The following is a 72,089-nucleotide window of genomic DNA, read 5'->3' as shown; positions in this document are numbered from 1 at the left end:
GAGTAAGTCCTTTAAATTTACTGAGGAAACTAGGGCCGCTGGACTTGCCCATGATTAGCAAATCTGCATTGAGAAGAGAATAAACAATTAGTAAGGATATCAATTAAACAAGCATACAGGAAAAACATTAATACCAGAAGAGCACATTAAGCATACTATTGTAATGATTATTAAAAGAACTTACATTTTCTAGAACCCATATGAATCATCACTATTGTAATCTATTTGTGGACCGGTCTCATCATCACTATCACGCATATCTTCTTCGTTGTCTGACGGAGGTGGAGGCTCTTCCTCATCGTCAGCGTCTTCATTTAACTTTTCAAGCATAATTATGTCTCTTTGATTCACAAATGCCTCACCATCAATCCGTGCATCGTCGTCGTTTGGGTCCAGGTCAACATAACCCAAGTCATCATCCTCGTTGTTTTGGACCACGTCATCATGTTCCTCTTGATAGAACACTCCCTCGTATGTTATGGGGTTTATGTTGTAGTAATCATCATCATTTGGGTCCGGTAGCTTACCATGCGGCGACACCTTGAACACAACTTCCCAACCCTTTAGGTACTCTTTCTGGCATGGGTAAGGCAGATAATATACTTGTGTGGCCTGGGTAGCGGCGATAAAGAGATCAGCTCCGGCATAGACGGTTGATGGTTTAACTTCAACTAAACCAACAGAAGGCGTATGTCTCAGACCCTTTTTGGGGTCGAACCATCGGCATTTGAACACAGTGAGACTTAGGTGTTCGCGGCCACGTTCGAATGTAAGCTCGTATATTTTTCCTAGCCTTCCGTAGTAATCTACTTTATTATCTCCTTCAGTGAAGACTCCGGTATTTATGGTTTTGGGATCAGGCCGAGTGTTCTGGTGCTCCTCTGTATGGAAGCGATACCCATTCACATCATACTTTTCTCATGTCATGACGACAGGATCAAAACCCATGGAAACCCATCTCAATTCTTCATCCATTGATTCGGTCAGATCATTTCCCTACAAGTTTAATTGAAATTATAGGGTGCATGAGTTTAATTGAAATTATAGGATGCATGAGTTTAATTGAAAGTGTGAAAAATTACTTTCTCGATGAACCACGCAACAAAATTTTTCCTTCCATCAGCACCCTTTCGGAGAAGAGCAAGTGCCTCCGCTTCAGAAGGAGGCAGCATTCCCATCCATTCTTCTTCAACGAATCGACTACAATAAGAAAAGCGGTATAAGAACTAGGCAAAGTGAACATAACGAATTGACTAAAAGAATGGTGCAAAGGTATTACCTCATCCACTCATCCTCAACTTCCTTGATGTTGTGCAAGATATAGAACATAACATCCTCCCACTCATCTCATGGCATGAGATAAGATTTCGAGCATCCAGCCCTACTACCTTGCCCGATGAATAGAGGCAACTTGGGTTTATACTTGGGTTCTTCTGTATTGTATCGAGACACCTTATTGTGCAACGTGGGAACATGGTCCGGATAGTAGGTTGTCCTGAGGTCTGCCACCTCCTCTAGGATAACTCCCTCAGCTATGGAAGCTTCAATCTTAGCTTTGTTTCCACATTTCTGTCTCAGATGCTTGTTCTGTCTCTCAGGGCCGTACTGCCAACGATTTTGCATAGGGCCCCCCCAACAAAACCTCGTTCGGAGGTGCAAAAGGAGATGTGTCATCGGAGTAAAGAAGCCTGGCGGGAAGATCTTCTCTAGTTTGCATATCAACTCCGGCGCCTTCTTATGCATTTCTTTTATCTTCTCAGGACATACTTATTTAGCACAAAGCGTGCGGAAGAAATGGCTTAACTCCGCAAGCACACGCCAGACACGCTCGGGAACATAGCCCCGAACCATCACCGGCATAATCCGCTCAATCCATACATGATAGTCATGACTCTTGAGCCCGGTCACTCTGCCCGTTGAAAGATTTACCCCCTTACTTATATTCGACGCATAACCATCAGTGAACTTCACGACGTGTTTCAGCCACTTGAATGTCTCCATCTTATGATCATTTTTAAGTACGAAGTCAGCATCTGGCTTGAACCAAGATTTTCGACTGCCTGTGGGAGGCTGCATGTGTAGACGTGGTCTATCACAAATATTCTGTTGATCAACTCTAGCATTAACATTATCCTTTGTCTTATCAGGAATGTTGAGGATCGTGTGAAAAAGGGACTCTGTGACATTCTTTTCGGTGTGCATCACGTCTATGTTGTATGGAAGTTTGAGGTCCTTAAAATAGGGAAGCTGCGTGAAGGGGGTAATGTGAGTCCAGTTGTGCGTCTCACCATATCCTTCAAAAAAATTCCCTTTACTTTTTCCTTTGCCCTCGCCCTTGTCTTCGCCTGTGGCTTTGCCTTTGCCTTTGCCTTTGCCTTTGCCTTTACCCTCACCAGCAGGCTTAAGAGCTTTCAGCTGAGCAAGCACATCCGCACCAGAAAACGTTGGAATCTCATTTACTTCATGGACAACTTTGCCTTTTGTGAAGTTCTTCTTGTCTTCCCTATCAGGATGGTCTGGAGGGAGGAACTGTCGATGCAGGTCAAATGCAACATACTTGCCACCCTTCTTCAGCCAAATGAAAATCAAGGCCTGCATGCACACTGGGCAAGGCATCTTTCCACTTGTACACCATCCACAGAACAAGGCATAACCGGGAAAGTCATGCATGCAATATTGTAGCCAAACTTTCATCAAGAAATTTTTCTGCAGATGTCGGTCGTATGTCAACCTCGGGAAGTACCAAGAATGGTGCAAATCATCCACCAACGGCTGCATAAACACACTCAAATTCTTCCTCGGATATTCAGGCCCCGGAATTATAAGCGACAGGAACATGGTCTTGCGTTGCATTATGGCGCCAGGAGGGAGATTCAGCGGAATAACAAATACGGGCCAACAGCTGTATGGATTAGACGACATACCATATGGATTGAACCCATCACCTGTTATAGCAATTCTGACATTCCCAGCCTCGGCTGCTTCCTCTGGGTACTCTATATCGAATAACTTCCATGCTTCACCTCCTGATGGATGTACAATTTTTTTTGGATTGTACCTTTTCCCTTCCTTGTGCCACTTCATCATTTTGGCAGACTCCTCGGTGATGAAAAGGCGCTGTAGTCTTTTTATAAAATCAAGATACCGAAGAACCTTCACAGGGATTTTTAGCTGCTGCTTCTGACCATGCTTATCGACCACCTCAATATACCGAGAGGAACCGCACTTCCTACAATACTTGTCATCCGCATACTCATGCCTAAACAAAAGGCAATTCTTTGGACAAACATGTATTTTCTCATAGTCCATCGAGAGCGCCTTCATGATTTTCTTCGTACCGTACATGGTTTTCGGCAGTTCATGGCCCTTAGGCAGGCTGTTAGCCCATACTCCCAGAAATGCTTCGAAGCAACCTGGGCTACAGACGTACTCAGCTTTGACTGCCATCAGTTGCGAGATGGCATCCAGCACAGACCGCTTGGCACCCTCATAGAGAGATTTCTTTGACGAGGCCAAGATTTCCAGGAAGGCCTTTGCGGTTTCCTCCGGCTCCTCCGATTCATTCGCTGAATGTGCCGGACGTGTCGGCTGTGCAGCAAAGACATCATCTAGTATGTCTCTAACCCCATCGTCCTCATAACCAGCGACGCATTGTCGTATCACATCCTCTCTACCACGGTCCCGCTGGGCAAAGTTTATCGGCATATTAAAGTTGGGCATAAATCCATGCGTGCGAAGGTGCTTAGTCATCTCACTCTTATCTCTACAGATACGTCTCTTACATCTGGCACACGGGCATTCTGGCACCATCCTCATTGGACTACGGAATATCTCTTTCAAAAACACATCAGTTTTCTCGACCCACTCTGTTGTTACTTGATTCCGACGGAAAAACCCACTATACATCCACTGATTATCTGCCATCTCTGCTTTATTGGAAGCCACACAACAAAATTAAGGATTCATTTAAATTACTCACATCAATATTTTATTTTTTACAAGGTTGACAAGAATTGACATTTAATCCACCTACATCTCTAATAGGTAAAGATGGGTCCTAATCCCACCCGAGAATGTGTAGATTGAGTACGTTGTCCATGCTCTACCCCATTCCGAGACAAAATTTCGGCAACACCTCCCCGCTGTTCTCCAAATACACGTCTCGGCAAAATGCCGAGAGAATGTGCATCCGGAGAACAACAGGGAGGCGCCACCGAAATCCTGTCTCGGAACGGGGTAGAGGATGAACAACGTACCCAATCTACACATCCTCGGGCTGTCCGTGGAAAGCGCTGGACAATCCGAAAGAGCTGCTGTGATAAATATGCAATTGAATGCATATTTATCGATGCAACCCTTTCGGACGGGAGACCTAGGTTACGCGACTTGATGTGAAAATTTAATCTAGTGACATGGAAAAAAAGTGGACGAGGTCATGGAATTGTTGCTCACCCTCCGATGTAGAGGATGTAGTCGATCAAAGGAGGGACGATCGTGGACCAACACCTCCAACGTCGACGGTCACTCCACGAAGATGGAACACCACAAATCCTGTTAATTCGACCAAGTGCAAAAAAAAGGTTAAGCATTGACACTTTAAACTATGAAAAAAATCATATTTCGTCAAGTGTCAAATATTGTCCTTCAATTTTTTTAGCAAGATCATCATGATTAAATAACCACTCATCATATGCCAATTTTGGAGCACATCTCACACAACTATTTTAGAAACTAAATGTCACATAGCAAGGATTTAGACACAAACATCATATATCTCACACAAACATCAACTCAAAATTTTATTTTGCATGCATATGTGAATAGACTTAGGGGCTGAATACACCATCCACATAGTAGTTATTTGCAGCAAATAAACATGAAACTATGAATGTCACAGTAGGAAAAATAAAAAAAAAAGAGCATAGTTCACCAGGCAGAGGGGCGTCACGGTGATGGAGGGGACGGGAGGGACGGTCGGGGGCCGGAGCTAGCACCAGGGCCGCCCGGGCAGGGTCACGGGCTAGCCGGAGCCATGGCCAGGCATGCTCGGGGAGGGTCCAAGGCGGGGCAGGGCCCGGTTCGTTGCGGGGCAGAGAGCTGGGGTGGAGACGAGATGGCGACGACGTGGGTGGAGCGGCGGCGGGCGGGCGGCAGAGAGCTGGCGTGGCGGCGGCGGCACGAGAAGGGGAGGGGGGGGGGGCGGCGGGGAGAGTCGCGGGAGGCGGGGAGCAGCGGCGGGCGGCGGCGGCAGCGCGGGCGGCGGTCGGCGGCGGGCTGGGGGCTGCGAGTGGATGAGGCTGCGGGTGTGGGAAAGAACGAGTGGAGGAGGGTGGGCCGCGAGTGGATAAGGGGACCTATGCCGACGGCATATATTAACCACGCCACGTGGCATATATGCCGACGGCTAAGCCGTAGGCATAGGTGTTTTTTTATACATATTAATTACAAACTAGCCGTATACATGTTAATTACACACGTGGCATATATTATTAACTGTTTTCAAATATATTTTTAGTGTATATTATTTTCATGCGCATTGAAAAGTTTCGTATATATATATAATACTTCTTTATATACACGTATATATTAAATATTTTCAAATACACGTTCTTGCATTTTTTTGAATGATACATGGTATATAATTATATTAAAAATGATACATGGTATACATATTTTTTACATGCACGAACATTATTTAAAATGTACCATACATTTTCTTTAATGGTTTGAAACATTATTTTTAATGACATGATCTTTTTTTATATTGTACAACAATTTTCTAAAATATCACGTATATTTTTTTTGAACCGAATTTTTTCTATGGTCAGCAACATTTCTTTATGATATAAATATTTTCTATGGTCTCGCGAAAGGTGATACATAGGAGAGCAACTGACTGAGGGGTACCGTTACCGAGTGCCTCATCCGGTAACTATGTGAGTGCCTGATCAGTCTACTGCCGTGTCATTGCCGTCCGTGAGGGGGGGGGGGCACGCCCCGGAGACGCGTGCCGCCTCTTCGGACATGCCACCACACCACCCCGCATGTATGAGGGCCCGGTGCGATGCTCCGGTGGCATTGCTACGCCCCAGGGCCCCCGTCCCGCCTAACCCAGGAGCGGTTGATCACGAGATCTAGCCCTTTGACTTCCCACGGACGGGCTCTGACCAGTGGACCTCACCACCCGGTTGTGTCAAGTCTACCCATAGGGACACCTGGGAGCAACATCCGGGCCAAACCCACAGCTACATCCACTCTGTGTAGACCCGACGCGTCCGTTTCCCCCCCTCCAGGTGACGGCAGCGGCACCGTCCGTGATGGGGGGCACACCCCGGAGATGCGTGTCGCCTCTTCGGACATGCCACCACACCACCCCGCATGTATGAGGGCCCGGTGCGATGCTCCGGTGGCATTGCTACCCCCAGGGCCCCCGTCCCGCCTAACCCAGGAGCGGTTGATCACGAGATCTAGCCCTTTGACTTCCCACGGACGGGCTCTGACTAGTGGACCTCTCCACCCGGTTGTGTCAGCTCTACCCATAGGGACACCCGGGAGCAACATCCGGGCCAAACCCACAGCTACATCCACTCCGTGTAGACCCGACGCGTCCGTTTCCCCCCTCCAGGTGACGGCAGCGGCGTCGTCCGTGAAGGGGGCACACCCCGGAGATGCGTGTCGCCTCTTCGGACATGCCACAACACCACCCCGCATGTATGAGGGCCCGGTACGATGCTCCGGTGGCATTGCTACCCCCCAGGGCCCCCGTCCCGCCTAACCCTGGAGCGGTTGACCACGGGATCTAGCCCTTTGACTATGCACGGATGGGCTTTGACCAGTGGACCTCTCCACCCGGTTGTGTCGGGTCGGCCCAGAGGGACACCGGGGAGCAACATCTGGGCCAAACCCACAGCTAAATCCACTCCGTGTAGACCCGATGCGGTAGTTTCCCCCTCCAGGTGCCGGCGGCGGCGCCGTCCGTGAGGGGGGCCACGCACCGGAGACGCGTGCGGCCTCTTCGGACATGCCACAACACCACCCCACATGTATGAGGCGCGGTACGACGCTCCGGTGGCATTGCTACCCCCCAGGGCCCCCGTCCCGCCTAACCCTGGAGCGGTTGACCACGAGAAAAAAAGAAAAAAAAACTATGCCGACGGCAAAGCCGTCGGCATAGCTGCGGCCAGGGCAGATGGACAGCGCCGCGGATCGATGACGTGTCAGCTATGCCGACGGCTGCCGTCGGCATAGGTCCTGGTCGGTGCGCTCTGGATCGGTGACGTGTCACCCGTATCTATGCCGACGGCCACCCGTCACGGCCGTCGGCATAGATTTGACGTCGTTAGCCGGCCGTGATGAGTGTTGTCGGCGGGCCCGCATCTATGCCGACGGCCTATATATGCTGACGGCAGATGTAGGGGTAGTCTGTGATAAGCCGACGGCTGTTATGTGCCGACGGCTGCTGTCGGCATAGACGGGGATAGCCCGACGGCCATTGTACGCCGACGGCCAGGACCTAGCTGTCGGCATAGCTCGGATTAGGCCGACGGCGGCCGTCGGCATACATTTGGCTGTCGGCTTAGAGCCCTGTTCCCGTAGTGGCAGCCAGAGACCTCCTGGACCAGTGGCTGGCAGCTCACCGGCAAAGAAGTGCGGGAGCTGAAGCCAAGTGGTGGCTGGGTTCTCTGACCAAACGACGAACTCCGGCAGCACTTCCGCAGAGTGGTAGTGCGGCCTGGGCGGCCGCGCGACCATGGCGCGCCTCCCTTCATCAACAGGGAGCATGAAGTAAATATTCGGAAGAATTCTACTCCCTCCATTTTAAAATAGATGATTTAACTTTATACTAACTTTTATTCGAGTTTCCAAGAACCCGCTCAATATTTGGGACCCTGGTCAGCTAGACCGCAAAGTAGTAACAGTAGTGGAGTTCGAGGGCGACAAGCGACGAGCCAGGAGTGTCGATCCGCAGGAACGGTGCACCAACGCTTTCGCAACAGTGCAAGGACAAGACCTCGAGTCGATCGCTAGTGTTGAGGAGATGATGAACCTCCGAGTTGCGGAGAAGGACGTTATGCAGGGTGAGGCTGGTGAGCTGACGAACGCCACCGGACATGCGCCGACGAACGACACGAGTCGTTGCTGCGACACTTGACGCTCCTCCTTGCTGGCATAGTTGCCCGCCTCTGTCCGTGCAGTGAGCTCCCAGCGCTCTGCCCTGCTCTCGGTGACAGCGTCGCCGATGGAGTGCAACAGGTGAGGGGAGTAGTCGGTCAGGTAGAACTCGAGGCGCATGCCCCTGATGGTGCGGTGTTCCGTGGGAGCCAGCAACCCCACTTCGTCGCGTCGGCGTACATCTCCATGGCGTGATTCGCCGTGTCCTCGGGGCGCCGTGTCACGTCGTCGACGTCGATGTTGATGTTCGAAAGCAGACGAGGGAGGTGTCTCCAACGCCTCGCGATGGCGCCGACATGGACGGCTGTGCGCAGGTCGAGGAGCTGGACGATGCCGAGAAGGACATCGTCGGGGAGTGCGCTGATCCTGGCTTCCCTATTCATTCATCCAGGGGAAACAAGGATAAGCTAGGGTTGATCAATGCACGAAGTAACCAAGGCGGCGGGTGCCAATTTACATCAGCCCGGACGTCATAAGACATGGGTAAACTTATATATCCAGCATAAACCGAGACAGGATCCAACTTATTTTCCCCCTGATAAAGGATGGATTTTATATTACAGAAAATATAATAACACCCGAATGTCAGAATTGTTCGATTTGGGGTCGAACGTGCTAGCTTTCATCACATGTTTTTGCACAAATCTAATTGGATGTGTTAGTGCCAAGTTAGCAGACAAAAACATTCAGGTTGTGTAGCTGACTGAGTGAACGAGCTAAGCACATCTCCAACACGGACCGGCAAACCTCCGAACTGCGTGCTTCGCACCGCGGAAGCCATCCAACGCCGACCTGTATTGATTTTTAGAGCGGTTCAGATGCGATTTCTCCCGCAATCCGGAGACAAAAATGAGGGAGATTTGTGAGAGTTCGGTCTGACCTCAAGCCTGCTTCTGATCGCACTGGCCCACCAAAAAACCATCCCCCTTCTCGTGTGTTTTCGGTCAGCGCCGCTCCAGAGCGTCAGCGCCCGCATTCATTCCCGGCCAGAGCGGACGCGACCGCTCACTGGCACTGACATTGAAGAGGCATGCCGGCCAAGAGAGCGCCGCCTGCGCCGCTTCCCGGTGGAGGTGACTGCCGCTCATTCAAATGACAGGACGGTCGTCTGTCCATCCGTCTGCCGCCGCATTGATGGCAGCTGTTGCCGTGGCGTCTCCTCCGGCGCCACCCATCCGTCCATCTGCCACCCATCGATATAAACCGCTGCCCCGGCCATATCCACAGTCATCCCTCTCCACACCACTCCCTGCCATGAATCCCTCCGCCGCCAAACCTCTCTGGGATAGGCTGATGTCGAAGCAGAAGAAGGCCATGGCCGCCATTGCTGCTGACTAGTAGACCGGCAAGCAGGCGAAGGATGCGCAAATGGAGGATGCCTCCTCCGACGAGCCAGTGCCACCCTCCTCTTCCTCCGCGGCACCCTCCTCCTCCGCTCCACTCTCACCAGTGCATTGCACCATGACCATCGGCGAGGCTCGTGCCCATTATATGGGCATGGTGCAGGAGGAGCAGGAGGAGTAGTTCCAGAAGGCACAGGCCGACGCCAACTACAACCACTGTTGGAAATATGCCCTAGAGGCAATAATAAAATGGTTATTATTATATTTCTTTATTCATGATAATTGTCTATTGTTCATGCTATAATTGTGTTATCCGGAAATCGTAATACATGTGTGAATACATAGACCACAACACGTCCCTAGTGAGCCTCTAGTTGACTAGCTCGTTGATCAAAAGATAGTCATGGTTTCCTGACCATGGACATTAGATGTCATTGATAACGGGATCACATCATTAGGAGAATGATGTGATGGACAAGACCCAATCCTAAGCTTAGCTCAAAGATCGTGTAGTTCGTTTGCTGTAGCTTTTCTGAATGTCAAGTATCATTTCCTTAGAACATGAGATTGTGCAACTCCCGGATACCGTAGGAGTGCCTTGGGTGTGCCAAACGTCACAACGTAACTGGGTGACTATAAAGGTACATTACAGGTATCTCCGAAAGTGTCTGTTGGGTTGGCACGAATCGAGACTGGGATTTGTCACTCCGTATGACGGAGAGGTATCTCCGGGCCCACTCGGTAATGCATCATCATAATGAGCTCAATGTGATCAAGTGGTTGATCATGGGATCATGCATTACGGTACGAGTAAAGTGACTTGCCGGTAACGAGACTGAACAAGGTATTGGGATACTGACGATCGAGTCTCAGGCAAGTAACGTACCAATTGACAAAGGGAATCGTATACGGGTTGATTGAATCCTCGACATCGTGGTTCATCCGATGAGATCATCGTGGAGCATGTGGGAGCCAACATGGGTATCCAGATCCCGCTGTTGGTTATTGACAAAGGGAATCGTATACGGATTGATTGAATCCTCGACATCGTGGTTCATCTGATGAAATCATCATGGAGCATGTGGGAGCCAACATGGGTATCCAGATCCCGCTGTTGGTTATTGACCGGAGAGTCGTCTCGGTCAGCTCTGCATGTCTCCCGAATCCATAGGGTCTACACACTTAAGGTTCGGTGACGCTAGGGTTGTTAGGAAGACTTGTATGTGATTACCGAATGTTGTTCGGAGTCCCGGATAAGATCCCGTACGTGACGAGGAGTTCCGACATGGTCCAGAGGTAAAGATTTATATATGGGAAGTTGTCATACGGTCGCCGGAAAGGTTCGGGGGCATATCGGTATTGTACCGGGGCCACCGGAGGGGTTCCGGGGGTCCACCGGGAGGGCCACCTCTTTCGGAGGGCCTTATGGGCTGTTTGGAGAAGGGAACCAGCCCAAGTGGGCTGGAGCGCCACACCGCCCTAGGGCCCATGCGCCTAGGGTTTGGGGGAAACCCTAAAGGGGGCGCCCCCTTGCTTGGGGGGCAAGGCCCCCTCCCCTTGGCCGCCGCCCCCCCTCTAGATCTCATCTAGAGGGGGCCGGCCCCCTTCCCCCTTCCCCTATAAATAGAGGGGTGAGGGAAGGGCTGCACACAACATCCAAGGCGTAGCCCCTCCCCTCCCCAAGATCTCTCCTCCTCCATAAGAGCTTGGCGAAGCCCTGCCGGAGTACTGCAGCTTCACCACCACCACACCGTCGTGCTGCTGTTGGAGCCCTCTTCCTCAACCTCTCCCTCCTCCTTGCTGGATCAAGGCGTGGGAGACGTCCTCGCTCCGTACGTGTGTTGAACGCGGAGGTGTCGTCCGTTCGACGCTAGGATCTTCGGTGATTTGGATCACATCGAGTACGACTCCATCAACCCCGTTCTCTTGAACGCTTCCGCTCGTGATCTACAAGGGTATGTAGATGCACTCCTCTCTCCCTCGTTGCTAGATGACTCCATAGATTGATCTTGGTGATGCGTAGAAAATTTTAAAATTCTGCTACGTTCCCCAACAGTGGTATCAGAGCCACGTTTATGCGTAGTTACTATGCATGAGTAGAACACAAAGCAGTTGTGGGCGTCGATATTGTCAATTATCTTGCCGTTACTAGTCTTATCTTGATTCGGCGGCATTGTGGGATGAAGCGGCCCGGACCAACCTTACACGTACGCTTACGTGAGACTGGTTCCACCGACTGACATGCACTAGTTGCATAAGGTGGCTGGCGGGTGTCTGTCTCTCCCACTTTAGTCGGATCGGATTCGATGAACAGGGTCCTTATGAAGGGTAAATAGAAATTGGCAATTCACGTTGTGGTTTTGGCGTAGGTAAGAAACGTTCTTGCTAGAAACCTATAGCAGCCACGTAAAAACATGCAACAACAATTAGAGGACGTCTAACTTGTTTTTGCAGCAAGTGTTTTGTGATGTGATATGGCCAAAGGATGTGATGAATGATATATGTGATGTATGAGATGATCATGTTCTTGTAATAGGAATCACGACGTGCATGTCGATGACTATGACAACCGGCAGGAGCCATAGGAGTTGTCTTTATTTATGACCTGCGTGTCAACATAAACGTCATGTAATTACTTTACTTTATTGCTAAAGCGTTAGCCATAGTAGTAGAAGTAATAGATGACGAGACAACTTCAAGAAGACACGATGATGGAGATCATGATGATGGAGATCATGGTGTCATGCCGATGACAATGATGATCATGGAGCCCCGAAGATGGAGATCAAAAGGAGCAAATGATATTGGCCATATCATGTGACTATTTGATTGCATGTGATGTTTATCATGTTTTGCATCTTATTTGCTTAGAACGACGGTAGCATAAATAAGATGATCCCTCGAAATAATTTCAATAAAGTGTTCCCCCTAACTGTGCACCGTTGCGAAGGTTCATTGTTCCGAAGCACCACGTGATGATCGGGTGTGATAGATTCTAACGTTCAAATACAACGGGTGTAAGCGAGATTTACACACGCAATACACTTAGGTTGACTTGACGAGCCTAGCATGTACAGACATGGCCTCGGAACACATAAGACCGAAAGGTCGAGCATGAGTCGCATAGAAGATACGATCAACATGAAGATGTTCACCGATGTTGACTAGTCCGTCTCACGTGATGATCAGACATGGCCTAGTTAACTCGGATCATGTTATACTTAGATGACTGGAGGGATGTCTATCTAAGTGGGAGTTCATTGAATAATTTGATTAGATGAACTTAATTATCATGAACTTAGTCTAAAATCTTTACAATATGTCTTGTAGATCAAATGGCCCACGTTGTCCTCAACTTCAACGCGTTCCTAGAGAAAACCAAGCTAAAAGACGATGGCGGCAACTATACGGACTGGGTCCGGAACCTGAGGATCGTCCTCATAGCTGCCAAGAAAGATTATGTCCTAGAAGCACCGCTAGTTGACGCACCTGTCCCAGAGAACCAAGACATTATGAACGCTTGGCAGTCACGTGCTGATGATTACTCCCTCGTTCAGTGCGGCATGCTTTATAGCTTAGAACCGGGGCTCCAAAAGCGTTTTGAGAGACACGGAGCATATGAGATGTTCGAAGAGCTGAAAATGGTTTTTCAAGCTCATGCCCGGGTCGAGAGATATGAAGTCTCCGACAAGTTCTTCAGCTGTAAGATGGAGGAAAATAGTTCTGTCAGTGAGCACATACTCAGAATGTCTGGGTTGCATAACCGCTTGACTCAGCTAGGAGTTAATCTCCCGGATGACACGGTCATTGACAGAATCCTTCAGTCGCTTCCACCGAGCTACAAGAGCTTTGTGATGAACCTCAATATGCAGGGGATGGAAAAGACCATTCCTGAGGTGTATTCAATGCTGAAATCAGCAGAGGTGGAAATCAAAAAGGAACGTCAAGTGTTGATGGTGAATAAAACCACTAAGTTCAAGAAAGGCAAGGGTAAGAAGAACTTCAAGAAGGATGGCAAGGGAGTTGCCACGCCCGGTAAGCAAGTTGCCGGGAAGAAGCCAAAGAATGGACCCAAGCCCGAGACTGAGTGTTTTTATTGCAAGGGAAGTGGTCACTGGAAGCGGAACTGCCCCAAATACTTAGCGGACAAGAAGGACGCCAACACTAAAGGTATATGTGATATACATGTAATTGATGTGTACCTTACCAGTACTCGTAGTAGCTCCTGGGTATTTGATACCGGTGCGGTTGCTCACATTTGTAACTCAAAGCAGGAGCTATGGAATAAGCGGAGACTGGCGAAGGACGAGGTAACGATGCGCGTCGGGAATGGTTCCAAGGTCGATGTGATCGCCGTCGGCACTCTACCTCTACATTTACCTACGGGATTAGTTTTAAACCTAAATAATTGTTATTTAGTGCCAGCTTTGAGCATGAACATTGTATCGGGATCTCGTTTAATTCGAGATGGCTACTCATTTAAATCCGAGAATAATGGTTGTTCTATTTATATGAGAGATATGTTTTATGGTCATGCTCCGATGGTGAATGGTTTATTCTTAATGAATCTCGAGTGTAATGTTACACATATTCATAGTGTGAATACCAAAAGATGTAAGGTTGATAATGATAGTCCCACATACTTGTGGCACTGCCGCCTTGGTCACATAGGTGTCAAACGCATGAAGAAGCTCCATGCAGATGGACTTTTAGAGTCTCTTGATTACGAATAATTTGACACGTGCGAACCATGCCTCATGGGTAAAATGACCAAGACTCCATTCTCAAGAACAATGGAGCGAGCAACCAACTTATTGGAAATCATACATACTGATGTGTGCGGTCCAATGAGTGTTGAGGCTCGCGGTGGCTATCGTTATCTTCTCACCGTCACTGATGACTTGAGTAGATATGGGTATGTCTACTTAATGAAACACAAGTCTGAGACCTTTGAAAAGTTCAAGGAATTTCAGAGTGAGGTTGAGAATCAACGTGACAGGAAAATCAAGTTCTTGCGATCAGATCGTGGGGGAGAATACTTGAGTCACGAATTTGGCACACACTTAAGAAAATGTGGAATAGTTTCACAACTCACACCGCCTGGAACACCTCAGCGTAATGGTGTGTCCGAACGTCGTAATCGCACTCTATTAGATATGGTGCAATCTATGATGTCTCTTACCGATTTACCGCTGTCATTTTGGGACTATGCTTTAGAGACTGTCGCATTCACTTTAAATAGGGCTCCGTCAAAATCCGTTGAGACGACACCGTATGAATTATGGTTTGGGAAGAAACCTAAGCTGTCGTTTCTAAAAGTTTGGGGATGCGATGCTTATGTCAAGAAACTTCAACCTGAAAAGCTTGAACCCAAGTCGGAAAAATGCGTCTTCATAGGATACCCTAAAGAAACTGTTGGGTATACCTTCTACCTCAGATCCGAAGGCAAGATCTTTGTTGCCAAGAATGGGTCCTTTCTAGAGAAAGAGTTTCTCTCGAAAGAAATAAGTGGGAGGAAGGTAGAACTTGATAAAGTATTACCTCTTGAACCGGTAAGTGGCGCATCTCAAGAAAATGTTCCTGAGGTGCCTGCACCGACTAGAGAGGAAGTTGATGATGATGATCATGAAACTTCAGATCAAGTTGCTACTGAACTTCATAGGTCCACAAGGACACGTTCCGCACCAGAGTGGTACGGCAACCCTGTCTTGGAAATCATGTTGTTAGACAACGGTGAACCTTCGAACTATGAAGAAGCGATGGCGGGCCCGGATTCCGACAAATGGCTAGAAGCCATGAAATCCGATATAGGATCCATGTATGAAAACGAAATGGACTTTGAATGACTTGCCCGATGATCGGCGAGCCATAGAAAATAAATGGATCTTTAAGAAGAAGACAGACGCGGATGGTAATGTGACCATCTATAAAGCTCGGCTTGTTGCTAAGGGTTATCGACAAGTTCAAGGGGTTGACTACGATGAGACTTTCTCACCCGTAGCGAAGCTGAAGTCCGTCCGAATCATGTTAGCAATTGCCGCATACTATGATTATGAGATATGGCAAATGGACGTCAAAACGGCATTCCTTAATGGTTTCCTTAAGGAAGAATTGCATATGATGCAGCCGAAAGGTTTAGTCGATCCTAAGAATGCTGACAAGGTGTGCAAGCTCGAACGCTCGATTTATGGGCTGGTGCAAGCATCTCGGAGTTGGAACATTCGTTTTGATGAGATGATCAAAGCGTTTGGGTTTATGCAGACTTATGGAGAAGCCTGCATTTACAAGAAAGTGAGTGGGAGCTCTGTAGAATTTCTCATATTATATGTGGATGACATACTGTTTATGGGAAATGATATAGAATTCTTGGAAAGCATAAAGTCCTACTTGAACAAGTGTTTTTGAATGAAGGACCTTGGAGAAGCTGCTTATATATTAGGCATCAAGATCTATAGAGATAGATCGAGACGCCTCATTGGTCTTTCACAGCGTACGTACCTTGACAAGATATTGAAGAAGTTCAAAATGGATCAGTCAAAGAAGGGGTTCTTGCCTGTATTGCAAGGTACGAGATTGAGCACGGCTCAATGCCCGACCACAGCAGAAGATAGAGAAAAGATGAGTGTCGTCCCCTATGCCTCGGCCATAGGGTCTATCATGTATGCTATGCTGTGTACCAGACCTGATGTAAACCTTGCCGTAAGTTTGGTAGGAAGGTACCAAAGTAATCCCGGCATGGAACACTGGACAGCGGTCAAGAATATCCTGAAGTACCTGAAAAGGACTAAGGAACTGTTTCTCGTTTATGGAGGTGACGAAGAGCTCGTCGTAAAGGGTTACGTAGATGCTAGCTTCGACACAGATCTGGATAACTCTAAGTCACAAACCGGATACGTGTATATTTTGAATGGTGGGGCAGTAAGCTGGTGCAGTTGCAAGCAAAGCGTTGTGGCAGGATCTACATGTGAAGCGGAGTACATGGCAGCCTCGGAGGTAGCACAAGAAACAGTCTGGGTGAAGGAGTTCATTACCGACCTAGGAGTCATACCCAATGTGTCGGGCCCGATGGCTCTCTTCTGTGACAACACTGGAGCTATTGCCCATGCCAAGGAGCCCAGGTTTCACAGGAAGACCAGGCATATCAAGCGTCGCTTCAACTCCATTCGTGAAAGTGTTCAAAATGGAGACATAGAGATTTGTAAAGTACATACGGACCTGAATGTGGCAGATCCGTTGACTAAACCTCTCCCTAGAGCAAAACATGATCAACACCAGAACTGCATGGGTGTTTGATTCATCACAATGTAACTAGAATATTGACTCTAGTGCAAGTGGGAGACTATTGGAAATATGCCCCAGAGGCAATAATAAAATGGTTATTATTATATTTCTTTGTTCATGATAATTGTCTATTGTTCATGCTATAATTGTGTTATCCGGAAATCGTAATACATGTGTGAATACATAGACAACAACACGTCCCTAGTGAGCCTCTAGTTTACTAGCTCGTTGATCAAAAGATAGTCATGGTTTCCTGACTATGGACATTAGATGTCATTGATAATGGGATCACATCATTAGGAGAATGATGTGATGGACAAGACCCAATCCTAAGCTTAGCTCAAAGATCGTGTAGTTCGTTTGCTGTAGCTTTTCTGAATGTCAAGTATCATTTCCTTAGACCATGAGATTGTGCAACTCCCAGATATTGTAGGAGTGCCTTGGGTGTGCCAAACGTCACAACGTAACTGGGTGACTATAAAGGTACATTACAGGTATTTCCGAAAGTGTCTGTTGGGTTGGCACGAATCGAGACTAGGATTTGTCACTCCGTATGACGGAGAGGTATCTCTGGGCCCACTCGGTAATGCATCATCATAATGAGCTCAATGTGATCAAGTGGTTGATCACGGGATCATGCATTACGGTACGAGTAAAGTGACATGCTGGTAATGAGACTGAACAAGATATTGGGATACTGACGATCGAGTCTCAGGCAAGTAACGTACCGATTGACAAAGGGAATTGTATACAGATTGATTAAATCCTCGACATTGTGGTTCATCTGATGAGATCATCGTGGAGCATGTGGGAGCCAACATGGGTATCCAGATCCCGCTGTTGGTTATTGACCGGAGAGTCGTCTCGGTTATGTCTGCATGTCTCCCGAACCCATAGGGTCTACACACTTAAGGTTCGGTGATGCTAGGGTTGTTAGGAAGACTTGTATGTGATTACCGAATGTTGTTCGGTGTCCCGGATGAGATCCCGGACGTCATGAGGAGTTCCAGAATGGTCCGGAGGTAAAGATTTATATATGGGAAGTTGTCATACGGTCGCCAGAAGGGTTCGGGGGCATATCGGTATTGTACCGGGGCCACCGGAGGGGTTCCGGGGGTCCACCGGGAGGGGCCACCTCTTCCGGAGGGCCTTATGGGCTGTATGGAGAAGGGAACCAGCCCAAGTGGGCTGGGGCGCCACACCCCCCTAGGGCCCATGCGCCTAGGGTTTGGGGGAAACCCTAAAGGGGGCGCCCCCTTGCTTGGGGGGCAAGCTCCCCTCCCCTTGGCCGCCGCCCCCCCCTCTAGATATCATCTAGAGGGGCCCGGCCTCCTTCCCCCTTCCCCTATAAATAGAGGGGTGAGGGGAGGGCTGCACACAACATCCAAGGCGTAGCCCCTCCCCTCCCCAACACCTCTCCTCCTCCATAAGAGCTTGGCGAAGCCCTGCCGGAGTACTGCAGCTTCACCACCTCCAGCTCCATCAACCCCGTTCTCTTGAACGCTTCCGCTTGTGATCTACAAGGGTATGTAGATGCACTCCTCTCTCCCTCATTACTAGATGACTCCATAGATTGATCTTGGTGATGCGTAGAAAATTTTAAAATTCTGCTACGTTCCCCAACAACCACAACCTCCTCTAGGAGCATCTATAGGCGGAGGAGCAGGTCACCGTCGGCAGGGCGGTCACGCAGGACGCGGACCTGGCGGAGCAGGAGGAGCTGCTCAATTCCCACCGCCCCGTCCACGAGATCTGCCTCGCCCGCTAGTGGTACCGACAGCGGGTGGCGGAGGTGGTGGCCTCCGGCAATGGGTGCGACATTGAGGCGGGCGAGGCATTGTTCAGCGACACTGACGACGAGGAGGCCGCGCCCCGGTGCCACGACCATAACGAAACGCCGACACATCTGCGGGCGCCGTCGACAGCGAGGAAGAGTAGTGCACGGTAGGTCACCACCGCTTGTGTCCCAGGAAGGCCACTGTTTTGCCCCTCCTGTCGGCACCAAGCTTGGTGGGCTAAGCATCTTGAGCCGATTATTCGCGGCGGCGAAGTCGAGGCAGACAACTTTAGTTCCCGAGGCTCCGGAGGTGGAGCTGGAGAGCGCCGAGGCGGAACTAGAGACGGTGATGCTTCAGTTCTCAGGGCTGATGGCCGGAGACAGGTACCGAACGCTAACGATCATTTAGATTAGGCAGTAATTATACTCCAGAGCCCGCTTAGGACCGCTTTGATGTATTTGTAATGAAATATGTCATGTTTATATGAAACCTGATATGTTTATATGAAACCCGGTCGTGTTGATATGAATTTCGGACTTGTTTGAGCGAATTTTGTCCAGTTGGTTTGAGTTGTTGTGAAAATGTATGCGGCTACAGTTGGATGGCTGCCTCCCGTATCCGTGTCCACGGACTAGTTCCCCCTACCCGCGGACATATGGGGAAGGATTTTTGGGGGTTACTGTTGGAGATGCCCTAATCCCTTCATTTTTCCTAGCCTTGTCCTCACTCTCAACTCACCCACTTTTTACCTTTCCATCCCGTCTTAGTGAGAGAGAGAGAGAGAAACCGACCGCCCTCGCCGCTTGCTCGCGCCCACCGCCACGGCAAGCAGGTCGAGGCCGAATCTCTCTGCGTGCTCCTCGCCGGTATGAGCCCCTTGCTACTGCAGTTTCTGATCCACGCGCGACCAGTTGGAGGTGTGGTCGTGATTGGAGGACGAGCGCCGCCTACTCACTGCGGTGAACTTGGAGGTCATCCCCCTCTATGAGATCTTCGTCAACGATGACAATCAGGCCCTCCACCGCGCTCCGGGTCTGCCTCCCTCTGCAAGCTCGTCGCTAACCAGCCGAGGTGCCGTCATGGGCAGAGGCCAAGCGCCGCCTACTCACCCGCCGACACGGCCGATGTTGGGTCCGCTTCTAAACGCGTGGTCCTCACCGTCGTGACCAACACCAGGCACCGTGCTCCGGTGTGAAAGCATCCACTAACGTAATTGAGGTGATGCTTGCCGCTGCGGCCAGGACTAAGCACCATGCTCCTGGGTGAACGCAACCACTAACTACACCGACAGGCTGCTCAAGGCCATCCGCCGCACCGTCAAGCCACGCAATTTCGACATCGCCCTCGTCACCGGCTTGCTCCTCGTCACTTGTGCATACTTCTCCACTGGAAAGTTCGACTCCATCCACATCGCTCCCTCAGGAAGCACCCCACACCTTCCTCCCTCTACACATCTACATTCTCTTCCTACTCCATCCCCCTGTCGCTTTTGAATGGAATCAACCATCCCCTCCCATGAAGGTCAGCGGGAATCAACTAAATTGCCATGTTCCAAATCATGCAATCAACATTAGTTGCAATGTTTCCAAATTACTGGAATTGCCATGTTTTAGGGTTTTTACCATGCTTTTTGTGTCAAATTTGTTGTCATGTATGGCAAAAAGATAACTAGAATGGAGACCACATGGAAATTGTTTTAGATGGGGTATGGCAAGGAATTTAGCTACTGAAACATGCAAAATTATTGTTTAGCATGGCAGTTGTTTTAGATGGGGTATTGCATGAAACTACTATTTGATATACATCATTTTGGCCATATTTAGCTGCAAAGTTTCTGAAATTGCTAGTTTCTTTGTTCAATGGCATAAGTAAGAGTAAATGCTAACATGGCATTTTTTGTATGGACATATGAAAAATCTTAGTTTTTGCATGTCTCAAAATTTGCCTCGTCTTAACATTTTCCATGGCAATTTCATGTTATGATTGGAACTAAACATTTTTTGTTTCTCATGGCCAATCATAAGAATATTTGATGTCATAGCTTTGTTATTTTTCATGTACTAATCAGAGAATAATTACGTATTCATGCAATAACACAATGGCAACTTTTACATGCATTCCAATGGCTAACTTTAATCTTGTTGCCATGGTATTTTCAATTTTGTTTGTCTTTGCTACTAACACAAATACTTTTGTTCACGTGGAAACTAATACAAATGTTGCCATGGAAAATTGAGAAAATTTGTAAATCCTACATATTTTTCCATGGCAAAAATGTTATAACATTTGCCATGTCACCAATACAATGTTTGCCATGTCACCCAATACAAATTTGCCATGTTAAAATTGTTACAACCTTTTTGCCATGGCAAAAATCTTGAAACTTTTGCCATGTCACAAACACGGAGTTTATGAATTTTCGACTTGATTGTTTAGGAAGCTAGTATTACCATGACTTCTCTCTCTCTCTTTGTTGTGAAGTTGCCATGGTGGCTTAAGAATCATTGCCCTGGTATTTTGAATTTTCATTTGTCTTTGCTACTAATACAACTTTTGCCATGGCAAAAAAGTATAAATGTTTTTCCATGGGAAAAATATTAAAACTATTGACATGCCACCAAAACATTTCACCGGATACAAATTTGCCATGTCACCCAATACAAATTTTCCATGTTGGAATTTGTTACATCCTTTTTGCCATGGCAAAAATCTTGAAACTTTATCCATGTCACAAACACAGAGTTTTCATTTTTTGCCATGATTGTTTACGAAACTGGATGTACCACGATTTCTCTCTCTCTCTCTCTCTATCTATCTATCTCTCTCGTCGTGAAGCTGCCATGTTGGCTTAAGAATCATTGCCATGAAAACTTAAACCATGGTTTAATTTTAGTTCATTTACATGACTATTATTCAAACTTTTTTTCATCATGTTAATGTGCAATGATATTCTACGGTTGGCATCATGTTAATGAGCAATGATATTTTACAATTCCCATCATGTGTACTACTTAGATGTGCAATGTTGTATATGGAGCGTGCCATTTTCGTTTATTCGCAACATGGCCAAAAATACTTTTGTTTGGACCATGGCAATTTAGTTTAATGGATCATCGCAAATGTAGTTTATGGAGCACGGTATTTTTAATTGTATGGACCATGGCAAATTTTATCCCTTTCTTGCAATGGAAAATTTTATTTCTGAACGGGACCATGGAAAATGTAGTTTATGGAGCATGGAAAATTTTAATTATATCGAACGTGGCAAATGTTATTCCTTTTTTTCAACATGGCAAATTTTATTTTTGAAAAGGAGCATGGCAAACTTAGTGTACCTATCAAGGCAAATGTAGTTTATGGAGCATGGCAATATTCTAATTATATGGACCATGGCCAGTTTTCTTCATTTTCTACAATATGGAAAATTTTCATTTTGAAAGGGACCATGGCAAACATAGTGTATGTATCATGGCAAATGTAGTTTATGGAGCATGGCAATTTCCTAATTATGTGGACCATGGCAAATTTTCTTCCTTTCTGCAAGATGGAAAATTTTCTTTTGAACGGGACTATGGCAAATTTAACGTACGTATCATGGGAATTATATTGTATGGATCATGACATTTTGTAGTCCACGAATGATGATATGCATATAACATTTTTGAACAAAGTTTCCATGGCCCATGGCAACACTAGTTTTACTTCTCATGTTTCTTGTTTAATACCATCACAATTTTTATTGGACCATGGCAAATTAAGTTGTTCGAGCATGGCAAATGTAGTTTATGGATCATGGAAGTTTCCTTTTTCTTTTGCAACCTGGCAAAAATTACTTTTAATTTAGACCATGGCAATTTAATTTCATGTAGCATGGCAAATGTAGTTTATGGATCGTGGCAATTTTTACTATATGTATCATGGCCAATTTTCTTCCTTTTTTTGAAACATGGCAAATTTCTTTTGCACGGGACCATGGAAAATATAGTCTATGCATCATGAAATTTTACTATATGGATCATTGCATTTTTCAGTCTACATTTGTAGTTTATGGATCATGACATGAAATTATAGTCTATGCATTTTTTAGTCTATGTGTTGTGGGTTTGTCATGGTAGATGTCCTTGTGAAAGGACTTAGTCATGGAGCCATCGCAATGGGTTAGCTTAAAGGGTTAAACCGGACAAGGCGACACGGGGAGTTTTATACTAGTTCGGCCCCTTCAAGGAAGGTAAAAGCCTACATCTAGTTGTGATTGGTATTGCTAGGGTTTTGAAGGCCAAGGAGCGAATCCGCTTTGTCTGGCTCTCGAGTTGTTGTCTGCCCCTCAACCGTTGCCGGGTCATCCCTTTATATACATAGGTTGACGCCCACCGGTTTATAGAGTCCCGAAGCCGAATCATAAACATGTCCGGTTCGGTCTCCCCACTTCCTATCTTACAAGGCAAGTTACATGATTAAGTCAGTTTACATCTACAGTCTTTAATTCACTTCTGGGCCTTGGGCCTTCGTAAAGCGCCATCATCTTCACATCTTCATGGGCTTCTAATCTTCATGAAGTTAATCCGGCTACTCCTGGCCGGTTTACGCCCAGTAGTAATATCCCCAACATTAGGCCCCAGATTGGTTTGAACTGGTTCATGTCATGCTCCATCACTTAGAAAAATTCCTCCTTTACATTTTCACCTTGATCTTGTAAACCACCGTGACGTCATGCTCCAGACCTTTAACAAACCGCCCTGACAACATCTGTTCATTAAAGCTGAAGATTACCTTCATTAACGCATATCCAGTCATCGAGGTGACACCATTATTACTTATCCATTTTTTGAGCTCCTCGATTCTCGCAATTGCCGTTGTATCATTTCGCCTTATAAATAGGGACAGGGGACCCTTTTTCCTTTCTTTCCTGCTACCCCTTCGTCCCTTCTTCTTCCTCGCGAGGTCTCTGCTTCCGAGCGCCGTCGCCATCGACAAGCCTCGCCTCTACCTCGCCGTCGGCCGCTGCATCACCCTATTGAACCAGAAAACCGCAGCTTCCCTCCACCATTCTTGCGACACCGGTAACCTCTTTTACTTCCACCCCCGATCTTATCTTTTTAGGGTTTCACTATTCGTCGGAGTTCATCGAAAACTTCAGTGTTGTTCCTTTCTTTTCTTATCTGTAGCATTCGAGGCTAGGCTGGACCTGTTATTCTTGCGCGACTGTAGCCATAATCGTATTCTCCTCATTAAACTCCCTCTTTATATCAAGAACTTCTTTATCTGAATCTGCTAAACTATTTAAGTACCCGAAGCTTGAACCTGAATATATTCCAGTGTCTGTCATCCCTTAGATCCAAAAAATTTATACAAACCTGTGAGATCTGTTTCCCCTTACTTCAGTATTTTTAGATCTGTAATCCTCGCACCAATATAGACGGTTTAAGTTTGCATAAGCAATCGATGCCATTAGCCCTCTGATAAACCAGAAGAGCCCTTTACCTCCATAGTTATACTCCGGTATAACAGTGTCTAGGTACCCATGTTCTGGTACTACCTTGTTATCCATTATTGCATTGATCTCCGCTTTATGCAATTTCACATATCAGTATATCTTTTACTCCATTGCATCTTGTATGTCATCCTGAGTGATTTATAAACCGGCCTTTCATTTCTAGCTTGTTTGTTCCACAATGGCCACGCAATTTACCGCTTGCAACTGGGCTCGTTCCCGGGTCACGGAGGAACAATTGAACGATATGGTCAGCATCGGCACCTTGCCTAAGAAAACTGAAATTAAATGGCGAGTTCCAGGAGCAGAAAATCCTCCAACCCCGAGGCAGGGTTAGGTGGTTGTCTTTGTTGACCACATAGGCTATGGCTTCAAACCGCCAGGGTCAAACTTTTACCGAGATGTGCTTGCCAGTTTCCAACTTCATCCTCAAGATACTGGTCCCAACTCGGTCTCCAATTTATGCAACTTCCAGGTCTTCTGTGAAGTGTACTTACAAGAAGAACCAACTGCGGAGCTGTTCCGGGACTTCTTTCACCTAAACCGGCGCACAGAATTTGTAAATGGCCCCAACACTGAACTTGGTGGTGTCTCAATTCAGAAGCGGAAAGAAGCTGAATTTCCTCATGCCAAATTGCACAGCCACCCTAAGGAATGGAACCAGACTTGGTTTTACTGCAGAGATGTGTCCCCTGAAGATGAGAATCCCCTCCCAGGCTTTCGTGATCACCGGCTTTACAACACCCATCCAATGCCACAACGCTTAAGCTCTATAGAAAGGGCCAAATATGCCCCTCAACTCGCCAAGCTCCGGGCTTTCACGACCAACGGTTTAACAGGCATTGATTTCATGCGCTGTTGGATATCTTGGAGCATCTTGCCGCTAAGCCGGCGCCCCAGTTTAATGTGTGAGTACACTGGTGATGTTGAAGACCCACAACGCCATTGCAACATTCAGGTGACCGACGAAGAGGTCACCGAAGGTGTAAAGAAAATTTTGAATGAATCGGAAGTAGTCTGTAGTCAAACCGGCTTGCTTCCCTTCTATACTCAGAATAAACTGCCCGCTGTAAGCACTATACTTCTTAATTTTTGATGTTCTTAATATGTTTCAACTTGTAATCTTCTTTCTACTTATGTATAAATAGGGTGATGACCCTTTCTCGAAGCGGAAATCCACAGACAAAGCATCAAAACCAGCCGGGGATAAGGCGGCCAAGCCATCCCGTCCAAAAACCAAGGCTATCAAGCGGACTTCAAAGCGGAAAACAACAGACAAGATCAACATGGAGCTTGATGATGATGTTGATGATCCGGAAGTTGGGGTAGAACTTGACTCACTTGGCTCCCTTTTCATGCACCTCATTAACAATGACCTTCATCAGGAGGATGCCGAAGGCAGTCAAGATGATGACGTAGAGGTAATTACCTTTTCCTATAGTTCAGACTCTAAGCCAACACAAAAAAACCCATCAAGCAGTCCGGAAAGTAAGCATTTCTCATCCTCTTGCTCACTTGGATCCAACATTTATTTTGAAGACGCAACAACATGAAGCTCGCCGGACAACCCGACATAATGGCCAACAGGTCATTTCAGTCGGTTTACCTGACACCCCAGTGCAGAAGCGCCAGTCTGAGGTCTCTCCCACTTCTAACAACTCTTACCCCAAGGCAGGTTATTTCAGACAACCTCTTAATCCGTCCGATTCAAATTATCAGGTAACACCTCCCTCTTCATCTGGCGAGTCAACAGCAACTCAACTCCCTCCTCTGAAAACTGTGGCCGGATAAACTGTAAAACCTTTTCTTTCAATGCGTCACAAATTTTGAATAAGATGTTAACCCTCTTTTTATTTTGATTGCAGGGCCAAAGCCAGACCCAGCAAAAAAGCCCGGGTCACCAATCCGCCTGAAGACCCGGCCACTGAAGAAGAAGAACCAAGAGGTGAACCGGAACAAACATGTGAACCGGAGGGCCCTCATCCTGAAGCCATCTCTGATGAACCGCCCCTTGAAGGCCAAAACACTGATGAACCAACAAATGCTGAGCCTGCCGCGCCTGACACTAAACCGGCAGAGCCAAATCGGGCTAGTCCGGTGAGAGATGTTGAGACTCCATTATCACCAGCCAAAAACACTGAAGGCCAAGGAGATGACGTTATCATTACTACAATAGGCCACAACTCTCCAGGCCATCCCATAGTCTTGGCTCAACATAGTGCCAAAGAAGAGCGGGCCGCTAGGGAAAAAGGCAAATGGAGCAGTGATTTAGCAAGTTATGCTCATCTCAACGCTGAAGAGCTTCACTCTGGCTTCTTGAACCGCTTGCACTCAAACCGGGACTATGAAGCCGGTTTGGTGAATTTGATGAAAGAGCGATATGAGGTATTCTCCTCTCCCTTTATTTGTGAATTCAAAGTTGAAATATTAGCCCAAGTAGCCCCCAAGGGTCGTTTTATGATGTTAATCATAAATCGGGTCTTTATAGCACTTTAAAATTTTCTTCACTGATCCTCAAAATGTCAAGTCACTAATAAGAACCAAGACTCATGCTTTAGCAATTAGATAGCTTTCTGCAGTGTAGCCCCCAATGGCCGTTTTAACTTTTGCAAGTTAAACCGGGTTTTAATCCATGCATTCGTTTTTGAATAGACGTACATTAGCCCCCAAGTGTCAAGGATAATGCTTGCATTGTTCGGGAGACTTGTATAAAATGTAGTAATTTAGAGCAAATAGGCATTAGCCCCCAAGTACGAAGTGCATAACTTGTTATACGCTTTGTACTTAGAACATATATGTACCCTGTTGTTTGACATATCTTCAATGTTGCAGGCTGAACTAAGGAATAGAGATGCCCGAAACGCTGACTTGCAAAAGAATGTTAAGTCACAACAAGAAGAAGCTGCCAAATCCAAAGAGGAGCTGACAAAAGCCCTGGACGCAATGGAAAAACTGAAAGAATCTTTCAACAAAGACCATGCTGATTGGGAAACCGAAAAATCTGGTTTAACAAAAAGTGCTGAAGATGCCAAGGCTGCCCTGAAACCAATTGTGGAGGAACTAGCTAGTTTAAAACGGCAAATTAACGCTATGACTTCTGCTATCTTTTGTAAATATCTCATTATGTATTTGGTGCAATCCATGGAACCTTATCATTGATCAGAATGGTGATGTTCAACCGTGACAGGGACTTGGATTACTCATCTTGGTACAGACATATGAATGAAGCTCAAAGTGGCATATATTTTGACTGAACAGTTGTACTCTGGGTCTCAGCGGGCTATTTTCACGGCGGCGTACAACAAACCGGCACCAACTCTGATAAAGGAAACACTTGAGAAGCTGGCCATGTTACCAGCCCGGATTGTCGAACTGAAAAAGGCAGCTGCAAGAGCTGGAGCTTTAACTGCCCTTATTCGAGCCAAGGCCTGGATTCCAGACCTTGAAGCGGAGGATATCATTAAAGGATACCCAGGAGTGAAGGAGGACGGTTCAAACTTTGACAATGATGACCTCCGGAGGCTGACCAAAGAGATGCGGCCCATAGCCAGCAAGCTGGCCGACGACATAGACTTGTCTCATTTTCAACCGGCCTATGACGCTGAAGGGAGAAGACAGCCTACCGAAATCCAGGAAGTTGAACAACTTGTGCCTCCGATTCGTAAGCATACTTATGCTCCTGATATTAACCCATCCAATCTTATCCATGAAGAGGCAGTATTTCAAGCTTTAACTGGAATCGATTGGTCGACGGTTGATTTCCAGCGTCTGGGAAGGGATGAAGAAGTGCCCACACCAACTGACCCTCAACCATCAAGCCGTCTAGACGAAGCGTCTTAAACCAGTCACCAGTTTACTGGCTGCTGTGTGCCGATACTTTTAAAAACAATAATGCAATTCGAGTCGCTTTGAAAACTTCTTGTAATAGGATAGCCAAAAGCTCCTTTATCTATCATGCCATCAAGCATGTTTTGTAATACCTCATGACAACTTGTTCCTCCTTTTGGTATACATTTATGCATAGCCCATGACGAGTTGTGTTCCTGGGTAGAAGAACTTAAAAGAATCCAGCCGTTTACCGCTGGACGGGTTATGATGCCCAACAAGCACACAATACTTAGATGAATAATCGAAGTGTTTGTATAGAAAGTAATATGTATATCATACCTCATCGGTTGACCAACGGCGTATACGGCGAAGGTGTTAATACCAATCCGGAATGTTGATAACCCCTGTCCTTATTGTGTCGGATTCTGATAATAAGCCGCACCGGGATATAATAACCACCGGGTTTCCTTGATAGTACTGGCGATTTAGTCAAACCAGACCGGATCAACAAAATGCCGGTTTGTAACTAATCATCGATGAACAACCTATAGTTGAAAACCAAGCCGGGTCAAGGACACCGGATTATTATAACATTGGATGAACCGTAATAAGGGCAAAAGAATTAACCAAGAAAATTCAAGCAAGAAATATTCGAGGCTTTTTACGAGCTGCTAGGCTCCAAATTGAGGCTTTTCATGGGCTGCGAGGCCTCTGAGTTAAACCATTTAACAAAGCCTTTTAAGATGGGCCTCCAATTAACCAATCGTCGGTTTAACGTTGACAAGTTCAGGGTCTGTAAAAGATTGACTTGTCAAACGTTCGGCAGGTCATACCAGGATTACATGGATAGGAGTGGCTTACTTGATGAAGGCAGGTTAACCCAGGGTTTTAGGTGAATACACCAGGCTTCCAAGCCGTGGCTTGATAGCCAATTACAAGGGTCCTTTCAAAATCTTTGTTTCTTTGCAAAAAGAGCCACCAAGTAACTTTTTGAGTTGTTCTCAGTGGGTGCCCATGTTTGAGTTTGTGCTTTGTTCAACACTCTCTTTGGCCTCACATACTTTCTTTGTGGCATAAACGCCTATCAAGAGGTGTAGCTATGGTGTGACAACAACCAAGCCCCCTAGTGATATCCCTTCGTGGTTTCAAACCGATCAAGAGGTGTAGCTACGATTCAGATATGACCAAGCCCCCTAGTGATTTTCTTTATATCCGTGTGGCTGCTGAGACCGGATTTACAAAAAAACTCCGCTTTGTCAGTAAACACTTGTAAGCACACACATGATGTAAAAAAGAACAGATACCCCGCTTTAACGGAGGTTCTGATTTATTATAGAATATATACATTGTCATAAATATGTACATATGAAGATCCTATGGCTCAAATATAGTAAGGCCGAAGAAGAGCTATGTTCCATGGCCGCTTGGTCTCCTCCTCCGATTTACGTGAGTCTTTGTGCTCTCGAACATCAATGAGGTAGTATGACCCGTTGTGCAGATTCTTGCTGACCACAAAGGGTCCTTCCCAAGGTGGGGATAACTTGTGCATATCAGTCTGATCCTGGATGAGCCGGAGCACCAAATCACCTTCTTGAAAGGTTCTGGTCTTAACCCGGCGGCTGTGATAACACGGGAGATCTTGTTGATAAATCGCCGAACGTGTTGCTACAAGATCACGCTCTTCATCCAACAGGTCCAGAGAATTTTGACGTGCCTTCTCATTATCAGCTTCAACGTAGGCTATCACACGGGGCGAGTCATGACGGATGTCACTAGGAAGAACTGCCTCCGCTCCATAAACCATGAAGAAAGGTGTATAACCCATAGACTTATTGGGTGTGGTGATGATGCTCCATAACACAGAAGGTAGCTCCTCGACCCAACAACCCGGTGTCCGCTTAAAAGGAACCATAAGCCTGGGTTTGATACCTCGTAGAATTTCTTGATTTGCCCTCTCCGACTGGGGGTGAGCCACTGATGCTATATCGAGCCGGATGTGCTCACATTGGCAAAATTCCTCCATCTCCCCTTTTGACAGATTAGTACCATTATCAGTTATAATACCGTGTGGAAAGCCAAACTGGAATATCACCTTTTTGATTAACTTAACCGCCGTGGCCGCATCACACTTACTGACTGGTTCTGCCTCCACCCATTTGGTAAATTTATCAACTGCTACTAACAAGTGGGTCTTTTTATCCTTGGATCGTTTGAAGGGTCCAACCATATCAAGCCCCCAAGTCGCAAACGGCCAAGTTATTGGAATCATCCTCAACTATTGAGCTAGAATGTGCACACGGCGAGCGAATTTTTGACAACCGTCACATCGCTTGACTAAATCCTCCGCATCAGCATGCGCTGTCAACCACTAAAAACCGTGGCAAATAGCTTTAGCAACCAAAGACTTTGAACCAGCGTGGTGACCGCAATGCCCTTCATGGCTTTCTCGCAAAATCTCACAACCCTCTTGAGGAGAAACACAACGCTGAATTGCTCCTGAAACACTGTAACGATGTAACTCCCTGTTGAGTATGGTCATGGACTTGGAACGCCGGATTATCTGTCGAGCCAACGTTTCATCATCTGGTAACTCGCCCCGGTTCATGTAAGTCACATATGGGATTGTCCAATCCGGTATGACATGCAAAGCTGCCACCAATTGAGCCTCCGGATCAGGAATAGCCAACTCTTTCTTTGGTTGGTACCTTGACTGACGGATTATGTAATACGTCAAGAAACACATTTGCTGGAACTGGTTTACGCTGGGAACCAAGACGACTTAAAGCGTCCGCCGCTTCATGTCGTGGTTCTAACTCTGACAGTGATGTTGGGGGGTGAGTATGGAGAGGCTAGATCCTAGCTATTGGGAAGTTGTTACACGCGAGGTTTACGAGTTCAGGCCCTTCTCGGAGGAAGTAATAGCCCTACGTCTCGGAGCCCGGAGGCGGTCGACTGGATTATGCGTGTATAGATTACAGGGGTGCGAACCCTTCCTACTAAGGAGGGGGTGGCTTATATAGAGTTCGCCGGCCCCCTCCTGCCCTCAGTAATGCAGGGTTTTAAAGTACATTTAAGATGGGGCGTTACTGGTAACGCCTCTAATAAAGTGCTGTAATGACCATGAAGACTACTTAACAGCTGACCGTTTGCCTACTGAGTGACAGTAGATCTCCTGGCAGTCGAGTGAATAGCTTCATGGTCGAGTGGTAGCTTCTTGGTCGAGTGTCTTGAACCCGTCGACTGGAGTACCTTCAAGTCGATTGATGGGTGATTTCTTCTAGGGATGTCCTTCGGTAGGACTCTTTGGGACGGGTCCGTGCTCCTACCCCAGGTACATAGCTTCATCATTAGCCCCCGAATGGATCGAGGTTAGAGTGGGGGAAGAGATGGGGATCCTATCCAACCGGTTCTTCGGGGTTGTAAGAGTGCCTCGCTTAGGGTCAGTTGTCGCGGACGACGTCACCAACCTCTTTCAGTCGCCTTGATCCATTCCAGGCCCTTCGTCGAGTGAATATCCTTGCTTGCGACATGCCGAGTGTTGGTACGAGCAGGATACTCTATTTTTGGCAAGCGGTTCTGCGGCCCGCGGATCTCACGGGATTTGGATTTTGGGAAGCGCGCGGGACGGGAGTAGCCGCAGTAATCGGAAGTGAAAAAGCGGAAACTCCTCGATCCTCACGTTGCCTTTTTCGCCACGTACTGCGCGCGCATCTGTTGCGGGATTTGACTGGGCTGCCTGGGCCTACCGGTCAGTCACTCGGGAGCAGCCCCTTATAAGTTGCCGGCTCGGGGTTTCCAAGCCGCGCGCTTCTCTTCTGCTTCCTTCTTTCTTTCTTCCTCTCTCCCTTCGCCAGCTCTCCTGCGACCCTCGGCTGTACCCTAGCGCCGTTAGTCCGTGCGAGACCTCGCCGGCGACGATGGTGAAGGGCAAGACCACTGCTTTGGAGCGCGCGAAGAAGGCGGCGGCGGCGGGGAAAGGAAAGAAGTCTTTGCGAGGTGGATCTTCCTCCCGGACCACCCTGCCCAAGGGTTGGATTCAGGGCGATTGGATGCCATCGACGACATGGTCGAGGGAGGAGCCATTCCCCACGAGGCCGCGCATCTCCCGGGGAGGGAGATTGAGCCGCAACCCCGCGACGGTGAGTGCGTGCTCCTCGCCACCCACATCGACCGAGGGTTTTCTCTGCCTCCTCGTCCATTCTTCCGGAGCTTCTTGAATTTCTTCGGAGCGCAGCTCCATCACTTTACCCCCAATTCCATAGTCTAACTTGCCGCGTTCATTTCCATGTGCGAGGCCTTCCTGGGTTGCCGTCCGCATTGGGGGCTTTTCAAGCATATCTTTACTTGCCGCTCCCAGTCGGTGAAGAAGGCCAAGTCGAGTCATGAGAAGACGCAAGTCATCCAGTTGTGCGGGGGTCTGGCGATCCAGACGACGAGGAAGAGCTGTTTCCCCTCTATCACCTTCCCGGAGTCGGTCCACGGCTGGCAGTCGACCTGGTTCTACTGCCAGGACCAGGCGACCCCCGGGCAGTCGACCGGTCTTCCTCCTTTTTCACTCGACCGAGCCGAGAAGCCTATCTCTCTGAAGGTCACGCCAGAGGAAAGTGCCCAAGTCAAGGTATTGGCGGGTCGAGTGGTTGAACTTGTCCGTGAGGGGGTGACTGGGATGGACCTGTTAGAGGTCTTTCTCCAGAGGCGCATCCAACCGCTCCAGGCGCGAGACCATCCGATGTGGCTGTATTCTGGCCTTGACGACACCACTCGGATCCACCCAGAGGAGGTCACCGATGAGATACTGGAGGGGTGGCTGTAAAGCATCACGGGGAACAAAGACAACCCCCGAGGAGCCAGAAGGGTGATTCCACTCGACAACTCATATGAAGTGGGTCAGGTATGTCTTTGTGTCGGATATCTGGCCTTCAGTATTAGTCTTCTTTGTGTAAGTCGACTGACTTTCGTCCTGTCCGTTGTCCTCCAGGCTACCACTGAGATGTACTTGACGCCCAACGGGACACAAGGGCCGACCGAGGAAGGTGAGGGGAGCGGAGGCGAGAGCGGGGACGACCAGGTCGAGTGGGAGTCCGACGGTGAGGGAGAGGAGGGCGACGACATCTTCTCCAGTGAGGAGGAGGAGGAGGAGGCTGAACCCTCCCGCTCGGAGGGACGGTCCAAGCTCGCCCACGATCCAGCGCAGGAACGTGGCAAGGCGGCCGCTCCTGTTGGGCAGTCGTCGAAACGCCCTCGGACTTCTTCTCCTCCGCTGACCGGGAAGGCCCCCAAGCACCCACGAACGACGCCATCTAAGCCGCCCAAGGCCTTGCCCAAGATGAAGATAGCTGTTCCCACCATTTCAGGGTAACAACAACACTTGCTTTCCTTTGTCGACTGTGGACGGATCCTTGGTCGATTCACTGGGCCAGCTGACTAACTTTCGAGATTTGCAGTGGTGCAACTTCTGAGGTCTCCGCCAGGAACGACGACCAAGAGATGGAGGACGCTGTCACCTCCAACCCTGGTACGATCACTGCCGTCCTGCTTACGAGTTGACTGAAGCGTTGGTCGATTGAATGTTTTCCTTGCAGCTCCTCCTCATGTTATCGACCTCCCGGACGACGACGACAACACACCACTGAGGGTGAAGAGGAAGAAGAAGGTGTTGGCTGCCAAGACTCCGCAATCCACTCCCGCGCCTGAGGCTGCAGTTCGGGATGATGGCGAACCCACTCGGGCTTCCGTGACTTTCGCTGTTCCTTTGACGAGTGTGCAGCCTTCAGCGTCGACTGCAGATCCGTCTTCGCTTTTTGCTGCGTACCCCGTCCCTGAGGACCAAGCGGCTGCTGCGAAGGAGGCTGTACGCCAGGCTGGAGTCATGATGGAGCAGGTAAAAGTGGCTCGGAAGGCTTGCCAGGCGGCTTACGACGCAAGCTCGGCTCTTCAGAGCAATGTCCAGGTCAGTCGACTTCAACACTTGGTCTGTTTTGGTATGTTCTTTGAAGAATCTCTTTTTCGAAGATCTTTAAGTTTGTACACCCACTGGGTGTTTTTTTTGGACGAGTGGGGGCATGCTAAGTGCACCCACTGGGTGTAGTCCCCGAGACTACGGTCGACTGCTGGCGGTCGGCTGTAGTCTTTAAATTGAGTCATAGTTGAGTTTCTTCGCTCTGTCTGATCGGGCCATGTCGAATGGAAGTCGACTGCGGGCAGTCGACGTCTTTCTCTCTCTTTTTTTTACTGGGTGTAGGCTTATTGTCTCTCAGCTGCTCGGAAGCAACTTGTCTTTGACTCGACTTCAGGGGTCGGTTGGGTGGTCTTTGACTCGACTTCAGGGGTCGGTCGGGTGGGATAGGAACTGGTGGGGGCACGCTAAGTGCACCCACTGGGTGTAGTCCCCGAGACTATGGTGGACTGCTGGCAGTCGACCATAGTCTTAGTACTTATTGTCTTTGTTGCTCTTCTTCTTTTTTTTACTGAGATTGCAACTCCTCCCCTTCGACTTCAGAAGTCTTGTGATCTTGGAACCCGCTTGGCTGACCTGGAGAAGCAGCAAATTCAAATGAACCTCGATCTGGAGCTGGCCAGGACGGAGCTGCAGAAGGTCAGAGACGGCGCCGCAGGTAAGACGCCTTTGTCGACTGGTTAGTTTTCAGGCTTGAGTATCTCTTCGCTTTCTCCGACTCAATCATCATTTTTGCAGAAAAACTGAAAGAAGCTCTGGCGAAGAAGGATCAGGACTTGGCTGCTGCCCATAAGGAGGCTGATGACAAGACCGCTCTGGCCGCACAGAAGCTGGCTTCGGTCGACCAATTAGAAGGGGAGAACACCAAGTTGAAGACCGCTCTGAAGGAAGCCAACAGGGAGTGTTCGCGTTGGAAGAAGGAGCACCTCACCCTGAGCGAGAAGATGGAAAGCATCGCTCGCAGGAGAGACGACCTGGAGAGCTACTTGAGGAGCTTTGCCAAGAAGCTGTACATCAAGCTCGAAGGTGCACAATCAGTTCCGACTGGTTCTTTTTGTCTCGACTCAGTTTTATGAAATTTGACTTATCCTTGGGTCGTGCATGCAGAACTTTGCAAGAACTTCGAAGAGGATACCGGGCGGATCGAAACAGGTTTGGATCCAATCAACTCTCCGATGCAAGACGAAGCTGCCATGAACCTGCTCCGACTGGAATCCCGCGTTGACGGTGTCGTGGATTACTTGGCTCGACTGAAGGTCGCCATGACGCGGATCGACCCGACGCTTTGGCCAGAGTCCACGCTCCAGAACGTTCTCGAGTCTCTGATGACTCGACTCAACGGAATCCCTGACCGAGTGCAAGAGTGGAAGAAGTCTTCAGCTCGGTGTGGTGCCGACGTGGCTCTGTCTCTGGTCCGCGTCCATTGCAAGGAGGTGCGGGAGGAGAAGCTGGCCGCCATCCAAGTTGCCAACACGAGGAAGCACAACTTCCAGGACTTCATGGAGACATTTATTGCTGCTGCTACCCTCATCGCAGATGGGATCGACTTGGATGAGTTTGTCGCCCTTGCCAGTCCTCCTCCTCCTGAGGAATGAAAAAACTTGCCTCGGGATGCCGAGTGTATTTTGTAATCCGTTAAACTCTGCCTTAAATTTGCCTCGGAATGCCGAGTGGAAGTGTAACAGTTAAACTCTGCCGAGCTGTGGGCTCGAGTACTTTGATCTGAGGTCTCTCGGATATTTTAGGCTTTATTTGAACTTGATTTGTCATTGAATCTCTTTGTGGATGACCCGTCGAGTGGGATTTGATCTTCACTTGAAATAACTTTGTGTCTGTGGTGCGGCTCCGAAGGAGAAGGTGGCGGTCGACCTGCCCCTCGTCGTCCTTGGGAAACGAGAAGTGTTTCATACTTAGGTGAGTGCGGGACTGCAGCTAAGCCCCCGAGTGGGAGGTTTGCTCTCCACTCGGTAGGATTTTCCAAACTTAGGCGAGTGCTGACCACAGCTAAGTCTCTTCGTAAGAGAACTTAGGCGAGTGCTGGACTGCAGCCAAGCCCCCGAGTGGGAGGTTTGCTCTCCACTCGGTAGGATTTTCAAACTTAGGCGAGTGCTGACTGCAGCTAAGTCTCTTCGTAGGAGAACTTAGGCGAGTGCTGGACTGCAGCTAAGCCTCCGAGTGGGAGGTTTGCTCTCCACTCGGTAGGATTTTTCAAACTTAGGCGAGTGCTGACCGCAGCTAAGTCTCTTCGTAGGAGAACTTAGGCGAGTGCTGGACTGCAGCTAAGCCCCCGAGTGGGAGGTTTGCTCTCCACTCGGTAGGATTTTTCAAACTTAGGCGAGTGCTGACTGCAGCTAAGTCTCTTCGTAGGAGAACTTAGGCGAGTGCTGGACTGCAGCTAAGCCCCCGAGTGGGAGGTTTGCTCTCCACTCGGTAGGATTTTTCAAACTTAGGTGAGTGCTGACCGCAGCTAAGTCTCTTCGTAGGAGAACTTAGGAGAGTGCTGGACTGCAGCTAAGCCCCCGAGTGGGAGGTTTGCTCTCCACTCGGTAGGATTTTTCAAACTTAGGCGAGTGCTGACCGCAGCTAAGTCTCTTGTAGGAGAACTTAGGCGAGTGCTGGACTGCAGGCTAAGCCCCCGAGTGGGAGGTTTGCTCTCCACTCGGTAGGATTTTTCAAACTTAGGCGAGTGCTGACCGCAGCTAAGTCTCTTCACAGGAGAACTTAGGCGAGTGGTGGACTACAGCTAAGCCCCCGAGTGGGAGGTTTGCTCTCCACTCGGTAGGATTTTCAAACTTAGGCGAGTGCTGACCGCAGCTAAGTCTCTTCGTAGGAGAACTTAGGCGAGTGCTTGACTGCAGCTAAGCCCCCGAGTGGGAGGTTTGCTCTCCACTCGGTAGGATTTTTCAAACTTAGGCGAGTGCTGACCGCAGCTAAGTCTCTTCATAGGAGAACTTAGGCGAGTGCTGGACTGCAGCTAAGCCCCCGAGTGGGAGGTTTGCTCTCCACTCGGTAGGATTTTTCAAACTTAGGCGAGTGCTGACCGCAGCTAAGTCTCTTCGCAGGAGAACTTAGGCGAGTGCTGGACTGCAGCTAAGCCCCCGAGTGGGAGGTTTGCTCTCCACTCGGTAGGATATTTTTTTGAACTTAGGCGAAACGGGTTCGCGGCTAAGTCACCCACTGGGGGTTCTCGTATGTAAACAGAAGTGACAGCAATCATTGGAACACTCTTGACTTTGATAAAAATGAACTGCAGAAGTTTCTCTTATTACATCTTTATGGGAAGGAACTTAAGTATAAAAGGGGCGGAGTAGTTCCGCATTCCAAGCTCGCGGCTCGTCAATCTGGCGATCAACATTGTAGAGGTGATATGCTCCGTTGTGGAGGACTCTGGTGATGATGAAGGGGCCTTCCCAAGTAGGAGCAAGCTTGTGTGGTTTCTGTTGATCCACTCGGAGGACCAAATCTCCTTCTTGGAAGGCTCGACTCTTCACATGCCGGGCATGGAATCGACGCAAGTCTTGCTGATAAATGGTCGATCTGATCATGGCCATCTCTCTTTCTTCTTCCAGGAGGTCTACTGCATCTTGCCGAGCCTGTTCTGCTTCATCTTCGGTGTAAAGCTCGACTCGGGGAGCGTTGTGAAGGAGATCACTTGGCAGAACGGCTTCGGCTCCATAAACAAGAAAGAATGGGGTTCTTCCAGTCGACCGGTTAGGGGTGGTCCTTAATCCCCACAGAACTGACGGAAGCTCGTCGACCCAGGCACCTGCTGCGTGCTTGAGATCACGCATTAGCCGAGGCTTTAGTCCTTTGAGGATCAGACCATTTGCTCTTTCAGCTTGTCCATTCGACTGGGGATGGGCGACTGACGCATAGTCGACACGAGTGCCTTGAGAGGCGCAAAAGGCTCTGAACTGGTCTGAATCAAAGTTTGACCCATTGTCAGTGATGATGCTGTGAGGGACTCCATATCTGAATGTTAGTCCTCTGACGAAACTAATAGCAGTGCCAGCATCGAGGTTCTTGATGGGTTTAGCTTCAATCCACTTGGTAAACTTGTCGACTGCCACAAGCACATGGGTGAAACCTCTCCTGCCTATTCTCAGAGGACCGACCATGTCCAGTACCCAGACAGCGAAGGGCTAGACGAGTGGAATGGTCTTCAGGGCTGATGCGGGCTTGTGGGACATGTTGGAGTAGAACTGACACCCCTCACACTTGTCAACTATCTCCTTTGCCATCTCATTTGCTCTTGGCCAGTAAAATCCCGCTCGGTATGCTTTGGCCACAATGGTCCGGGAGGACGCATGGTGACCGCAGGTCCCCGAATGGATCTCATCAAGGATCATCTGACCTTCTTCCGGAGTTATGCACTTCTGACCGATTCCAGTCGCGCTTTCTCTGTACAACTGCCCCTTTATGACTGTGAAGGCCTTGGATCGGCGGACGATCTGTCGAGCCTCTTCCTCGTCCTCTAGGAGCTCTTTCCTTAGGATATACGCGATGTATGGTATCGTCCAGTCGGGAGTGATGGCCAAGACTTCCATGATCAGGTCGACCACAGCAGGAACTTCGACTTCAGTCGGATCTGTGGCACTTTTCGGTTGTGGGGCTTCTTCTGTGAAAGGATCCTCCTGGACTGACGGCGAGCGGATGTGCTCCGAAAACACATTGCTGGGAATGGCTTCTCTCTTGGAGCCTATCTTTGCTAGATCATCGGCTGCTTGATTTTTGAGTCAGGGGATGTGATGAAGCTCCAACCCTTCGAATTTCTTTTCTAGATTTCTCACTGCGTTGCAATAACCAGTCATAGCCGGGCTTCTGATGTCCCACTCCTTCATTACCTGATTAACCACCAAATCTGAGTCGTCGTAGACCATGAGGCGACGGACGCCGAGTGAAATGGCCATGCGCAACCCATACAGAAGTGCTTCATACTCTGCTTCATTGTTGGAGGAATCGAAGTGAATCTGGAGGACGTATCTGAGCTTTTCTCCTCGGGGGAGACTAGAACTACCCCAGCACCGGAACCATTTAGCATCTTAGATCCATCGAAGAACATGGTCCAGTGCTCCAAGTGAACTTGAGTCGGAAGCTGCTGTTCAATCCACTCGGCGACGAAATCTGCGATTGCTTGGGACTTAATAGCCTTCTTTGCTTCAAACCTGATATCTAAGGGAAGGAGTTCAATCGCCCACTTGGCCACTCGACCAGTTGCATCTCTGTTATGCAGTATCTCTGATAGTGGGGCGTCGCTGACGACTGTAATGGAGTGGTCAGAGAAGTAATGTGCAACCTTCTTCGTGGTCATGTAAATCCCATATACAAGCTTCTGGTAGTGAGGGTATCTTTGTTTTGAAGGGGTCAAAACTTCAGACAGATAATAGACTGGGCGCTGAACTCTGAAGGCCTTTCCTTCTTCTTCCCGCTCGACCGTGAGTACTGTACTGACAACTTGTCCCGTGGCCGCAATGTACAGCAGCAGAGGCTCTTTGCTGATTGGGGCAGCAAGCACCGGCTGGGTGGAAAGCAGAGCTTTGAGTTCTGCAAACGCCGCGTCAGCTTCTGGAGTCCACTCGAACTTTTTAGACTTCTTCATCAGTCGGTAGAGAGGCAACGCCTTTTCACCGAGGCGAGAAATGAATCGACTTAAAGGGGCCAAGCAGCCTGTAAGCTTTTGGACATCGTGCACGCGTACAGGACGCTTCATCCGGAGTATGGTGCCAATTTTCTCAGGATTGGCGTCGATCCCTCGTTCGGAAACGAGAAAACCGAGTAACTTTCCGCCTGGAACTCCGAATGTGCATTTTGATGGATTGAGCTTGATATCATACCTCCTGAGGTTGGCAAAGGTTTCGGCAAGGTCAGCTCGCAGGTCGGAACCTTTGCGTGACTTGACCACAATATCATCCATGTATGCCTCCACATTACGACTGATTTGAGTGAGTAAACACTTCTGAATCATTCTCATGAACGTGGCTCCGGCGTTCTTGAGGCCGAACGGCATAGTGACATAACAGAAGCATCCGAATGGGGTGATGAAAGCTGTTTTGATTTCGTCGGGTCCATACAGACGGATCTGATGGTACCCGGAATAAGCATCTAGAAAAGACAATCTCTCGCACCCCGCAGTCGAGTCGACTATTTGGTCGATGCGAGGGAGAGGAAAATGATCTTTCGGGCAGGCCCGATTGATATGTTTGAAATCAATGCACATGCGAAGTGACTTGTCCTTCTTGGGGACCATGATGACATTGGCGAGCCACTCGGAGTGGTAAATTTCTCGGATGAACTCTGCTGCTAAGAGCCGAGCCACCTCCTTGCCAATGGCTTGCTTCTTCTGGACGGCGGACCGTCGAAGATGTTCCTTCACAGGCTTGAATTTTGGGTCGACCCATAGACGGTGCTCAGCCAGCCCCCTGGGAACTCCAGGCATGTCAGAGGGTTTCCATGCGAAGATGTCCCAGTTCTCACGGAGGAGCTGGATGAGCGCTTCTTCCTATTTGGAGTCAAGCGTCGTTGAGATGTGAGTCGGGGCAGCATCGGGGTCGGTCGGGTGAATGTCGACTGTTTTTGTTTCACCAGACGACTGAAAAGCTGATTCTGAAGCAGGCTTCTTGGCTCGTAGCAACTCGCTTGGGTCGGCAGTCTTTTGGTACTCTTGCAGCTCGACCACTGCCATCTGAGCATCTGCAATCTTTGAGCCCTTCTGAAAGCACTCTTCCGCCTTTCTTCCGATTGCCTGTGACAGTGATCACACCTTTGGGGCCAGGCATCTTCAGTTTGAGGTACACATAACATGGCCGGGCCATGAAGCGTGCGTAAGCTGGCCTGCCCAAAATGGCGTGATAAGCACTTTGGAAGTCCACGACCTCGAATGTCAACTTTTCCTTGCGGTAATTCTTTGAATCACCGAAAACCACATCAAGAGCGATCTGGCCGAGTGATTGGGCTTTCTTCCCAGGAATGACTCCATGGAAACTCATGTTACTGGTGCTGAGTCTGGACATCGGAATGCCCATTCCTTTCAATGTTTTAGCATACAATATGTTCAGGCCACTGCCTCCATCCATCAGGACTTTAGTCAGTCAGGTGCCTTCAACAATTGGGTCGACCACCAAAGCTTGCCTCCCAGGGGTGGCAATGTGCGTCGGGTGATCAGACTAGTCGAATGTGATGGCAGTCTGGGACCACTTCAGGTAACTGGGTGTTGCCGGGGCAACCATGTTCACCTCTCGGTTAATGACTTTCAGTCGACTTTTGCTTTCGACATCGGCAAAAATCATCAGGGTGGAATTGACTTGGGGGTATCCATCGTCACTGTCTTCCTTGTCCTTGACTCTGTCCGACTCTTTTTCCTTATCCTTGGACTGTTTTCCTTGGAACTGCTGGATCAGGAGCCGGCACTGTCGAGTGGTATGCTTTGGGTAAATAAAATTACCCTCTTCATCCTTCTTGGTGTGGATGTGACATGGCAGATCCAAAACATCATTTCCGTCTTGATCCTTGACTTTTTTGGGCTTCCAGGTGCCCTTGGGTTTTCCCTTGAAGTTTCCCTGGGTTACGGCCAGGGCCTCTCCAGGGGCGGCTGGCTCGGCCTTCCGCTTCTGCTTCCGACCGGAATTACCTCCAGTTTCCTGGGCGATTGTTTTCTGCTTGCCACTCCGGAGTCGATCTTCGTCTTCTCCATGAGCATACTTGGTGGCAATCTCCATCATCCGATTCAGAGACATCTCTCCAGTTCGACCGAACTTCAGATTCAACTCTCTGTATTTAACACCTTCCTTGAAGGCACAAACCGCTTGGTGGTCCGGCACGTTCTCAACCGAGTGATGCAGCGTGATCCACCTCTGGATGTATTCCCTCAGAGTTTCATTCGGCTTCTGCACGCAAGACCGCAGCTCGGTTAGGCCTGCAGGTCGCTTGCATGTTCCTTCAAAGGTTGTGATAAACACTTGGGAGAGGTCCTCCCAAGTGTAAATGCTGCTGGGTGCCAACTGATTTAGCCATGCTCTGGCCGAGCCCTCTAACATGAGAGGCAAATGCTTCATGGCCACCTCGTCATTGCCACCGCCAATCTGTACAGCCACTCGGTAATCTTCGAGCCAGGTGTCAGGCTTAGATTCACCGGTGAACTTGCTGATTCCAGTCGCCAACCTGAAATTGGGAGGTATCACTGCGGCTCTGATGGCTCGACTGAAACACTCTGGCCCTGAAGCGCGCACCCTGCTGCTGGCAGGCGCATCTCTGTTGTGGCCTTCTCGATGAGCTCTGTTCCTGTCAACCAAGCCTTGAACGAGGATGGATCTCGCATCAAAGCCTGGGTCTCTGGGGTCGACTGGAATCCTCTGCCCAACACTATGAGGGCATCTGTGATCTTGCCGTCGAGGCGCATATGACCCACTCCTCGGGGGAGGGGTTGGCACTCGACGTCGATCATCACGGTCGAATCGGTGATCATACTGTTCATTCCTCCTGTACTGATCATGCTGGCCACCACGTCCCTCACGCCTCGGGGGCGATCTCGGGCTGTGAGCTGACTCGACTGTATCTGTTGCGACAGACCGACTGTGGATCCTATTCCGCGACTGAGAGACTGCGGAATTCTGGTCTCCCGCCGCCCGGAGCAATGCTCTGATCTGTAACAAGCCCCTGCCAGCCTCCGACTGGGAGGGCTGAATCGATTCTGCTATACGGGGCGCGGCGGCCAGATTCTGAACTGGGGTTCGATACACTTGCATCGGCGGGAAGAGCTGGCGTCGACTAGACTCGGGAGCCCGCTGACGCACTTGCTCGTCGAGTGCTCGCTGGAGATTCTCCAGTCGAGTGCGCTCGGCCAAGTTGGCCAAACGCGCGTCCTCCAAGGCCCGGGCCTCGGGGGTCTCTCCGACGATAGGAGTGCGGAGCGCGTCCATGTTCCGGCGGCGAAGCTCCTCTCGCTGCAATGATGTGAGAGGTTCGGGGAGATACTCATCGTGGGGATGCGACGGATCGCCCCCACCCACGCCTCCATCGGTGCGAGGGAAACCGGGGGGACTGTGTGTTCCATCGACCGCCAGAACCTCAGCCGCTGGATCGCTGCTGTCGCACTCGGATGCGGTCTCCACGGAGCCAGTCGACAGGTCGAAGAGGCCGTAGAGGGATTCGACGGGCTCGATGGCCGCGACTTGCGGGGCCGCCGATTGGCGGGCCACGGCGTGCCTCACCCACCGCTGAAGTCTTGACCGACCGGAGCGCTTGCGCTGGTGGGAGACAGGGCGGGGAGACGATACGGGGGCTGACCCATATTGGGTCGACGGTTGCCGCAGGAGGACGCCACGAACGCATGCGCGGAAATGTGTCGCACCGCGGGCGGGGAGCGCGTCGATGTCGAGCGGTGCCTCCTGAAGCCAGGCGGAGTCGTCGACGATGAAGGTGAGCGCGCCGAGACGGATCTCGCGGTCCTCCACCAAAACTCCGCAAGAAAACATGATCAAAGGGATCGAGAAAAATCACAACTTCTCCAACTAAGCGCTAAGATTCCCGCCCCACGGTGGGCGCCAACTGTCGTGGTTCTAACTCTGACAGTGATGTAGGGGGGTGAGTATGGAGAGGCTAGATCCTAGCTATTGGGAAGTTGTTACACGCGAGGTTTACGAGTTCAAGCCCTTCTCGGAGGAAGTAATAGCCCTACGTCTCGGAGCCCGGAGGCGGTCGACTGGATTATGCGTGTATAGATTACAGGGGTGCGAACCCTTCCTACTGAGGAGGGGGGTGGCTTATATAGAGTTCGCCGGCCCCCTCCTGCCCATCAGTAATGCAGGGTTTTAAAGTACATTTAAGATGGGGCGTTACTGGTAACGCCTCTAATAAAGTGCTGTAATGACCATGAAAACTACTTAACAGCTGACCGTTTGCCTACGGAGTGACAGTAGATCTCCTGGCAGTCGAGTGAATAGCTTCATGGTCGAGTGGTAGCTTCTTGGTCGAGTGTCTTGAACCCGTCGAGTGGAGTACCTTCAAGTCGATTGATGGGTGATTTCTTCTAGGGATGTCCTTGGGTAGGACTCTTTGGGACGGGTCCGTGCTCCTACCCCAGGTACATAGCTTCATCACTTCATTCTTTCACCGGTCTATATGATCCACCTGATAACCCTTGAAGTGACCAGCCACTGTGTCCACCTCTCGCCGATATGCAGCCATGAGTGGGTCTTTAGAATCCCAAGTGCCAGACACCTCTTGAGACACTAGATCTGAATCCCCGAAGCACTTAACCCGACTTAAGTTCATCTCCTTAGCTATCCGAAGACCGTGGAGCAAAGCCTCATATTCAGCTGCATTGTTAGTACAAGGGAACATTAAACGGAGGACATAACAAAACTTGTCACCTCGTGGGGAAGTTAGTATGACTCCAGCCCCCGAGCCCTCCAACTGTCTGGACCCATCAAAATGAATAGTCCAATATGTATTATCTAGTTTATCTTCAGGTGCCTATAACTCCGTCCAATCATTGATGAAGTCCATGAGTGCCTGGGATTTGATTGCAGTGCGGGGTACGTATTTGATCCCATGAGGTCCAAGCTCAGTAGCCCACTTGGCAATCCGGCCAGTTGCTTCTCTGTTTTGAATGATATCTCCCAGAGGGGCTGAACTGACCACTGTGATGGGATGGCCCTGAAAATAGTGTTTAAGCTTTCGGCTTGCCATAAACACCCCATACACCAGCTTCTGCCAATGTGGATACCTCTGCTTTGACTCAATGAGGACCTCACTGATATAATAAACCGGCCGTTGAACCGGATATTCCTTGCCGATTTTCTTGCGCTCTACCACAATAGCCACGCTAACATCTCGGGCATTAGCAGCCACATATAGCAATAACAGCTCCTTATCGATCGGCGCCACAAGCACAGGCGGTGTAGCTAACTGCTTCTTCAGATCCTCAAACGCTTTATCAGCTGCCTCGCTCCAGACAAAATTATCTATTTTCTTAAGCATCTGATATAAAGGGATGGCCTTCTCTCCAAGACGACTGATAAACCGGCTTAAAGCTATAATCCGGCCGGCCAGACGTTGAACGTCATTGATACACGCCGGTTTAGCCAAAGATGTAATTGCTGAATTTTTTCCGGATTAGCTTCAATGCCTCTATTTGACACCAGAAAACCCAAGAGCTTGCCTTCCGGAACACCAAACACGCACTTCTCCGGATTGAGCATCATTTTGTAAACCCGAAGGTTGTCAAAGGTTTCTCTCAAATCATCTATCAATGTTTCCTCCTTTCTGGACTTGATCACAATATCATCCACATATGCATGGACATTACGCCCAATCTGCGTATGAAGGCAATTCAGAACACATCGCTGATAAGTTGCCTGGGCGCTCTTGAGTCCAAAGGGCATGGAGACATAACAGAAGGCTCCAAAAGGAGTGATGACGGCTGTCTTCTCCTGGTCCTTAACTGCCATTTTGATATGATGATAACCAGAGTAAGCATCCAGAAAACACAAACGGTCACAACCCGCCGTGGCATCAATGATCTGATCAATGCGAGGGAGGGCAAAGGGGTCTGTAGGGAAAGCTTTGTTCAAATCTGTGTAATCCACACACATCCGCCAAGTGCCGTTTTTCTTAAGAACCAGCACCAGATTAGCCAACCACTCTGGATGAAAGACCTCCACGATAAACCCTGCGGCCAACAACCGAGCTACCTCTTCACCGATAGCCTTACGCCTTTCTTCATTGAAGCCGTGGAGAAACTGCCGGACCGGTTTATACTTAGGATCAATGTTGAGTGTGTGCTCAGCGAGTTCCCTCGGTACACCTGGCATGTCAGAAGGTTTCCATGCAAAGATGTCCCAGTTCTCACGGATGAACTCGATGAGCGCGCTTTCCTATTTGGGATCCAGGTTAGCACTGATGCTGAACTATTTGGATGAATCGCCAGGAACAAAGTCAACCATCTTAGTATCTGTGGCCGATTTAAACTTCAACGCTGGATCATGTTCCGTAGTTGGCTTTTTCAAAGAAGTCATGTCTGCCGGATCAACTTGCTCCTTATAGAATTTCAACTCCTCTGTAGCACAAACTGACTCAGCATAAGCCGCATCACCTTCCTCACATTCCAAAGCGATCTTTCTGCTTCAATGTACTATGATAGCCCCCTTATGACCTGAATTTTTTTTGCTGTAGATAGACATAACACGGCCTCGCCATAAATTTAGCATAAGCCAGCCTCCCAAACAAGGCGTGGTACGGACTTTTGATTTTTACCACCTCAAAATCCAATGTTTCTTACCTTGAATCATAATCATCTCCAAAAGCCACCTCTAAGGCTATCTTGCCCACAGGATATGCAGACTTACCAGGCACCACACAATGAAAAATGGTATTTGACGGTTTGAGATTCTTATTTTTCAACCCCATACAGCGGAATGTATCATATTATAGAATGTTGATACTACTTCCCCCATCCATGAGCACTTTAGTAAACTTGTATCCCCCAACTTGAGGGGCTACCACCAGGGCCAAGTGACCTGGATTGTCAATCCGGGGTGGGTGACCCTCTCTACTCCACAAAATAGGTTGCTCAGACCAGCGCAAATACTGAGGCACTGCCGGTTCAACAGAGTTTACTGCCCTCTTGTGAAGCTTCTGATCACGCTTACACAAACTAGTAGTGAAGACATAATATTGCCCGCTATTTAGCTGCTTGGGATTTCTCTGGTAACCCGACTGCTGCTACTGGTTCCCCTGATGGTTGTAACCTCCATGGTGGCCTTGGTGCCCTTGATTGATGTGTCCGGTTTGGTTGCCTAGAAACCCTAAACTGGAACTGCTACCTCCATAACCCGGCTCATGGAAACCACCTCGTGAACCACCGGGCGAGCCATTATCATACTGGAACATATTGGAGTTCTTGAAATCCCGCATGATATAATAGTCCTTCCAAAGATGCGATGCTGGCTCCTCCTTTGATCCATGCTTTGGACAGGGTTGATTTAACAGGCTCTCCAAATTGGGGCCTGAACCTCCGCCCCTCTGGGGCTGCTTGCCCTTGCGGCGCTGGCCATTCTCCTAAGCATTGGTGTTAGCCACAAAGTCCAAGCCGCTGTCGGCCTTGCGCTTACCACTGTTTCCATCACCTGTCGGATTATGCTGCTGACCCTTGGCATTGCCGTTCTTCTTCCCTTTCCCCGGTTTGTCCTCCACTGAATCCGGGTCCTTGGTATTATCTGAATCGGCATACTTAACCAAAGCGGCCATGAGCATTGACATATCATTGCAATGACATTTGAGCCTTCCTAACTTCTGTTTGAGGGGCAGGAAACGGCAATTTCCTTCCAACGTTAATACTGTGGTATCTGCATTTATACGATTTGATGAGTGCAAAATTGCCGAGACCTGCTTGACCCAATCGGTCGTGGACTCCCCTTCCTCTTGGACACAAGCGGCTAGATCCACGATTAACATTGGCTGCTTACAAGTATCTTTGAAGTTAGTTGGTAATCTCTTCAACCAAGTATGAGCTGTACCTTCTAACATCATGGTGAAGTATTTAGCACACGCTGCCTCATCCACATCTAACATCTCCATTGCCATCTCATAGCTTTCCACCCACGCCTCTGGTTGTAAATTGGTGGTGTAATTTGGTACCTTACGAGGTCCCTTGAAGTCCTTGGGCAATCTCACATTACGCAAAGAGGGGGTGAGACACGGCACCCCTAAGGAACTGAATGCCACACCTGGCTCCACTGAAGAGGTAGGGTGAACCGGAGTATGTTGTCGTGCTCCGTGTTGAGCTGCTAACTCGGCCTCCCGACGCGCGCGGCCATGATCCACAACATCCTGCGCATTAGCACCTCCCCCTGCCGGGTTATTTCCTCACGGCGAATTTCGGCGACGTGCACTGCTTGACACAGCCGGTTCATCCTCAATGTGTCTGCTATAGCTCCGTCTCGGGTGGGGAGTGGAATGAATCCTCTCACGACTGTGTGAATATGTCTGCTGCTGGTTTAGCGCTGTTTGAAGGAGATCTCTGGCCTGACGTGCCTCAATCGCAACTGGTGACTCGCTGTCGGTTGGGAGGGCTGCCAGGCGTGAAGCGGCGGCCATGATATTGTCCAAAGGGTTGGAATAATGCCCGGGAGGTGTTGGCACATACTGTGGCACAACATTGTTCTGGCGAGGCGGGTCCATCGTGCGCAGTTGAACCGGCGCTCCTGTTCCTGGTGCCTCCGCCCGGTTCAGTATGGGTTGGTTACTAGCTCCTGTTCTTGGTGTGTTGAAGAGATTTTGCGGCTCATAACCCGATGGGAGATGCGATCGGTACCTTCTTCTCATGACTTCTTCGGAAGCATTCTGATCCAGCCTAATCCGGTAGGCCTGCGCTTCCAATTCAGCCTGTTCTGTAGCCATCCTAGCATTCTCCGCTGCTAGGTCCGCTTTATCCTGAGCTATCTGATCCTTTACCTTTGCAATCTCCGCGTTGTGCTGATCCCTGGCTATTGCATCCACCTCTGCGGCCATCAACGTTGCCAAAGCATCGAACAAATCAGACAGGACTTGAGCTGGAGGCGGTGCAGAGCTTCCTGCCCCTGCTGGTGTGGCTGTTGTTGAACCGGAGAGTATTGCTATGGCAGCCGATGAATGAGGTGCTGATTGTGTGCTGGCCATGAAGATGGCGGCCTGGTTTGGGAGATCAGGGGAATCCGGAATACTGTTGCCATCGGATCCTCCACTAGTCCGGCCATCCTGCAACTGAAAGAGTGATTCGGTCTCTCCAGAAGACTCGTCGTCGGAACAGACAATGGTCTCTCCATCAGATGCTGGCCCGTCCTCATACTCCGCTCCATGGATGACACCTACGAAAACATGCTTCGCCACAGGCTGAGCCGTCTCGATGATGTCGGTGTAGATGTCCGACTCAGCGGCCGGTTCGCCAATCTTGCCGATGAAGACGTGAATCCCACCGAAGGGGACCTGGTACCCATATTCAATTGAATGGGCCTCGGGACCCCATCCTGCGTTGTCGATGTAAAGCTTGCCGCGACGACTCTTTGTCATCCGGCCCACAGCGTATCCCTTAACTCCATCAAAGCTGCCCTTCAAGAACTCGAAACCATCATGCGATAGCCCCACGGTGGGCGCCAACTGTCGTGGGTTTGTCATGGCAGATGTCCTTGTGATAGGACTTAGTCATGGAGCCATCACAACGGATTAGCTTAAAGGAGTTAAACCGGACAAGGGGACACGGGGAGTTTTATACTAGTTCGGCCCCTTCAAGGAAGGTAAAAGCCTACGTCTAGTTGTGATTGATATTGCTAGGGTTTTGAAGGCCAGGGAGCAAAACCGCTTTGTCTGGCTCTCGAGTTGTTGTCTGTCCCTCAACCACTGCCGGGTCGTCCCTTTATATACATAGGTTGACACCCGCCGGTTTACAGAGTCCCGAAGCCGGATCATAAACGTGTCCGGTTTGGTCTCCCCACTTCCTATCTTACAAGGCAAGTTACATGATTAAGTCGGTTTACATCTACAGGCTTTAATTCACTTCTGGGCTTTGGGCCTTCGTAAAGCGCCATCATCTTCACATCTTCATGGGCTTCTAATCTTCATGAAGTTAATCCGGCTACTCCTGGCCGGTTTACGCCCAGTAGTAATATCCCCAACACTATGGATCATGGTATATAGTACATCTCCAACAAAGTTGCCATTCCCATCGCAATTATAGCATATGTATCAGGACTTTTATAGTGTATGGTTCATGGAATATGTTTTTAGTCTATGGATCTTGATATATATAGAACATTTTAGTCATGCCCTTCTCCGAACATATTATTTTTCCATGGCAATTTTGAATTTTTGCCATGGCAACTTTTTCGTGCTTTTATTAGGAATCAAATATGTTTTGCAAACCTTTCCATTGTTAAAAAACTAATATCATGGCAAATCATAAATAGTTTGGTCAAACTTGAATGGCAATTTCTTTGGAATTTTCCATGGCATTTTTTCTGCTTTGAAAGTTGATGGCATTTTTTCCATAGTAGAGCAAAAACTGCGCTTCTATTTGTCAAAAAAATCTGGGACTTTGCATTTGTTTTGTTACTGGACTTTTTGCTCCTTTTCCGTTTTCTTAAGGGAAAAGGCCTAGCCACGGGGAGGCGTTCGCATAGTGGGGTTCCCCTGTCAAAAACAAATCATTCGTGGGGAATGATCCCTCATAGTGAACTACCGTTCGGTCTGGAAGGTCCCTAGGACAAATGTACGTGTGTTATCGACGTCCTTTTATTATTTAACGATAAAGTTATATGGCGAACAGCTCGGCTGCCACGTAGTGGGTAGTTGGATTGTTTCCACAAAAAGGACCACATGAAGGCGGAGTATAGGAGATGGAAGCTTCGTGAAACCATTTCTCTGCTATCGATCTATCTCTCTCTATCTTCGCTCGCATCGGCTGCTCCCTAAACAACAAGGTCCAGATCGGTGCCCGCCCAACGTAGTAGGCCCTGCTCCATCCAGGCTTCCAATGCATGGGTCTACGAGGACTACGATGCCTACCTCACAAGGTAGATGCCTAGCCGAACACCGTGCTGTTGTAAAAGTGGAAGTTGTAGGTGGGCGTCAGTGCCACGGGTCTTGGTAGAGGGTGGAGCCACAACAAGGCTATGTTCTAAAACATGTGTGGCCTTGCAACGTTCTGCAATGGCTGCTATGTTTCTGAAATAGAAAATTGCACAAATACACAACATTTGGGGCCGATGTAACAAAAAACCACAACTCTAGGGGATTTTAACAAAAAAACACAACTCTATGACTAATCAGTAAAAACACAAATTGCTTCGTTTAGTCACTTAATTTAACGCCCCGAACACACCCGCCGGTGGTCATTACTCCTGGCGAGATCTAGAATCACCGCACAGATCAATACTAGTCTTTTCTGCGCACTTTGTCCCCACTCGTGCGCACCCGGGAGCAACTTCTCGGTCGGTTACCCATCACGAAATTACTCCAAGATGAGCACGCTTAATTTTGGAGTTCTTTCCGAATGGGCTCCCGGAAAAGAAGGAATTCCGTATTGATATGAGTAGTCTATCATCCCTAATAAGCCAAGCTATCACACTTAATTAGAAATACAATGTGCCGGTCCTACGTGTTAAGTGATGAGAGTGACATGTTGGCTTGAGCCGAGGCGAGCATAGCTCTCTTTGGAAAAATATATTCAAAGTTACAAAATAGTAAATTTCAAAAGATTGGAAAATACAAGAATTAAAAAACATTTTTCGTTTTTTGAAAAAATGATTATTTTTTCATTTTTCATTTTTCAAAAAACAGTTAGTCCTATAGTTGTATTTTCTGGTTAAATCCCCTAGAATTGTATTTTCTAGTTAAATCCCCTGGAGTTGTGATTTTTTTTGTTACCTCATCTCGAAATGTTGTGTCCTTGTGCAATTTCCTCTTTCTGAAACGTGCATGTGAGGTGCACTGGTTTGCAACTGGGGGTATGTTTGTGAAACATTTGTGTTGTTGCAAGGGTCTACAGCAGGGCTATGTGTTTGAAGCATGTGTGATGTTGCAATGGTGGCTGCGGCACGCTTATGCCACATGGGTCTGGCTTTAAAGGAAATAGTTTAGGGAAGATTGCAAGAAGGCTCCTGTTACAGAGTATCGAGCGCAACACTAGCCCTCTTGCAAAGGCTGGCACTCACATGGGAGAGATTGGGCAGCTATCTAGGCTCCATCCAATGTCTCCCAAGGCAACTGTAGGATCGAAAGTAGGTCTAGAGGGGGTGATTAGACTACTTAACCAAATAAAAATCTAACATTTTCCCAATTTTAGTTGTGGGCAGATTTTAGCAATTTAGCACAAGTCAAGCAATCAACCTACACATGCAATTCTAAGAGTGTAGTAGCGGAAAGTAAAACATTGCATATGAAGGTAAAGGGAAGGGCTTGGAGAGTGCAAATGCAATGATGACATAGAGATTTTTGGCGTGGTTCCGATAGGTGGTGCTATCGTACATCCACGTTGATGGAGACTTCAACGCACGAAAGGTAACGGTTGCGCGAGTCCACGGAGGGATCCACCCACGAAGGGTCCACAAAGAAGCAACCTTGTCTATCCCACCATGGCCATCGCCCATGAAGGACTTGCCTCACTCGGGTAGATCTTCACGAAGTAGGCGATCTCCTTGGCCTTACAAACTCCTTGGTTCAACTCCACAATCTTGTCGGAGGCCCCCAAGCGACACCTAAACAATCTAGGAGACACCACCCTCCAAATGGTAATAGATGGTGTGTTGATGATGAACACCTTTCTCTTGTGCTTCAAATGATAGTCTCCCCAATACTCAACTCTCTCTCATAGATTTGGATATGTTGGAAAGATGATTTGAGTGGAAAGAAACTTGGGGAAGGCTAGAAATCAAGATTCTTCTGGTAGGAATGGTATATCTTGATCTCAACACATGAGTAGGTGGTTCCCTCTTAGTAAATGTAAGCTGGAAGTGTAGGCACGTTCTGATGGCTCTCTCTATTGTGGAGAAGGGGGTGGAGGGGTATATATAGCCTCCACACAAAATCCAACCGTTACACACATTTGACCCAAATCTGTCAGTCCAAATAGAAGAACTCGGTGAGACCGATTTAGTTCCAAATGTGAACGTTAGGAATCTCAGTGGGACCGACTGGAATAACTCGATGGGACCGACTGGAACAACTCGATGGGACCGATGTGCTAGGGCTAGGGCAAAACCTCATCTTGGTGAAGCCAATTGCTTGAACTCGGTGAAACCGATTTCAGCAAAGAGCAAACAGAGAGTTGGTCAAGCAAACTCGGTGTGACCGATCGCTCATTTCGATGAGACCGAAATGTTGCAAAAGGGAAACAGAGAGTTTGCAGGGCCATCTCGATGAGACCGAGATCCGTATCGGTGTGCCCGAGGTGATAGGGTTTGTTGCGGTGGCTAGGTCAAATGAACTCAGTGGCACCGGATAAAATAGTTTTGTGGGGCCGAGTTTGACTTTGAGTTTTGGACATGTTTGGAAATGAGAAAGTGGTTGAGAGCTTTGGAGCAATATCACTAAGCACTTTGAGCAAGTAGACCATTAAGCAACACATCATCCCCTTTTAATAGTATTGGCTTTCCTATGGACTCAATGTGATCTTGGATCACTAAAATAGAAATTAGGAGTCTTGAGCTTTTGCCAACATGCGTCCTTAGCATTTTGAGGGGTCCACATCTCTAGTCCATGCCATGCCATCCATTGAACTTTCTGAAATATTTAGCTTGAATGGATATTAGTTCATTGAGCTATAGGTTGTTATGAATTAACAAGACCACCCAGGGCTTAGTTGCACTTTCAATCTCCCCCTTTTTGGTAATTGATGACAACATATAGATCAAAGCTTCGATAAAAGATAATATGAATGAAATAGATCATCACTTTGAGAAGTATGTGATAAGCGGGAGCTCCCCCTATATTTGTGCATTATTTAAAATTTGTGTTTGAATGCAAATGCACAATCGATTAGGATGATGGGTCACTGTTCCATGTCGCATACATCTTGATGGAGCGCTCAAAATGATAAGAGTTAAATAACATGCACTCATCACCAAGGATACAAGTGATTGATCATACACAAATATTCATGGATATAAGCATGCAAGCACACATTAAGCATAGTATGATCAAACACATGATCACACAAGTATCTCACGAGCATAACACAAATTGTAGCATAGGAATCAAACAACCAAACGACCAAAGTAGCAAGAGTCGCAAATGAAACCAACAAAAAACAAGAGGCTCTCTCTCTCGTAGCCTATGATCTATACACTTTCTCCCCGTTTGGCAACAAGTTACCAAAATGTTTGAAAACGTATACTGCTATACGACACTCTAGGAATGATCTCAGGGAGCTCCTGAAGGGGTCTCTGGCTTGTTGCTCCGGTGTGTGTAGACGGCGTGGAGAGGAGTCCATCTGCAAATGCCTTGGCATAAGTCCGTGGAGCTGGAGGAGTTGATAGTGGAGGTGCTGCAGGTGCTGAAATAGTCATCCTGGAGTCTTTGGCAACTGGCACAGCATATGATCTTTGTGCCCTTGGCACTCTCTGGAATGTGTCTGTCGTGTGTCTATCATCCATGTCCTCAGCATCCTCTTGAAGCTTCTCCATAATAGTTTGAATCTCAGTGACCTTAACATCTAGGTCATGCAACTTAATCTCAATGATCCTCTCAAGACTTCCCTGATTTTGAGTCAAGGTGGCAAAGCTCTCCTAAATTCTCATAGTGGCCTCAAGCAGATAACTCAGTTGATCTTGCTTGGTGTCGAGATTTGCAACTGAAGCATCTGGGGCACTCGTTGCCTTTGCTGCTTTTGCAGGCTTTGCTTTCTGTATCTTCTCTTGGGCATCTGCACAAGTGATAACCCACAAGTATAGGGGATCGCAAAAGTTTTCGAGGGTAGAGTATTCAACCCAAATTTATTGATTCGACACAAGGGGAGCCAAATAATATTATTAAGTATTAGCAGCTGAGTTGTCAATTCAACCACACCTAGAAACTTAATATCTGCAGCAAAGTGTTTAGTAGCAAAGTAATATGATAGTAGTGGTAACGATGGTAAAAGTAACGGTAGCAGTTTTGGTTTTATAGTGATTGTAACAGTAGCAACGGAAAAGTAAATAAGCGAAGAACAATATATTAAAAGCTCGTAGGCATTGGATCGGTGATGGAGAATTATGTCGGATGCAATCAATCATGCAACAGTTATAACATAGGGTGACACAGAACTAGCTCCAATTCATCAATGTAATGTAGGCATGTATTTTGAATATAGTCATACGTGCTTATGGAAAAGAACTTGCATGACATCTTTTGTCCTAGCCTCCCGTGGCAGCGGGGTCCTATTGGAAACTAAGGGATATTAGGGCCTCCTTTTAATAGAGTACCGGACCAAAGCATTAACACATAGTGAATACATGAACTCCTCAAACTACGGTCATCACCGGTAAGTATCCCGATTATTGTCACTTCGGGGTTAACTGATCATAACACATAATAGGTGACTATAGACTTGCAAGATAGGATCAAGAACTCACATATATTCATGAAGACATAATAGGTTCAGATCTGAAATCATGGCACTCGGGCCCTAGTGACAAGCATTAAGCATAGCAAAGTCATAGCAACATCAATCTCAGAACATAGTGGACAGTAGGGATCAAACCCTAACAAAACTAACTGGATTACATGATAAATCTCATCCAACCCATCACTGTCCAGCAAGCCTATGATGGAATTACTCACGCACGGCGGTGGGCATCATGAAATTGATGATGGAGGAAGGTTGATGATGACGATGGCGACAGATTCCCCTCTCCGGAGCCCCGAACGGACTCCTGATCAGCCCTCCCGAGAGAGTTTAAGGCTTGGCGGCGGCTCTGTATCGTAAAACGTGATGAATCTTTCTCCCTCATTTTTTTCTCCTCGAACACGAATATATAGAGTTGGAGTTGAGGTCGGCGGAGCACTAGGGGGCCCACGAGGCAGGGGGCGCCCCCACCCTCATGGACAGGGTGTGCCCCTGGCCTTGATTCTTTCGCCAGTATTTTTTATATATTCCAAAAATAATCTCCGTTGATTTTCAGGTCATTCCAAGAACTTTTATTTCTACACAAAAATAATACCATGGCAATTCTGCTAAAAACAACGTTAGTCCGGGTTAGTTCCATTCAAATCATGCAAGTTAGAGTCCAAAACAAGGGCAAAAGTGTTTGGAAAAGTAGATACGGTGGAGACGTATCAACTCCCCCAAGCTTAAACATTTGCTTGTCCTCAAGCAATTCAGTTGATAAACTGAAAGTGATAAAGAATTTTTTTTACAAACTCTGTTTTCTCTTGTTGTTGTAAATATGTAAAGCCAGCATTCAAGTTTTCAGCAAAGATTATGAACTAACCATATTCACAATAACATTTAGGTCTCATGTTTACTCATATCAATGGTATAATCAACTAGCGGGCAATAATAATAAATCTTGGATGACAACACTTTCTCAAAACAATCATAATATGATATAACAAGATGGTATCTCGCTAGCCCTTTCTGAGACCGCAAAACATAAATGCAGAGCACCTTTAAAGATCAAGGACTGACTAGACATTGTAATTCATGGTAAAAGAGATCCAGTTAAGTCATACTCAATGTAAACTAACAATAATACATGCAAATGACAGCGGTGCTCCCTAACTGGTGCTTTTTAATAAGAGGATGATGACTTGGCCTAAAAGTAAATAGATAGGCCCTTCACAGAGGGAAGTAGGGATTTGTAGAGGTGCCAGAGCTCAGTTTTGAAATAGAGGTGAATAATAATTTGAGCGGTATACTTTCATTGTCAACATAACAACCGAGAGATCTCGATATCTTCCATGCTACACACATTATAGGTGGTTCCCAAGCAGAATGGTAAAGTTTATACTCCCCCACCACCAACAAGCATCAATCCATGGCTTGCCCGAAACAACGGGTGCCTCCAACTAACAACAATCCCAGGGGAGTTTTGTTTGCAATTATTTTGATTTGATTTGAGCATGGGATTGGGCATCCCGGTGACCAGCCATTTTCTCGTCAATGAGAAGCGGAGTCCACTCCTCTTGAGAATAACCCACCTAGCATGGAAGATACAGACAACCCTAGTTGATATATGAGCTATTCGAGCATACAAAACAGAATGTTTGTTTGAAGATTTAGAGTTTGGCACATACAAATTTACTTGGAACAGCAGGTAGATACCGTATATAGGAAGGTATAGTGGGCTCATATGGAATAACTTTGGGGTTTATGGAATTGGATGCACAAGCAGTATTCCCACTTAGTACAAGCGAAGGCTAAAAAAAGACTGGGAAGCGACCAGCTAGAGAGCGACAACAGTCATGAACATGCATTAAAATTAATCAACACCGAATGCAAGCATGAGTAGGATATAATTCACCATGAACATAAATATCGTGGAGGCTATGTTGATTTTGTTTCAAGTACATGCGTGAACATGTGCCAAGTCAAGCCACTCGAATCATTCAAAGGAGGATACCACCCTCTCATACCACATCACAACCATTTTAATAGCATGTTGGCACGCAAGGTAAACCATTATAAACTCCTAGCAAATTAAGCATGGCATAAGCAACTATAATCTCTAATTGTCATTGCAAACATGTTTCATTCATAATAGGCTGAATCAGGAACAATGAACTAATCATATTTACAAAAATAAGAGAGTTTGAGTTCATACCAGCTTTTTTCATCTCAATCAGTTCATCATATATCTTCATTATTACCTTTCACTTCCACGACCGAATAGTGTGGATAATAATAATTGTGCACGTGCATTGGACTAAGCTGGAATCTGCAAGCATTCAACTCAAGAGAGAAGACAAGGTAATATGGGCTCTTTGTTAGATCAACAATAATGCATATGAGAGCCACTTTAATATTTTAATTATGGTCTTCTCCTCTCGACCCCTAAAGAAAAGAAAAGAAACAAAACTATTTACACGGGAAAGCTCCCAACAAGCAAAAAAAGAACGAGAAATCTTTTTGGGTTTTCTTTTTAATTACTACTACAAGCATGGAAAGTAAACTAGCTAAAAGCTACAACTAATTTTTTTGTTTTTTCTTAAGGTTTTTTCAAACACACAAGAAGAAAGCTTAAAAAGAAAATAACTAGCATGGATGATACAATGAAAAAGTATGAGAACCGACCATTGGCATGAGTGTGTGAACATGAATGTAATGTCGTTGAGAGATACGTACTCCCCCAAGCTTAGGATTTTGGCCTAAGTTGGTCTATGCCCATGGATCAAAACTGTAGCTGGGGTCGTACTGAGAAGGGTCCTCAGGTTGCCATTGTTTGGCGATCTCCTCCGGATTCCACTGATAAACAGATTGACGATGATGATCAAATGGTGGCTTCGGCTTAGGCTCTGTAGCTGACATCTGGCCCCTGTACGCATGAATGGCCTCAGGCAAAATGAGGTGCGTGCCTGAAAATATGTTAAACAAAGAGGGTGCAGGCAAGGTGATAATCTCACAATAATTTTTACCAAATATTAATTTGTACTTAAGCATCCTATTCTTATCCTTAACAATAAACTCATGTGCTACCATACTGTTATAATCTAGAACAATAGGAGGCATCAACTTTTTCTCTTTCTCAAAATGCCTGATAGGTATGTTAAAGTGTGCAGCAAGGCGCGGGGCAAAGATACCTCTGAGGACGGGGCCCTTTGTACGGTTCAAATTTAACCGTTTAGCAACAATAGCGCCTAAACTGAAAGTAGTATCATGAAACATGGCATGGCGCAAAATAACAATATCAGGGGCACTAAGGTTTCCGCAGTTCCCATGACCAATTAAACATCTACTAGCAAATATTGTGAAGTAACGCATAATAGGAAAATGTGTGCTAGTGTTTCTTGCATCCGAAACCTTTCTAGTTTCCCCTATAGCAATTGTATCAATAAACCCTTCCACATCGTTACGATGTGGTTCCTCTACGCTGCCCGCAAAGGGTATCAAACAGAGCCGGAAAAAATCATAAAGTGACATCTCCTTATGCTCATCATATAAATAAAATTCCACCGAAGGTGGCGATCTCCTAGCATGGAAATGAAAATTTTGCATAAAAATATTGGCGAGTAAGAGATACTGTTCACACTGGTCGTGGAGGAAGGCGGTGAGGCCTGCATTCTCAGCCAAATGATAAAAATCTTCATAAATCCCGGCTTCTCTCAAGAAATCATCACATGGCCGAACCTTCGCAGTATGAGGTAGATTATACTTCGGCTTCTTGTTCTCTTCACTTTGCTTATCCTTCGAGCTTCGGCTCGATGAACCACTCAAAAATCTCTTCATCTTTTTTTGAAAATTTCTGAAATTTTTAGTAACTTAAAATAAAAGTGAACCAAACTCAACAAGATTGATAGCAACTACTCCTACAAGTTCCTAGAGGCCATATCATGCATTAAAACTATTTTGACCACATAAATTTGACATGCAAGCTCTAGAACAGGGTCACCTAAGCAGCAAAAATTTGCAATAAATAAATCACTAGAACAAAAACTAATTGGACCATTGGAGGAGTCACATACCAAAGAACAATCCCCCAAAGCAATTTTGTGAATGGAGCTTTGAGCAAGGAGATCGAAAATGGCAGTAAGATGAGCTAGAACTCGGGTTTGAGCTGGCTAGTGATTTTTTATGGAGTAAGACGAAGTGTGTGGGTGCAAGAATAAGTGGAGGGGACCCACGTGGGGTCCACGAGGCAGGGGGCGCACCAGGGGGGTTGGCGCGCCCTCCACCCTCATGGGCACGTGGCTACTCCCCCTGCTATGTTCTGAGTGCCAATAATTCTTAAATATTCTGGAAAAATCATATTTCATTTTCAGGGCATTTGGAGAACTTTTATTTTGGGGTATTTTTTATTGCACGGACAATTCAGAAAACAGACAAAAAATTACTATTTTTGCTTTATTTAATGTAAATAACAGAAAGTACAAAGAAGGTATAGAGAGTTGTGTTTTCTAAATTCTTCCATCTTATGCTCATCAAAAGGAATCCACTAACAAGGTTGATCAAGTCTTGTTAACAAACTCTTTTCGAATAACATGAAACCGGAGAATTTTCGAATAACACTAGGTTACCTCAACGGGGATATGCATGTCCCCAACAATAAGAATATCATATTTCTTCTTGATAGTAGGAAGAGGAAATTCAAAACCTCCAATAGTAATAGTTGGATTTTTTCCAATAGAATTGATACTGTGGACTTGAGGTTGTTTCCTCGGAAAGTGTACCGTATGCTCATTACCATTAATATGAAAAGTGACATTGCCTTTGTTGCAATCAATAACAGCCTCTGCAGTATTAAAAAAGGGTCTACCAAGGATAATCGACACACTATCGTCCTCGGGAATATCAAGAATAACAAAGTCCGTTAAAATAGTAAAGTTTGCAACTACAACAGGCACAACCTCACAAATACCGACAGGTATAGCAGTTGATTTATCAGCCATTTGCAAAGATATTTCAGTAGGTGTCAACTTATTCAAATCAAGTCTATGATATAAAGAGAGAAGCATAACACTAACACCGGCTCCAAGATCACATAAAGCAGTTTTAACATAGTTTCTTTTAATGGAGCATGGTATAGTTGGTACTCCTGGATCTCCAAGTTTCTTTGGTATTCCACCCTTAAAAGTGTAATTACCAAGCATGGTGGAAATTTCAGCCTCCGGTATCTTTCTTTTATTTGTAACAATATCCTTCATGTACTTAGCATAAGGGTTCATTTTAAGCATATCAGTCAAATGCATACGCAAAAAGATAGATCTAATCATTTCAGAAAAGCGCTCAAAATCCTCATCATCCTTTTTCTTGGATGGTTTAGGAGGAAAAGGCATGGGTTTTTGAACCCATGGTTCACTTTCTTGACTATGTTTCCTAGCAACGAAGTCTCTCTTATCATAACATTGATTCTTTGATTGTGGGTTATCAAGATCAACAGCAGGTTCAATTTCTACATCATTATTATTGCTAGGTTGAGCATCAACATGAACATCATCATTAACATTATCACTAGGTTCATGTTCGTTACCAGATTGTGTTTCAGCATCAGCAATAAAAATATCATTGGGATTCTCAGGTGTGTCAACAATAGGTTCACTAGAAGCATGCAAAGTCCTATCATTTTTCTTTTTCTTCCTTTTAGAAGGACTAGGTGCATCAACATTAGTTCTCTGAGAATCTTGCTCAATTCTCTAAGAATGGCCCTCTGGATATAAAGGTTCCTGAGTCATTTTACCCCCTCTAGTCATAACTCTAACATCATTATCATCTTTCTTATTATTTAATTTATTGAGCAAATCATTCTGAGCCTTAAGTACTTGTTCTACTTGAGTGGTAACCATAGAAGCATGTTTACTAATAAGTTTAAGTTCACCTTTAACACTAGACATATAATCACTCAAGTGTTCAAGCATATCAGCATTGCATTTCAATTGTCTACCAACATAAGCATTGAAGTTTTCTTGTTTAACAATAAAATTATCAAACTCATCTAAGCATTGGCTAGCAGACTTATAACGAGGAATATCACCTTCATCAAATCTATATAGACAATTTACCTTTACTACCTGTGTCGGGTTATCAAGACCATGTATTTCTTCAATAGGTGGTAAATTCTTAACATCTTCAGCTTTAATACCTTTTTCTTTCATAGATTTCTTTGCCTCTTGCATATCTTCAGGACTGAGAAATAGAATACCCCTTTTCTTTGGAGTTGGCTTAGGAGTTGGGTCAGGAAACGTCCAATTATTTTCGTTAGTCAACATATTATTCAATTGCAATTCAGCTTGATCAATAGTTCTTTCCCTGAAAAAACAACCAGAACAACTATCCAGGTAGTCTCTGGAAGCATCGGTTAGGCCATTATAAAAGATATCAAGTATTTCATTTCTCTTGAGAGGATGATCAGGCAAAGAATTAAGTAATCGGAGAAGCCTCCCCCAAGCTTGTGGGAGACTCTCTTCTTCAATTTGCACAAAATTATATATTTCCCTTAAAGCAGCTTGTTTCTTATGAGCGGGGAAATATTTAGAAGAGAAGTAATAAATCATATCCTGGGGACTACACACACAACTAGGATCAAGAGAATTAAACCATGTTTTAGCATCATCCTTTAATGAGAACGGAAATAACTTAAGGATAAAGAAGTAGCGAGTTTTCTCATCATGAGTAAACAGGGTGGCTATATCATTTAATTTAGTAAGATGTGCCGCAACAGTTTCAGATTCATAGCCATAGAAAGGATCAGATTCAACCAAAGTAATTAACTCAGGATCGATAGAGAAATCATAATCCTTATCGGTAATAAAGATAGGTGAAGTAGCAAAAGCAGGGTCATATTTCATTCTAGCATTCCAAGACTTTTCTTTAAGCTTAGCTAATAATTTCTTAAGATCAGATCTGTCATTGCAAGCTAAGAAGTCTCTAGCAGTTTCTTCATCCATAACATAACCCTCAGGCACAACAGGCAATTCATATCTACGGGGAGAATCTTCATCATCACTTTCATCAATGTTATCAGTTTCAATAATTTCATTCTCTCTAGCCCTAGCAAGTTGTTCATCAAGAAATTCACATAATGGCATAGTAGTATCAAGCATAGAAGTAGTTTCATCATAAGCATCATAAATAGCAGAAGTGGAATCATCAATAACATGCGACATATCAGAATGAATAGCAGGAGTAGGTGTCGCAAGTTTACTCAAAACAGAAGGTGAATCAAGTGCAGAGCTAGATGGCAGTTCCTTACCTCCCCTCGTAGTTGAGGGAAAAATCTTGGTTCTATGATCTTTCAAGTTCTTCATAGTGACGAGCAGATATAAATCCCAAGTGACTCAAAGAATAGAGCTATGCTCCCCGGCAACGGCGCCAGAAAATAGTCTTGATAACCCACAAGTATAGGGGATCGCAACAGTTTTTGAGGGTAGAGTATTCAATCCAATTTTTTTGATTCGACACAAGGGGAGCCAAAGAATATTCTTAAGTATTAGTAGCTGAGTTGTCAATTAAACCACACCTGGAAACTTAATATCTGCAGCAAAGTGTTTAGTAGCAAAGTAATATGATAGTAGTGGTAACGGTGGTAAAAGTAATGGTAGTAGTTTTGGTTTTATAGTGATTGTAACAGTAGCAACGGAAAAGTAAATAAGTGAAGAACAATATATGAAAAGCTCGTAGGCATTGGATCGGTGATGGAGAATTATGTCGGATGCAATCAATCTTGCAACAGTTATAACATAGGGTGACACAAAACTAGCTCTAGTTCATCAATGTAATGTAGGCATGTATTCCGAATATAGTCATACGTGCTTATGGAAAAGAACTTGCATGACATCTTTTGTCCTACCCTCCCGTGGCAGCGGGGTCCTATTGGAAACTAAGGCATATTAAGGCATCCTTTTAATAGAGTACCGGACCAAAGCATTAACACATAGTGAATACATGAACTCCTCAAACTACGGTCATCACCGGTAAGTATCCCGATTATTGTCACTTCGGGGTTAACAGATCATAACACATAATAGGTGACTATAGACTTGCAAGATAGGATCAAGAACTCACATATATTCATGAAAACATAATAGGTTCAGATCTGAAATCATGGCACTAGGGCCCTAGTGACAAGCGTTAAGCATAGCAAAGTCATAAAAACATCAATCTCAGAACATAGTGGATACTAGGGATCAAACCCTAACAAAACTAACTCGATTACATGATAAATCTCATCCAACCCATCACTGTCCAGCAAGCCTACGATGAAATTACTCACGCACGGCGGTGGGCATCATGAAATTGGTGATGGAGGAAGGTTGATGATGACGATGCCGATCGATTCCCCTCTCTGGAGCCCCGAACGGACTCCAGATCAGCCCTCCAGAGAGGTTTTAGGGCTTGGCGGCGGCTCTGTATCGTAAAACGCGATGAATCCTTCTCCCTTATTCTGTTCTCCCCGAACACGAATATATAGAGTTGGAGTTGAGGTCGGAGGAGCACCAGGGGGGCCACAAGGTAGGGGGCGCGCCCAGGGGGTAGGCGCCCCCCCACCCTCATGGACAGGGTGTGGGCCCCCTGGTCTTGATTCTTTTGCTAGTATTTTTTATATATTCAAAAATTAATCTCCATTGATTTTCAGGTCATTCCAAGAACTTTTATTTTTAGGTGGGCCCCCTGGCAATTCTGCTGAAAACAGCGTCAGTCCGGGTTAGTTCCATTCAAATCCTGCAAGTTAGAGTCCAAAACAAGGGCAAAAGTGTTTGGAAAAGTAGATACGACGGAGACGTATCAACAAGTAGGATGTGAAGCATCCATGACATCCTTGTTGTCCTCAAAGTCTGGCCTCAGGGGAGGATGCTCTTTGTCAAGTAGATATGTCCCAGTTCCCATCTTGGAGTTGATCAAAGTATGAATGTGAGGGGCATATCCACAAGATCTCTTCTGGTCGGCTGATGTCCTCTTAACTATTTCAACAATCAAGCTCATCACTTTTAATTCCTGTGGAATATCAAAAAAGTGAAGAAAATTGATGGAGTGACCATGAATCATCGTATGATCTCCTGACTTGGGAAAAAGAGTGTGCCTCAATATAGTGTTCATGGTGGTCAAACCAGCAAGCAGATAGTATATGGATCCAAGCTTGTGAGTGTCCAACGCTGCATTAGGGATTGGCTTGTACATGTTAGCCATGGAGTTATGATCCTTCCTAGGCTTACCGTACACATCAAGATCATCTTCAGCTTCCTCGGGGGCATTGATTAACTTGGCCCATTATGAGATTATTGACTGATATTTGGTGCCTTCTGTCATCCACACTATCTTACCATCGGGGTAGAAGTGGGCAGTGGAGTAGAACTGCATTATCATTTCATCGTTCCACTTTGTCAACTTCTGGCCAACAAACTTGTCAACAACATTCATCCTAAAGCTCTCATGCACATGAGGAAAGTAATCTTCATTAGAGTCAATGTATTTCCAGTCTATCCATTCCATGTCACAAACAATGGGTTTCTTGTCCAATAGGACAGTCTCATAGAAATCATGTTGTTCTTTGGTGTGAAACCAATAGTCTACATCACTCCTTCTCCTAATGGCATAAGGATCAGTCTTCCTACATTGTCTCTAACCTGCATACTTTCTCAACTTCATGTTCTCTACCACAGGATGATCGTCATTCTGATCTGGGATCTTGGGCTTGAGTTTCTTGAGCACTAGTGGCTCTTCTTCTTCTTCTTGAACTTTAGGCACCGGGGCCCTGTTCTTTTTTAGAGCAGATATATTCCTTGTTGAGCTCTTTGGAGCTGTTGTCTTGGGGGCTTGAGCTTGAGCTGAAGGTTTGGGGGCAGACTCAGGCTTTGAAGGTGCAGCCCCAGTCTTGATAGCATTTGCCATCAGCTTCTATGTCTTGGCAGGAGGTGCATCAGGCTCTTCCTCCTCCTCCTCCTCCTCCTCCTCTTCTTCTTCTTCTTCCTCAGAAGAGTGTCTCTCAAATTCTGCCATTGGATCTACTAGTTTCCACCGTCTTCCTCTTTTACACTCTTTCTTCTCTTTTCTTGCACCACTTGCTGGCTATGTTGGCTCTTGAGCTACAGTGGTTTGCCTAGCTTTAGACATAGGATTCCTCTTAGCAGGACCCTTCTTGGAAAGGCCTGGCTTTGTGGCAGCATCAGCATACTCCTTTCTGAGCACCCTCTTCTTGGAGGTCACTTCCTCCTCAATCACAAAATCTTCATCTTCAGATTCAGATGTTCTTTTCTTCCTTTGCCTAGTAGCTGCCTTAGGCAAGTTGATGGGAGTGCTCCTGCTCTCCTCATCATAGCTAAAAGAGTGACTAGTACCCTCACTGAGATAGAGCTGCTCTTCAGACTTATTCTAACTGGCACTGGCCTTTGACATAGCTGCAACTGGCCCTGTGAATAGATGGATGTGGATAGAGTAGATGAGCATCACAAAATATAGCTTGTTTTTGTAAAAAAATGAAACAAAAACTTAAATTTAGTTTTGTGCAGAAAGCATTTCGGAGCTACCGATTTGACAAACTTTGTGACACCGAAGCACAAACAGAGTCTAAACATGCAGTTTTGGTCAGACAAAAATGCAGTTCGGTGACTCCGAGATGCTAGGGTTTCACAACGAAACTGATTTCGGAGCTACCGATTTGACAAAAGCATTTCGGAGCTACCGATTTGACAAACTTTGTGACACCGAAGCACAAACAGAGTCTAAACATGCAGTTTTGGTCAGACAAAAATGCAGTTCGGTGACTCCGAGATGCTAGGGTTTCACAACGAAACTGATTTCGGAGCTACCGATTTGACAAAAGCATTTCGGAGCTACCGATTTGACAAACTTTGTGACACCGAAGCACAAACAGAGTCTAAACATGCAGTTTTGGTCAGACAAAAATGCAGTTCGGTGACTCCGAGATGCTAGGGTTTCACAACGAAACTGATTTCGGTCTCCTCGATCAGTACACTTCGGTCAGACCAAGTTATACTTGTGCAATGCGCAGGGCCAATCAGTGTGATCGAAATCCTTAGATCGGTCGGTCTGAGATGGGTTTGGCGAAAACCTAACCCTAAGTTTTTGCATCAAATCTATTTTAAGGAATTTGTTTGGTGGATATGATGACCTCATACATGGGAAGAACAAAGGCATTATAGTTTGTGCAAGAACCAGAGCAATGGAAAGCACAAAGGTCAATCTGTAGCCTAACTTGGTGATGGATTGCTATGGTGGAAACAGCGGTGAAGATTCCTTTGACGGAAGTGGAAACCAGCGGCGGAGGTTCACTGGCAAGGATGGTAACGATCCGGAGACCAAGGGGGCGGTAGTGCTAGGGCGCGAGCTCGTGCGATTTGAAGTAATTTTCAACCATACAGGTACGCGAGATATATATACCCAGGTGCTGTCGGTGGTGCCGACTGGAACGAATCGGTGGCACCGAGAGGCAAAACAGCAAGCACTTGCTGCAACTCGGTGTGACCAAATCATTCTAATCGGTGGCACCGAGATGAAAACCTAGATCAACTTATTGATTTCGGTGAGACCAAATTGTATGAGTTGGTCTGACCGAAAATCACTAAGAGGTTTTGGAAGTTAAGCCCTTGACGGATCCGTGGCTCCAAGTGCTCCTCACCCGGAGGATCCAAAAGTGACTTGTTCAAACTTTGTGATGTAGCATGAATAGAGTTTGAGACGAGAAAAGGCATAGATAGCTAGAGGGAGTACTTAGGCATTCTTGTCCATCCATTTGGAAAAAGAAAAACCAAACAATCAAAACAACAAATGGATGTCCTCGAATGGAGAAAATTATGGAATCAACATGCTCACACAATAAGATAGCAAATAAAACATGTGGCAAAGCATGCACATACACTCTAGCATCTATCAAGCAATTGGCGATGACTAGGTCATCTATATATGAGTATATTGGCTGAGGAGTTAAATGAGAACATTTGATCGTAGGTCATACTCATCGTTTAAGCACAAGTGGGGTTACCACTTTTACATAAAGCATTGTTGTGTTCACATCATTAGAGTTGCTTTTGCCCAATTTTTAGAGCAAAGCTCCCCTAGATGTGATATCCCCCCTAAGAGGGATGAACTAACCTTGGGTTTTGTGGATGATGACTTCATGTAGATGTTGAAGATGTGGATGCTCAATGTTGATGTAGATCATTTGGAGCAATCCATTGGAGTGTTTTGCACTTTCAATACCTACATGGGTTAGTCCCACAAGGAACATACAAGGATATCCATAGACATAGAGTGAAAACACTTATGATGATGTCCATGAAAGCATTAGGTTACCTTGTCCCTTGTCTTACTAACAAGAGGGTTTGTGACTCCATGAACTAGTGCAAGATATGGAAATTGATTGCACTTGTCCTTGCCAAAACTGAATATGAGTGAAGTATGTTGGCGGAGTCACCCTCAAGAACTCTCTAGTTCTTATTCTTTGGGATTCACATCAACTTGATGGGAATCCTTGTAGTTGTAGTTGTACTTGATGAAGTAGAACTTGATGTAATCTTGGGAACCCACTTGACCATGGCCTTAGGAGCTTCTTCAAATGAATCAATCTCTTCTTGAAGCTTGTCCTTGCCTTTTAGCTTGTGGTCTTGTGGTTGAAGATCATCTTGATCTTGTGTTCCCTTGAAAGGAGTGTGGTCATACTTCTCTTGTTGAGGAACACACTTCGTCTTGGGGTATTGATCTTATTCTCACTCAACTCCATTGGCATTGAACTTTTGTTCAAAACCAACACCTTAATTTTTCCGGTGCCTTCCTTGCTTGCGTACAATTTCCTTAAATTGCTTACTTCCGGCAAGGCTCTTGTAAACACTTCTCTATAATTCCCTCCAATAAGCTATTTTCTTAATCAACTTGGCTAAGAGAATCGTTAGTGGAATCAAGAGAACTACTAGAAGCAACATTATTGGATTTGGCTTGATTATTGTTACTACTAGATGAAGAATCATTCTTGTTCTTATTGCTAGATTTTACTTGTGGCATATAAGTAGACAAGAGTAAACGCTTGGCAATGTGAGAAGAACTCTTTTTTCGAAGATCGTCATTGATTGCTTTTAGGAACCCATGCTCTTGCTCTAAATTTAGCTTCTCAAAGCGTAGCTTCTCATGAGTTCTTAGAAGCTCTTTATGATCCTCTAGAGTTGTTTCATGAGCTAACTTAAGAGTGTTTAGTTCTTTAGTTAGATGCTCAATCCCCTTATCATTGTCACTCATTTCATCTTGATTAGCATGAATACTAGAAATTTCATCATAGTTTTCATCACTAGTGTTGTCAACAAGTAAATCATAATCACCTAGCAAATCATCTTCAGCACTATTGAAATCAACATATTCAGGGTCTGATACCTTAGGGCCTTTAGCCATGAAGCATCTTCCAATTCCTTCATTTAGTGAGTCAAATATGTCATAGGAGTTGGATGACACAAGTGCAAGTCCGACAACATCTTCATCTTGAGTATATTCGGATTCAGAGTGATAGCTTCTCCTGGATTAACTCCTGAGTTGGATACCCATTCACCAACGTGAGCTTGATGTCTTCGTCTTGTGTATCTCTTTGATGACTTGTCCTTCCTTTATGAATCCTTGCTTCTACGAGAGGGTCTTCGTTCATAATGATCATGTCTACTCCTTCTCTCTCTTGGTAATGATTCAGCTCTTTTACTTCTCCTCTTATGTGAATCTTCTCTTTTCTTGTAGGGAGCCATACACTCATTGGAGTAGTGTCCAGGACTTCCACAATTGTAGAAATTACGATCACGGCTAGAAGATCTTTTGTCATTGTAGGATATTTACTTGGAACTTCTCTCTTTTCTTCTATTCTTGTAGAATTTGTTGAAGTTCTTCACCATTAAACTCAATTCTTCACTGAAGACTTGTTTCTCACTTGATGTTGTAGGAGCATCACTTGAAGTTGTATCAGCACCACTAGAGTTGTTGTGGAGCTCTTCCTTATCCTTGAGTGACATCTCATGAGATACAATTCTACCAATGACTTCTGTGGGATTGAGATCTTTGTAATTGGGCATCATTTGGATCAAGATGCACGCATCATTTGGATCAAGATGCACACGGTATCATATTTTCCATCCAAGGCTCTTAGGATCTTCTTGATGATGAATTTGTCGGACATCTCCTCGCTTCCTAAGCCGGCATTCTCATTTGTGGTGATAGCAAGCCTAGAGTACATCTCAACAACCCCTTCAGCATCCTTCATCTTGATTGTCAAGTTGACTTTGAAGCACATCCCATTTGGATTCCTTGACGGACTCGATACCTTCGTGTATATCAACAAAAGTATCCCAAATTTCCTTTGCATTCTGAAGGTGGCTGATTTTGTTAAATTCTTTTCCATCCTCAAAGAAATCACCTTCCAAGCCAATGCGCATAATAGCCCAAATGGCGGGGTTATGACCAAGAATATGCATTCTCATCTTATGCTTCCAACTAGCAAAATTAGTACTATCAAACTAAGGACCTCTACGGTGGTAATTTTCCTTGCTATATGCCATACTCTCCTAGGTTGTGAAACCAAGGCTATGATCACCAATGCTATGGAAATCAATGCAAATGGATACCAAAGCTCTGATACCACTTGTAGGATCGAAAGTAGGTCTAGAGGAGGGTGATTAGACTACTTGACCAAATAAAAATCTAACCTTTTCCCAATTTTAGTTGTGGGCAGATTTTAGCAATTTAGCACAAGTCAAGCAATCAACCTACACATTGCAATTCTAAGAGTGTAGCAGTGGAAAGTAAAACATTGCATATGAAGGTTGATGTCTACTACACAACCTTCTTCTTGTAGATGTTGTTGGGCCTCCAAGTGCAGAGGTTTGTAGGAAAGTAGCAAATTTCCCTTAAGTGGATGACCTAAGGTTTATTAATCCGTAGGAGGCGTAGGATGAAGATGATCTCTCTCAAGCAACCCTGCAACCAAATAACAAAGAGTCTCTTGTGTCCCCAACACACCAATACAATGGTAAATTGTATAGGTGCACTAGTTCGGCGAAGAGATGGTGATACAAGTGGTATATGAATAGTAGATAATGGTTTTTGTAATCTGAATAAAACAGCAAGGTAACTAATGATAAAAGTGAGCACAAACGGTATTTCAATGCGTTGAAACAAGGCCTAGGGTTCATACTTTCACTAGTGTAAGTTCTCTCAACAATAATAACATAATTGGATCACATAACTATCCCTCAACATGCAACAAAGAGTCACTCCAAAGTCACTAATAACGGAGAACAAACGAAGAGATTATGGTAGGGTATGAAACCACCTCAAAGTTATTCTTTCCAATCAATCCGTTGGGCTATTCCTATAAGTGTCACAAACAACCCTAGAGTTTGTACTAGAATAACACCTTAAGACACAAATCAACCAAAACCCTAATGTCACCTAGATACTCCAATGTCACCTCAAGTATCTGTGGGTATGATTATACGATATGCATCACACAATCTCAGATTCATCTATTCACCCAACACATAGAACCTTAAAGAGTGCCACAAAGTTTCTACCGGAGAATCATGATGAAAATGTGTGCCAACCCCTATGCATAGGTTCATGGGCGGAACCCGCAAGTTGATCACCAGAACATACATCAAGTGAATCACGTGATATCCCATTGTCACCATAGATACGCACAGCAAGACATACATCAAGTGTTCTCAAATCTTTAAAGACTCAATCCGATAAGATAACTTCAAAGGGAAAACTCAATCCATTACAAGAGAGTAGAGGGGGGACAAAACATCATATGATCCAACTATAATAGCAAACCTCGCGATACATCAAGATCGTACCACCTCAAGAACACGAGAGAGAGATCAAACACATAGCTACTGGCACATACCCTCGGCCCTGAGGGAGAACTACTCCTGCCTCATCATGGAGAGCACCGGGATGATGAAGATGGCCACCGGAGAGGCATTCCCCCTCCAGCAGGGTGCCGAAACGGATCTAGATTGGCTTTCGGTGGCTACAGAGGCTTCTGGCGGTGGAACTCCCGATCTATTGTGCTCCCGGATGTTTTTCGGGTATATGGATATTTATAGGTGGAAGAAGTACGTCAGGGAAGCCACGAGGGGCCCACGAGGGTGGAGGGCGCGCCCAGGGGGTGGGCGCACCCCCTACCTCGTGCCTTGCTTGTTGCTTCCCTTACGTGCACCCCAAGTCTTCTGGATTGCTTCCATTCCAAAAATAAGTTCCATGAAGTTTCAGGTCAATTGGACTCCGTTTGATTTTCCTTTTTTGCAATACTCTAAAACAAGAAGAACAAACAGAAACTGGCACTGGGCTCTGGGTTAATAGGTTAGTCCCAAAAATCATATAAAATAGCATATAAATGCATATAAAACATCCAAGGTTGATAATATAATAGCATGGAACAAACAAAAATTATAGATATGTTGGAGACGTATCAGCATCCCCAAGCTTAATTCCTTCTCGTCCTCGAGTAGGTAAATGATAAAAAACAGAATTTTTGATGTGGAATGCTACCTAACATATTTCTCTAAGTAATCTTCTTTATTGTGGCTAGAATATTCAGATCCATAAGATTCAAGACAAAAGTTTAATATTGACATAAAAATAATAATACTTCAAGCATACTAACAAAGCAATCATGTCTGCTCAAAATAACTTGGCCAAAGAAATCTATCCCTATCATATAGTCTGGCTATGCTCCATCTTCACCACACAAAATATTTAAATCATGCACAACCCCGATGACAAGCCAAGCTGTTTCATACTTTTGATGTTCTCAAACCTTTTCAATCTTCACGCAATACATGAGCGTGAGCCATGGACATAGCACTATAGGTGGAATAGAATTGTGGTTGTGGAGAAGACAAAAAGGAGAAGATAGTCTCACATCAACTAGGCGTATCGACGGGCTATGGAGATGCCCATCAATAGATATCAATGTGATTGAGTAGGGATTGCCATGCAACGGATGCACTAGAGCTATAAGTGTATGAAAGCTCAACAAAAGAAACTAAGTGGGTGTGCATCCAACTCGCTTTCTCACGAAGACCTAGGGCATTTTGAGGAAGCCCATCACTGGAATATACAAGCCAAGTTCTATAATGAAAAAATCCCACTA

Source organism: Triticum urartu, chromosome 3 (genome assembly GCF_003073215.2).
Source record: "Triticum urartu cultivar G1812 chromosome 3, Tu2.1, whole genome shotgun sequence".
Lineage (NCBI taxonomy): Eukaryota > Viridiplantae > Streptophyta > Magnoliopsida > Poales > Poaceae > Triticum > Triticum urartu.
The sequence above is the reverse complement of the archived record's forward strand: the minus strand, read 5'-3'. Positions refer to the sequence as shown.